Source organism: Ochotona princeps, chromosome 27 (assembly GCF_030435755.1).
Source record: "Ochotona princeps isolate mOchPri1 chromosome 27, mOchPri1.hap1, whole genome shotgun sequence".
NCBI classification, from domain to species: Eukaryota; Metazoa; Chordata; class Mammalia; order Lagomorpha; family Ochotonidae; genus Ochotona; species Ochotona princeps.
Window position 1 is genome coordinate 27,341,235 of NC_080858.1, and position 69,089 is coordinate 27,410,323.

Here is a 69,089-nt window from a genome sequence, read left to right on the forward strand (position 1 = left end):
AGGGCCTTGAGACGGGAGCAGAGCCGGGTGTCTGCATGCTCATCTCTGGCCAGGACACCCGAGTGCAGCACCAGTGTCCAGGAGAAGGCAGGCCCCGCATGACGAGAGCAGCTCATACAGCGCATGCCTCGCTCCCCCACGTCGCTCCCATTCCTTCCCCAGCTCCGGGCTCCCAGACCTGCTCCTCTCAGGTTCTTGCTGGCTTCTGCGCAGTGAGCACGAGGCCACTGTCCTCCATGTGGGTTCCAAGGAGCCAGTTGTGGCAGGGAGGAAGAGGGGCCAGCATGGCGTAGGCCCGTGGGGAGGAAGGACTTGGCGCTGCTGCTACAGTCCCTCCCGAGAGCTCTGGCTGAGGTTTCCAGAAGTCAGGCAGAGTTAAGGTACAAAAAGCTTGTATTTATCAACACCCGGGTGTTCATAGAAAATGAGTCTTTGATGGTTTTCCTGGAGTCCCCAGTTTAAAGCAGGGGTCGCTGGCCCTCCACCTTCCCTGAGCCCACTGATCTGTGCCAACAGCTGGTGAGCAGCAGACCTGCCTGACCTCGTGGCTTGGGGAAAGGCCCTCCACAGGACATGTAGGCTGTGGCCGCCTGCTCACAGGTCATTCCCAAAAGCTCAGGTGCAAATCGCCTGCACCTGCTGGCGTCCTCTCTGTGGCCTGGTCTGCCCGGCATGCTCCACTGCCCCTCGCCTCACTGAAGAGCTGCCGCGGTGTCGCCCGTGCACAGAGCCAGCAGTGGCCAGCGCCCCCGACGCTTCCGGGATAATCCCTGCGTACTACACTAATCAAAATAGGTGAATTATTTGTGAAACCATTTTTTTTTTCTGTAAAGCAAAATATACAATTCAAGATTCTTCTCTACGGAGGGATGTGAACCGCTATGGAAGTAGGCCTGTTCTGCAACTCGAGTGACTCCGTCTCCAGCACCTCGTCCGTTTCTCTCTGCTTCCATAAGCTCACGGAAGAAGTGGCGGGGGGCAGATGGGTGGGGACTCGATGAGCAGCAGACGGGAGCACTTCCTGGTGGAGGCAGCCTCAGTGGCCTTCGTCACCGCCCGACGAGCAGGCCCAGTCATAGATGACCAAGGGAATGCTGACCAGGGAGAAGAGTACACCCAGCCCCAGGAAGAGGGCGGCCTGCGGTGACAGAAAGGCAGGGTCAGCCCAGGGTGGAGGCCACAGGTGCCCCAGCTTCCTTTGTATCCCTGGTGCAGCATGGAGAGCCGCTCCCTGTGGATGTGCCTAGGAAAGTGCCAGAGGATGGCCCCAGGCCTTGGATCCCTGCACCCACACAGCAGACCCGAAGAAGCTACCAGCTTTAGCCTGCCCAGCCCTGGCCACTGCGGCCATCTGGGGAGTGAACCATAGGTGGAAGAGCTCTCTGCCTTTCCACCTAACTGCCTTTCAAATGAATAAATACATCTTTTAAAAAAGCATCAAAAGCTAAGCGGAAGGGGCAGTGAGGGCCACATGTGGGTAGGCACTAAACCAGGACTGGAGCTGTGAGGCCCAGGGAGCAGATGGAATGGCATGAGCCAGGGGACAAAGCTGGACACTGGGCAAAGGGAAAAGGAAGTAGCAGCTGAGGGCTGCATGGGACACCCGTGGGCATCGTGGACCCACGACCGGCTCTAGCCCGGGGCAGGCCCAGGGCACCCACGGGCACCGTGGACCCACGACCGGCTCCAGCCCGGGGCAGGCCCAGGGCACCCACGGCAGATTGAGCGTGTGCCCACGTGTGTCCCACCACACTCCTGAAGGCCCTTCTGGAGAGACAAAGACAGATCTGGGATTTACGATTTCCAGAATATTCCTGCTGGACAGGAACAGCCTGAGTTCTACTTTGCTGCCTCCTCTGCCTGAGCTACGCCTGCCAACTCTCTGGGCCCAAGGCCTCTGCCTTGAGGTGCCCATGGTCCTGGCCCACCGGAGATGGGATTCCCAGCCCCGAGTCAGGGTTGCTGGCTGCAAACTCTTTCTCCAGGGCCCTTTGCCAACACATGCCTGTGCCCAGGGTGTAGGGAAGGCAGTGCCCGACTAGCAGTCACGCAGCCACAGCAGCCACACAGCTTCTGAGTCCCTCTGCCCTTCCCTCCAGGGACTCAGGAAGCTGCAGCACCCCCCGCCCCCCAGGAGTTAACTGAGGCACCAGGCAGAGAAACCAGAGAAGGTTGGTGGATGGCACAATCCTTCAGGGGCATCTTCAGGGTCCCCAGGGGCAGCTACAGCACCACTTCCTCCCCTACAGCCACAGGAAGGCCCCTTGGGGGGCAGAGATGAATCCCAGCGGAAACCAACCGACAGTGAGATACATACCCAGATCCTCTGGGTGCCCTTATCTTCATCCTGGTTTGTGATTTTCAGATAGAGAGAAGAAGGAAGAATGAAGATGAGCATGTTCGCAGACGTCACACCTGTAAAACAAGAGAGAGCTGCACACGGCCGCCAGCGCCGGGACGGCAAGCACCTGCTGCGGCTGGCGGAATCACGGCCGTACCCACGACTCCGAAGATGTCCTTCATGGAGGGAATGAAGATCACCAGCAGGTTGATGACCACCAGGAGCACAAGGGTGACCAGCACATGACGACACAAGTTGAACTTTGTTTTCTTAGCCAGTTCGAACAAAGATGAACGGACCTGCAGGAGCGGAGCAGACTCAGAGAGGCCCACGGCAGGCAGCTCCGATGTCACATGGCCATGGGCGGATTTCTGGGCCCACAGGGAGGGCTGTGCAGAAGTTGTGTGAGGCCTAGCGTGTTCACATGGTGGCCTGGCGCTGGAGCCCAGGAGTGCCTTCTCAAGGCAGGGCGGAAGGTGCTCTGTCTCAGTGAGCCACGCACCCACTCCCTGCCCCGCCGACTGCCCGTGGACACCGGGCACTCACTGTCACCCACTCGCTGCCCCGCCGACTGCCCGTGGACACCGGGCACTGTCACCCACTCCCTGCCCCGCCGACTGCCCGTGGACACCGGGCACTCACTGTGAAGAACAGCACTGGCACAGTGAGGATGACGGCGACGATGACAGCCAGGCGCACCGTCAGCACCAGCACGTCGTCTTTGCTCTGGTATTTGTGCAGCAGGTCCGACTGCACGTTCTCTGTGGGGCGGGAGGCACGGCACTGAGTGAGGCTGCAGAAGCGCTCCCCCCGCTGCAGCAGGAAGGGGTCTGGGTGGGTGACAGCCCCGAGCTGACCCTGGGGTGTGCTGGGTCTGAAACAGCATGCATGGCCGGTGCCAAAGGCCCATCTGATCTGAACTTGCCAGGGTGGAAGCAGTCGTATTGGCTGGACCCCAGCTTCCTTCAGCTACCCATTCAGTACTTGTGTTTGCAACTCCCGGGGTGCACACAGCCCTGTGGTCACAGCTCCCGGGGTGCACACAAACGCAGTCTGGTAATGGAGGGGGTCTCTGGGGAATGAACCCAAGCGTGTAAGATACGCCACCGACAGGAGCCCTATGCACAGGTGTACCCTCTCTGTCTGGGTCACCTCCAAGTTGTGCAGTAGAAAAGCCACCACTGGATGCGAGTCCACAGGCCCCTCCGGATTTGGGGCTCCAGGAGGTTGGGCTGCCAGGAGTCTTACCGCAGGTAACAGGAACGTGGCTCCTGCCTTCCCATAACCAGGCCCTGGGGCCAGGAGCCCAGCAGCACCTGACGGAGGCGAGCACTCTCTGGGTGCGTGTTGCTTGTGAAGCAGTATATAGTTTAGTTTGATCCTGCCTCTTTTTCTCAGTTCAGACTCCAGGGTCATGTCTGGGATGAGCAGGGTGTCACTTGAGCTCAGGCCCTGAGTGCTTCCTCGGGTTCCCCCTGGGAGCGCCAGCTCAGGGATCAGGCCCTGAGTGCTTCCTCTGGGCTCGCCCTGTGTGCGCCAGCTCAGGGCCAGCCTGCACTGCTGAGCTTGGTCACAGTTTCTGAAACACAACTAAAAGCTTCCACAATCTCCTTAGGCCTCAGTTCCTTGCGATCCCTTAAAAACAGCTGAGCCTTCTCAAAACACTGTTTATCTGGATTACTGAAGGTATTTGTAAGTCAGAGTGACAGAGAAGGCCCCCACCTGCCGGCTTACCCCTCCTGAAGGGGCCAAGGGAAGGGGCTCCACGTGTTCTCCCGCAGGGGTAGGGGCCATGAGCCCTCAAGGCATCACCCACTGTTTCACAGGGTGCACTGGCAGGGAGCTGGATGGGAAGCGGAGGCTGCATGCGGGGCCAGCCACCCCAACAAGGTGAAGTGTCCCAAGCTGAGGAGTAGGCCACTGCACCCCTATGCCTGCCCAGCCTTCGTCCTCACCCTCGCAGTATGAGAGGATTTAGTGTTCTGTTGGATGTGAACAAGATGGATTGACTAAGCAAAAGTCACAGCCTGGGCCCGGCACGGTAGCCTAGTGGCTAAAGTCCTCGTCTTGTATCTGCAGGGATCCCATATGGGTGCTGGTTCATGTCCCAGCTTCCCCGCTTCCCATCCAGCTCCCTGCTTGTGGCCTAGGAAAGCAGTTGAGGACAGCCCAAAGCCTTGGGACCCTGCACCCGTGTGGGAGACCCAGAAGACACTGCTGGCTCCTGGCTTCGGATCGGCATAGCTCCAGCTTTTGCAGCCGGTTGAGGAGTAATCCAGTGGATGGAAGATCTTCCTCTCTGTCTCTCCTCCTCTCTGTATACCTGCCTTTCCACTAAAAATAAATCTTTTTTAAAAAATGGAAACATTTGTGCTTATGAAAAAAAGCAGTGTAATAGATAAGACTGTGAAATATACATGCATTAAACTAAGTTCCACATTATGACAATGGGAGATTATAAATAAAGCCTGATCGGGCTGCTGGGGTGAAAACGGCCAACTCCACACAGGCACAGGGTCAGACGAGGCCACAGGGGAGCGCTCTGCCCTGGCTCTCAGGCCCCTGGGGCACCTTGCAGCGGCTCCCCACCGAGGTCCTCTCCACGCCTGCTCCCTGACTGGAACCTCACCCAAGTGCACCCCAGTGTCTCCACATTCCTAAGGACAGCGAGGTGTTTAAGGACACTGCTCGGAGGGCAAAGGGCCTCAGTGGAGCCCAGCAAGGCCCAAGGGCCGTGCCCTGGCTTCCCTGACTCAGGGAGGCCACGCAGAGGGAAACGCCCATGACCCTAGTTTGATACCACACATTGCAAACAGCCATCAATTGGTTCCCCACCTCCATCAACATGTGCATGTATCAAGCATCGGTGGAAGCCCTAGGAGCCACTCACTTCCCACTGGCGCATGCACACACCTGCCTTTGCCAACCGGCAGGAGTCACTCACCGTAGAACGTCAGGTAACCGAAGATGGCGGTCAGGAAGTACATGATGAACATGGCAAAGAACGAGATGTTCGACACCATCTGCATCTTCTTCTGGGAGCGACTGGAAACAGACACAGGGGAATCTGAAACGCTGAGCATGCCAGTGAGGGGTGCTGGGGTCCCTTCTCGGCAGAGGCAGACCTCCCGGGGGGCGGGGGTGGCCGCCAGGGACCGTGCTCCCAAGGGTGCTCCCCCACCGAGTTCTCGGAGTGCGGGTCGTCTCCCAAAGTGCTTGCATTTAATGTTGTCTCGCCTGGGCTCCACCCAGGACCAAAGTGGGGGAATCCAGACCTGGGGGCTGCAAGTGCAGGACAGATGCTCAGCCTCTGACTCCTGCTGGGGTCCCACTCTCCCTCCAGCAGCCCCAGGAGGCCCCACGGGGCCGAGGCTGTCCAGGCAGTGAGCGCTTGACGGCACAGCCAGGTCCTGCTCTGAGCGGACCTTGGGGACAACTACCTAAGGGCAATCAGTGAGCAAGGCCTAGACACAGGAACAGCCCGCAGTCGGCCATGATAGTAAGGAAGATGGGTATCCCAGGGCCCAGAAAATAAGACAGTCTGGGATGTGGACATGTGAGGACCTCACCAGCAAAGAGCTGAGTGCCACGTCTGAAAGTCATGAGACCCCGGGCTCCCACCTGCAGGACCACAAGGTCCCACGTGCTCGTGGGTCAGACACCGCTCAAGGCGACAGGGAGTGAAGTCGGGGCTCACCCCCTCCAACCCCCTTCACTATGTGAGCCCTGCGATGAGGGCTCGCCCAGAACAGCAGCCGCAGGGCATAGTGGGTGGGCGACAGCAGCGGGCTCTGTGCTCTGGGGCTTCTCTGTGCTCCCCACCAGCACGCAGCAGGAAGTCCTGTTTTTCCCACTGTCTGACTTACCGACCTGCTCCACACAACCGGCAGGTGACTCAGATGGGAAAAAGTCGTACACAAATACCAAACCTGGAGATGGTCCCTGGCTGCAAACGAGGCCCGAGCGATGGGGGCGAGAGAGTGCGAGATTTCCTAAGCATCCAGGGCACGGCCACGTCCCCCCGAAGGCTCGAAGGCCACGTCCCCCCGAAGGCTCGAAGGCCCTGCACGGCTCTAGCTTTGCACTTGAGAGCAGAACACGCTCCAGGAATGGCAGCTGCTGCACTGGCTTGGGAGCCAGGCCTGCCGTGTGCGGAGCTTGCCTACTGAGCAGGGGACATAAAGGGATTCGGCTGTGAGAAGCAACTGGCTCTCTTACTCCTTTAGCTCACTGTAAATCGGCAGAATGGACGGGTGACACACGAAGGCAAATGCGATCGTGGGCAGAGCATATACGGTCTGTTGGAAAGAAGAAATAGGAGAAATGGTTTCAGGGCCAGCATTGTGGCCTACCAGGCTGAGCTGCTGCCTGCGACACTAACACCCCACGCGGCCTCAGTTTGAGTCCAGGCTGCTCCACTTCTACTCCAGCTCCCTGCAAATGGCCAGGGAAAGCAGCAGAGGACGGCCAAAGGCTTGAGCCCCTGCACCCATCTGTGAGACCCACAAGAAGCTCCTGGCTCCTGGCTTCAGCCAGGCCCAGCCCTGACCACTGTGGCCATCTGGGGAGGGAACCATTAGATGAAAAATCTCTGTGTGTTTGTCTCTCCTCTCTTAACTCTAACTTTCAAATCAATCAATCAATCTTTAAACTGAAATAAGCAAACAAGAGAAGTCATTTCTTCCGTAGGCTCTGCCTGGTGCCTGTGTTTCTCAGCTGCTTTACTTGTTCAGAACACGCACCTGCTGTGGGAACTTTCCAGTGCCAGCCACTGGGGCCTGCCCTGGCCCTAGCTCCCCAGCCCAGCCCAGCCGGGACCTGCCCGGGCCTCCAGCCTCAGTTGGACTGCTCCCTGATGACAGCTGGGCAGAGCCTGAAGAGACCACACTGCACAGGTCACGTCTCTGGCTACATCCCATGAAGAAAGGTCCCTTTTCGCTTCTCAACTCTTCAACTCAATGCAACTTCTCATGCACAAGGAGTGCCCTTGGAGGGAAGTCGGGTGCGGGTGCTTTGGCTCTAACTGGGGAGCTGCTGGCGCGGTGGACAGGAAACTGTGGAGAAGCTTGGGGCTTCCTCCCTAACCCGCACCATGGGAACCTGTGGAGAAGCTTTGGGCTTCCTCCCTGACCTGCACCACGGGAGCTCCTTGCCCAGCCGTGTCCCTGCATCTGTAGGGGACAACGAGGCAACCACATGACCACCAGGGGGCAAAGCCACCACATGACCACCAGGGGGCAGACCATGCGCCTTGCTCCTGAGGACCCACCTTGGAGTTGAAGGTGACGTATTTGGGAGTGCAGGCCTCGGTGGCAGTTAAGTTGGTGCTGGTGGTTGAGTTCAGCTCAGGGCCCATGCAGGAGATCTGAAATTTCTTATAGATGACCTGGGGAGCAAGGCAGAGCGTGTTCAAGCAGGGCAAGGAGCCATGGTCATGGCAAGGTCCCACAGCAGCACCTGGACTCACCACGATCAGGAAGAAGACCATGCAGCTCAAGGAGAACCCGCTGGTGTAGCCCAGGTACCCTTCAATGACAAGGAGAACACCCGTGGGTGCCAAGGGGAACACCCGTGGGCGCCAAGGAGAACCCACTGGTGTAGCCCAGGTATCCTTCAATGACAAGGAGAACACCCATGGGTGCCAAGGGGAACACCCGTGGGTGCCAAGGAGAACCCGCTGGTGTAGCCCAGGTATCCTTCAATGACAAGGAGAACACCCGTGGGTGCCAAGAGGAACACCCGTGGGCGCCAAGGAGAACCCGCTGGTATAGCCCAGGTACCTTTCAATGACAAGGAGAACACCCGTGGGTGCCAAGGAGAACACCCCTGGGTACTGCTGCCCTATGAGTCATCCTTCCACGTGTGACTTCAAGCGTACTCCAGGAGTGCAATCCATGCCACGGGAATATGGACACTATTACGTGGCAAAGTGGGACTTTGGAGAGTGGGGCCAGCGCTGGTACAGCAGTCTGAACCTTCGCCTGCAAATCAGGCATCCTGTATAGACGCTGATTATAGTCCCCACATGTTCCACTTCTGATCCAGCTCCCTGTGCCTGGGAAAGCAGTGGGAGAAGTCCCAAGTGCCTGGGCCCAGCACCCACGTGGGGGACCCACAGAAGATCTGGGATGCTGACCTCGGGCCAGGCCATCGCTGGCTGTTGAGGTCACTGAAGGAGTGAACCAGTGGATGAACGCTCTCTCCTCCTCCGGACCCTCCTCTCTGTAACTCATTGTTGATGGGACTTGGCTGCTCTGCTCCATGGCTCACAGACGACAGGCTCCCAGGATCCGGGGGAGGATCCAGCCTGTGCATCCGGGCTCCAGCCACGGCCTTTACTCCTGCCTTCCCAGCATCTCTCAATGCCACCTGCACTGCCAATGCTGAGCAACACGGCCAGGGGTGGGCGGAGGTGATTCCTGAGAGCACCTGGGGGAGGCTTTCTTCTGCCTCTGGAGGCACAGAGGGAAGAGCCTGAAGGTGCAAGCCGTGCAGGGGTGAAAGGCTGCACACAGACCCACACACCAGGCACAAGGCAGTCAGGGACTTCCAGCTTCTGGCAGTGTGGCACAACACGTTAAATCTCTACTTGTGATGCCAGCTTCTCTTGTGGGCACCAGCTGGAGTACCGGCTGCTCCACTTCCAATCCAGCTCCCAGCTAACAGGCCTGGGGAAACAACGGAGGACGGCCCAAGCGCCTGGGCTCCTGCACCCACGTGGGAGACCCAGAAGGGGCTGCTGGCTTTGGCTTGGTCCAATCCATCCCCCAAGTGCTGTGATAATATGGGCAATGAACCACTAGATGTACAAAAATCCTTAAGAAAAATCCTCTCAAAACAGCTGTACAGGTATGATTTTTAAAATGTAAACAAAATTAAAAACCGGTTCGTAATTATTTGGGGAGGGGGGGATTTCATCAAGGTTTTTGCTCCCCATTAGGCCAAAAGAAAGGAAGTGCACCCACAGTGTGCAGCCCCCACATGCCAACACCCAGCAGGTGTGACCGCAGGATGTGCGTCTCTGGGCTTCAGGCCTCACGGTCCCTCCCAGGACGCTGAGGCCGTGCACTCGGCTGGGACCCATGGTGTCTGGGTTTACACAGAAGCCACTGTGTGTCCATGTGGGAAGCCAGCTGCCCAGCCCTAGCCCTTGGGGCCTCCCACGAGCCATTTCCGCTTCCTGGACATTGCTGCTGCTGCTGTGGCTCCGCCACCAGAGTCCCGGGGCGGGGCTCTGGAAGTGCCTTCCTGACCGCTGCCTCCAGGCCCGGGAAGGCCACGCCTGACTACCACCTAGCCCGCCTCGGCTCGTGGGAAGCAGCCGGGACCGGCCTCACCTTACCTAAGTTCTTGAGGAGGCACAGCGGCAGGATGATGCCGAACGTCACCACCACCACCAGCACACGGCCGTCCACGTACCAGGCTCTGAAAGGCACAGGGCTGGTCAGTGCACGGACCTGGCCCTCAGGCCGCTGTTCCCCTTCATCTTCTGCTGACTCCTGTCAGTCATTTCACAGAAAGACCCTGTTCTGCTGACATCAGCTACAGTCGTGTCCCCGGGGCCGGACCTGGGACCAGACACCAGGGGCTGAGCAGCCTCCGTGCTCCCTGGACGACAGGACCAGCACACGTAGCTGCGGTGTCTCTGAGCTGGAGGTGGGTCCTTGCACACGTGCCACTTGTGTGTCACTTGGGACGCTCCACCTCAGCCATCTCACAGGAGGCACATGGACTCAGGTGCCTGTCGGCCAAATCCCCGCACGCTGACCGGCGGCTTATCCTTCACCACCTCCCAGGCACACCACAAAAACACCCAGCCAAAAACTGCTTCCGCCGTTTCCATGACATGAAAATGTGGGTTGGCCCGTACTTGAATGAAAGCCTGTTAGATGCATCTCACACGTGTACACACGCACACACTCACACGTGTACACACGCACACGCTCACACATATACACATGCACACACTCGTAATTCAAACATGTACATATGCACTCACACGCACACACTCATACACTCACATACATGTACACTCTCACACATACACTCACTCATATACTCACATGTACACATGCACACACTTGCATTTACGACAATGCATTCATTTATGCACATGTGACACAAACTTTCACACATGCACACACACATGCTTTCACATACACACTTGATAACACTGTCATGCACACACTCTCTCACACACACACACACACTCACACCCCCAAGGCTGTGACTTACGAGAACTCCTCTTCCTTTCCCATCAGGAACTTGAGGGCAGAGGGGAGCTCGTTCTTCACAATGAAGAGGTAGCTCAGCATGGCTGGGAACAGAACCATTCTTAGCAGGCCGTGCCAGACACCTGCCACTGCTCGCATTAACACAGCGCCCCTGTTCCCACCTACTTTGCTGGGAGTGACATTGCCCGTGAACGCAGACAGGCACTGACCCCAAGTTGTGAATCAACAGCATGAAGTTCGGGGGCTTAATCTAGGGATGATGCCAGAAGGGGGGCTTATGTGGGAGACCCAGAGGCTCTTGAGATGTAGCTCTGCAAAAGCTCTGCTGGAAACTCCCTCGCGGGCCTGGCTGCTTCCTCCATGTCCCGGCTGGCTGCGTGACCCTGCCTCCCTGTGCATCTCACGATGGCCGCTCAGCCTTCCAGCAAAGCCCACCCAACCTCAGACATGACCCTCCCCAAATGTGGATTCACTACGCCTCTCCCTGCTGCATGACAGCTTGCCTGGAGTCTGTGGGCACAACAAAAGCTAACACACTGCCCAGCAGCACAAGTAGGGAGGCCGGCCGGCCAGGCATGTGTGTACCTCCAGTGTTCTGCAGAGATGTGGCTCCAAAGATGACCAGCTTCCCTGTGGTGCCGAAGACCTGCTCTCCCAGCTTTTCATAAACCATGCAGCCTATTGAAGAAACCAGACTTGAGAATACAAAACGTGACAGAGCTCTAAAGTTCGAACCACCACCGTCCCATGGCTCCCCTGGCCGGGCTCCTGCCCCTGCGCGCCCCTCTCCAGCTCCTGGCTGCTGAGGGCGAAGGGACTCGCAGCACAGAGGGGCCTGTTGACATTTTCAAATGCCACCACTGCTTCTCCTTTCTCAAGTTACTATAAAAGCATTAGGATTAAATGATGAGGTCATCAGGTGGACCTCCGACTCTCCAGTCTGACCTTTTCCTTAGAACTGGTTTGTGTCATTAAAATACAGACTGGAGTTCTAGAAAGATCCTGCTGGCCTGACACAGTGTCCTTTTAAGTTAGTGAGGAGCCCTCGCTAATATTCCTGGAGTAGTAAGCTTTACACCACATCCTGTCCTGATGGAAGAATTCTGCTTACAGGCCAACACCACGGCACAGTAGATTAACCTGGGCTTGTGACACCCCATATGGGCGCCAGTTCGAGTCCCAGCTGCTCCACTGCCGATTCAGCTCCCTGTCACTGGCCTAACAAAGCAGCCGAGGATGGCATAAGTCCTTGGGTGCCTGCACCCATGCGGGAGACCCTCAAGAAGCTCCTGGCTCCTGATCAGCTCAGTTCTGCCCATGGCTGCCATTAGAAGAGTGAATCAGTGGATGGGAGATCTCTCTCTCTCTCTCTGTAACTCCACTTTTCAAATAAAAAACAAATAAGTCCTTTAAAACAGCAATTATACTTTTTATGGCATTCCAGCGCATGTGTTCAGAAGGGTCAGAGATAGCAGAGCTGGCCAGGCTATAATTAAACCTCTGTTTAGTCTCTCCTAAGACCAGTATTTAAACCAGACCACGATGAGCTCCTTAATTTATCACAAGATGTGCCTGTGAGACAGGCTTGTCCACACCCCACAACAGCTGGCCAGCATGCCGAAGTCCGACGCGCAGAGCAGCCCTGAGCAGCAGGCATGGAGAACAAACACTCTAGCCGTTACACTGTGCAGGGCGCCCGTCGGCCCTCCCCGGCCAGCGACTGCCCTGGCTTCAGCAGAAGTGCCGGAGCAGAGGCACTGGAGACCCTCAGAGGCCACGGCAGGGATGGCCCTTTGCTCTGTGCCGCTGAAGACCAGAAGGCAAATGAGGCCTTCACAGCCTGGACGCGCAGGTCACTTGCCAGGGGACTGCCGCCTCCGTCTCTGTAGGAGCTGCCCCCCAGCGGTTCTCCAGGCAGGGAGTTCACTGACAGCACCACCGCAGAACACCCACCCTCTATCCTGTGCAGGGAAACACAGGAGGACCCTCGGCTTACCTGTCTCCTTCGAGCAGATCAGCAGCAGGTTTATGGAATAGATGGACAGCAACGTCACTGAAGTCAGAAGGACCCTGCGGCAGAGCAGAGGGACCCCGCCGTGAGAACAAGGGGGGCCCCCAGACTCCCACATGGGAGTCATCGCAAGGGAAGCCCTCAGCAGAAACATGTGATGGGGCCCCAAGAGCTCCTCCCGTGCTAGCAGCTCCCAGGAGACAATTTTTGAGAGGAGGCCTTTGTAGCCTGTGCTGTCCTCACACCCAGTGAGAGGAGAGAGCCTGGCCGTGACCTCAGGGGCGACCACATGACACACAGGAACAGCGACACCAGTGGTCCACTGCCCCATGCTTGTCCTTGAACCTGTGTACTGGCTCAAGCTGGAGAGGTGCTAACACCCTTCAACCAGCGACAGCAGGAGGCAAAAACTCGTGCATGCTTGAGAGCACAAAGCTCACCAGCAAACTTTTTCAAAAAAAGCACTGTTAGACTCCAATGAGTTTGGAATCGATCATTAAGACGGAAGCATATTTGGTAAAAAGGAAAAAGAAAATACAGGCTCCACAAAAGCCCCCTCCCTCCCTGACTCAGGATCATAAACAGAGCCCTAATGTGATACGCCACCACGGTGGGCCTCAGGGGTTCTCCATGGGGTGCAGCCCCAGCCAGGAACGAAAGGTGTGTGGCTGAACAGGTGGGCAGCCTGAGCTTTGCAACACAGAAAGGATTGTGGAGCAGAGTTCTGTAGAAATAAAGCCAGCGTTGACGGTGAATGCAGGGATGGGCGATGGGATGTCACGGGAACTGGGGAGGGGCAGGGCCTGAGTCCTCTGTGGGGTGGGGCACATTGTGACAGACAGGCCAAGCCCAGCAGCATCTGGGATACCTCTGCCCAGCCAATGAGGTTCATCGAGAGCTCGTACATGGTTCTAAGACACGGACCATACAGTGGCCACTTCTCCAGGCTCCAGGAACCACACTGCACAAGCTGGACAGAGTTGCAGGGCTCCCAGGCAAGGCAGAGTGGGTGACATCTTAGCACCAGGCATGTACTGTCCTGAGCCGACAGGGAGCCTGGGTGGGCCCATAGGGCTGGCACAGACCACAGGACGTGAGAGCAGAGTGCCACAGGCAGAACTGGGAGCTTCCCAGCAGCAGCACCTCAGCAGCCTGGCTGGCGGGTCCCAGGTCTGCTGCGTGTGTGAGGCTCCGCTTCCGGACAGTCCCCAGCAAGGGCTTTCCCTATCAGCTCCTGCCCACGTCCCTCATGACAGGAGGCAGGATGAAGTGCCCCCCATGCAGGCAACACTGCACTCCAGGGGGAGCCCGGGACACTAAGAACCCCCAGATCTGGCCTCTGTGTCTTGTGCACATCACAAGGGTGCCAGGGGAGGCGTGGGAGCCCGGGGGAACGTGGGACACACGCACTGCCTGAGGAAGGAGGCTGCACAGTCGGCTAGAGTGGCCAGGCTGCTGCTGCTTGAGGCTCCCTGCCACCCTTGGTGACAAGAGGCTCTGGATCAGTAATGATGCATGGCTGCCAGGAAGGTGTAGCAGGTGTAGAAGCCAGGGCTGGAACCCACGTGGGGAGTGGCCTGCTGGACATAGGGGCACTGCGAGTCCTGGACTCCTGTGCGGGCAGACACCTCCAGCACACACCCGATCCAGGTTGGGACGCCTCAACATGCCTTTCAACAGAGCACGTGCTGCTCTTTTAAAACATGTCTGAAGGTGGTCCCAGACATGCCTACTCTATTGGCTGCGAAAAAATGTCAGTTCAGTGCTGCAACAGTGGACCTCCAGATGCCCATTTTGCAAATCTTTATTTGCCGTTGCTTTTGGACAAACAATCCCTGTTCTTCTGTAACTTACCCAAAGATCATACATTGTTTTCACAGCTTCTACATTAAAAAAACAAACAAACAAACTATACGCCAATGGAACTGGCCGGTATGCCTACATGGCTGTATGTGGGTGTACTTGGTCCACATCCACCTCTCCAACTGAGTGATAGTGTTGCGTATAGAGCATACCTCAAGACAAATCCACAGCGAACCAGCAAACCCCAGAACTCTTGGCCCCGAAACAGAGGTAAGGCCACCTTTTAAAGCCCAGCAGCTCAACCAGAAATCAGGACAACCCCCACTTGGCCTCAGAGGTCCAGACCCAGAAATCCAATCCCAGGAGTTGGGCTGCCATGCACCAAGGGCCCCTCCTCCCTGTGCAGTGGAGACCTGCCCCTCCCCAGGACCACAGGCTTCAGGCAGCTGGGCAGCTGGGCTGCTGTCAGACTCAGACGTGCACCTGACCCACCCTTGGGACTGGGAAAAGGACAGTTCCTTGCCCCAGTGAATCTGTGTGGACCTGAGCTTCTGCCTGGCCAGTGAGCATGCAGGCACTGCTGGTGTGGCTGGCCCACAGGCCCAACGCGACAGGCAAGCCGTAGCCTGGAGCCCATCCTGCACCTCAGCCTGGAACAGGCCCCACAGAGTTCGGTGAGGCTGCAGCGAAGGGCAGGGAGGGAGGGAGGAGGGAAGGAGGGAGGAGGGAGGGAGGGAGGAAGGGAGGAAGGAAGGAAGGAAGGAGGAAAGACAGACAGGCAGAAGCGCAGAGCAGTCCAGGCAGATGAAGCTCTGCCAGGCAGGCAGCAGGTGCAGGCACACGGGCAGGGCTCTGGGCTCTGAGGGCGCTGCACTTTCTCCTCTGACTCCTCCTCATCCTTCTAGGCAGCTCCACAAGAACAACTAGTTCCCCTTCTGCAAAAGTTGAATCTCCTGAGTGGAAGAGAGATTCGCTATACCCGCTGAGGAGGACCATGCCATTGAGGGGCTACTGTAGACCTCTCAATTTTTCCCACATTGTTTCTAGGGTAACATTTGCACAGCTGTACGGGAGCAGGGGGCACCCCAACATCCCATGGATGTGTCACATTGGTGACTCAGCCTCTGGGAATCCTGGCTTCTTGATCTGCAAAATGGACCCATCAATAAAGCAAACAATGAACATTTTAAAAGCTCTTCTTTTTCTGAACCCCTCATCAATGTCAGGCCCGCTTAGCCTGAAGCCTTATGGAAAGATGCTGCCAACCCCCACATGGGCACAGACCTCTGCCCCCGCGTGCCAGCACAAGTATCCACAAGGGACCAGATTCCAAGGAGTCAAGCCAGCCACCTCTGTGTGCAATGAGGTCCAGGCTGACCTCACACACCACACCTCACCTGCCCTGGTGCTGGGTTGGTGCTGGGCTGCTCCAGGAATAGTTCTCTGTGCCTAGGGGACGGGGTGGTGCTGTGGAACCACAGTTAGCACGGCCATTTCCTGCAGGAGATACAGGCGGCCAAGCCGCAGCTCGCTGTCCTCAGACACACACAGGACTGCGTGAACTCTGCTCACACTTGCACACGTGCTCGACCCATATGTGACGCGTGCACACGCACTCCTTCCTGTTGGGCCAGGAGGAACGAATTCTGGGAGTGCTGGCCATTTTCAGCACAGCGGTGGGCTCGGCTGGCAGCCCGCACTCCAACTGCCAAGAGGCCTCCAGTGTCGGCACCACCCCGACCTCCGGCCGTGTCCCCATTTCTGGAGCCAAAGGCTTCATCAGAGGCTGCAGCTCCGGCACCGCCGGCCTCGTTGTGTGTTTCCAGGGCTGGCCGGGACACCCCACACCTCCCAGACAAGGGCCATGGCTTTGGCTGCCAAGGAACAAAGTGCTTCCTTGCTGAGATCATCTCTAAGGCACTGTGACCCCGGCTCCAGGAATTTTAAAAACAAGGAGCTGAGTGACAGGCGGGTGACAGCTGTGGACCTCCCAGGGGCCCCGGAGCATCAGGCCCCTCGTGGCCTTCCCCCTGCTTTCATGCCCCGGGATGCCCTGGGTCTTCCGGGAGATACAACCCTGGCACGACTGGCTTGAGACCCACCACACAGGCCTTCATGGTTATCACAAGGACAGAAGTACCCTCTTGGCGGCGTCTCTTGGCAAACCCCGCACCCTAAAGGAGGGACAAAGTGCCAGCAGGAAGAGCACGCAGAGACTGCTGTTGCGGTGCAATGAACTAGCTGCAGCCTGCGACACAAGCGCCCCACATGAGCTCTAGTTCAAACCCAGGTTGCTCCACTTCCCATCCAGCTCCCTGCCAATGCCCCTGGCCCACATGCTTGGGAACCTGACACCCACACAGGAGACCTGGCTGGAATCCCAGGCTCCTGGCTTTCCTTTGGTCCAGCCATCTGGGGAGTGCCCAGAGGATGGAAGAGCTCTGTCCCCGTTTCTCGTCTCTGTTATTCTGCCTTTCAAAGAAATCTGAAAAAAAAAAAAAAAAAAAAAGGGGAACGGCAGAACACTTGATGGGTGGAGGACTTACTGGATAGACTACAGAAACATCAGAGATACATTCAGGGCAGTTGCCAACATATATACACATACATAAACCTGGTAAAATGGCTTAATCTGTACAAGGCAGGACCCCAGCTCTGTCCCTGCCCACGACTCCATCTCTTGGCCTCTGCCTGTCCCATGCGCACCGCGTTCGTGGGACAGGGGCCACCAGCCTCTTCACTGCCCAGAGACCCTGACTGGCACAGTGGTACACTGCTGCATCTATAACTACTAACTGCAGATCCAAAGCGGCTGCATCTTTCTGACAGTGGGATCACTACAGATGGTCCAGAAAGGTAAATACAGGGGGAGAGAGAGACAGAACTCAGCTAGATGCAAAGCCAACAGTCCATCAGGAAGAGACGGTGGTTGTGGACACCCGTAACAGTGTCCGTGTTCTGGGTGCCGGGTAGTAGGTGCCGGGTAGCAAATGCCCTCGCACAAGGCCGACCTCTAGGGCGGTTCTGAGCTACCTCTCAACTACTCTAAATTTTCAAGCAAAAGAGGCACTCCTGTGGGAGTTGATAACGGGCCAGTCCCATGCTAACTTTGTGACTGTCACTGCACCTGCCGAGCCTGCCACACCTCTCAGCTGGCTGTGCTCCTCTGCCTCGCCTGGGTCTGGCCAGAAGCCATGCTCTGGCTCCTACAGAGCTGGGTCTCTGGTGTCTGTCCATCCACCTGTGATGTGAACTGAGCAACACACACCTGTCGCTTGCAGGAGAACCACGTGAACGAGGAGCACTGGGCAGCTAGGAGGCCTTTGCTGGGCGCTCCGTGTGGGCATCAGGACACAGCCTCGGCGGCAGAGGTAGGAGTCACTGTTACAAGATGCATGTGCAAGAAAAGAGGAGAAATCTCCTCACTCCTGAGAGGCCAGGTGCCCCACTCTCGAGGGCTCCAAGATCAAAAAGCAGACAGGGCAGGCTGGAACGGGAAGCAAAGGCTGAGAGTGGGACCGTGGCTTGGCCGAGGGCAGGCCGCCCCTCCGAGCCTCCTCTCAGCCCTCAGGGTCCCAGCTCCAAAGCCAGGCCATTTCTCATCACATCCTCTACAGGGACAGGCAACAGCAAAAGTCTTCTGTTGTCCTTTTCACCAAATGACCATGCTAAAGTCACCAAGCCCAAATGGTGGCTGTGTGGTATTCCATTCTTAGCTACGAGAAGCTCTGGGACCAGGACTAAGTCCCCACAGCCAAGCAAGCCCTGAACTGTGCAGGAAGGAGTCCCACCATGTGCTGTGGGGTCTGTATCCACCAGCAACAACGGCTGTGGCTCTTTGTGCCCAGGCAGCAGGCTAAGCTGCACGGCTACACATGACCGTGCATAGCTGTTCGCATCCTGCTCCGGAGAGGGTTCCAGGAAGCTCTCGAGCAGGGAGTAGGGACCTAGCAATCAGGGAGTTGGGAAGTGAAAAACAGCCACACTTGGAAATGCCAATGGGCGGAGTGGCCTTGCTCTCCTGGCGGGGTGGGGACTAACAGGCAGGTTCCGTTTCCGAGCCGGGCGTCACTGTGGGGCAGCAGTGTCCAGGCCAGGCTGATCTCAACGGAACTTGAGCCTGAATGGCACCTGGCCCTGCCTGTCCAGGATGACAGGAGTGTCAGTCAGGACACTGTTTCAGCTGCACGAGAGGGCCAGTGCCTGCCTGGCAGAGCTGTGCAGAGCACTGGGCTTTGCATTTCCCACTGGCACATGTTCAGCCCTCAAGCAGCGAGAGCCTGTGGCCAGCACCCGCAAGGACACAGGCGCACTACCAGTTACTGCACTCTCCACACACTACACCTCCCTCCCTCCCAGAGCAGCCCTTGGGTGGGCCCCAGCTCCGTCTGCCAACTTCCCCAGTGAGCGCATGGACTCACTGTCCATGCCACTGTCCAGCCACTGCAGAGAGCAGCAAAGGCCGAGAACAACTCCTGGAGCCGTGTTACGACCAGCCCAGATAAAACCCGAACGCCTGCTGGGTGCAGACCACACCTGAGTCCTTCTCAGTGGCCATCCACGGCTTGGTCCGGGACGGCGGCCGTGTCCAGCCCGACGCCTCAGGCTGCACTACTGAGACAAGAAGTGACATGTGACACCCGGAAGCTGTACATGTGTGAGGCCCTTAGTGCTTTGTTAACAGACATCTGGAGGACCCAGCCCTCTGAGGGGGTGACACAGGCCAGACAGGCGACTAAAATGGGACAGAAGCTGCCACCCTTCCCCACCACACTGGATTTCAGTTCTTCCTCCTGCTACGATGACACAGTCACCAGAGGTAAAGGAAGTCCCGCAGGGGCCTAGGAGACGCCTCAGCATCCTTATGGAGGGTGCAACCATGATCCGCTTTCCATCCCATGACCCTGTGCCCCAGGAGGAACGACAGGGCCCGAGATCTCACAGTCCTGAGCACTGCGTGTTCTTCAGGCAGGATGGCCATCACAGTCAGCTCAAAGCATCAGATCCCACGCGAGCCAAAGCAGTTGCACTAGCAGGCTGCCAGGACCCGGGACCAGGCTCCGTGCCACCCGGGGACATGGAGGATCCTGCCCGGCTGCCTCTGAGTGGCTCCTTCCTGCCAGCCACTCAGCCTGGAGCAGGGCCCAGACCTGACAAAAGGCCATGGTCCTCCTGCCAACCACCTCCTGGTAGGCCATGGGAGCAGGCCAGTGGGCCGGCAGTGCCCTGAAGCCAGAGCCACACATGCCCAGAAGCGTGCAAGCCCAGGTCCCGTGTGCTTGCTGTGCCCACCTCCCGCAGACGGCAGCATGGACATCCCAGGGAAATCCTCTCCTGACTCTGAAGGGCAAGTGTCTGACTCTCGGCTACACTCAGAAACCAGGAGCTGGGGGATTCCAGAGAGAGTGTGGCAAGAAACTGCCAGGCTGAGGGAGAGGATCCCAGAGGAAAGCACTGGCAGGGGGAGAGTGCCAGAGGACACAGCAGCAGGCAGTGGAGGCGCTGGGGGCGGGAATGAGCCGAGAGGCCTGGGACTTCCCTCCGGCACAGCTGCACACCCCGCTACCACGCCGTCCTCAGTCTGAGCAGTGCTCCCTACCACCCCATCCTGAGTCTGAGCAGGTGCTCCCTACCAGCCTGGCCGAGGTTGGGAAGCACTGGGAGCCTGAACACAGGCTCAAGATTCAGCCTGTGGCTCAGTCACCACAGAAAGAGAGGCACATTGAAATGGGGGAGCTTCCTCCCCTGGCCCCCAAGAGGAGAGGTTCAGGGAGCCCCCACTGTTCAGGAAGGTTCAGAGGTTCAGGGAGCTCCCCAAAACAGACGGGAGTGAGTCAGCAGTAATGGCTGTGCCAGCCGCTGCACACGAGTGGCTACGTCGGGCCCAGGGTCCCGCTCCTTCCACAGATGCACAGCTTGGGACCCCACAGGGATGGACGAGCCTGGAGCACGAGAGAGCCTGCCATGCCATGTGTCCCTCACAAGTGGTGTGAACAAGCTATAGTGAGAACAGCGGGCACCACTCACAGGCCAGAGGACGCTGCGGGTTTGCAACTGACGGCATGTGTCACACTCTATCACAGAGGCTCCGCAGTGGAGATGCCTGTGAAAACACCCCAGGGTGTGAGGGGAGAGGAAGGCAGGACTCGCCTCGGAGCCAAGGGGGTGGGAGTCGACCGAGCAGGGGCCCAGAACCTCCCAGACTACTCCTAGCTATGTCCGAGGTTTCCCACGGAACAAAAAAACTCCCGCTCCCATGTTCAGGGAAGATGCTGAAGTGACTGGAAAAACATGAGCATTCAGAGAATGCTAAAAAATCACAGAAATAAAACATCTACAGGTTGGAGCTGGTATAGTGGCATCACAGGCTAATCTTCTGTGTAGCACCAGCACTCTATATGTATAGTGGTTCAAATCCTGACTGCTCCACTTCTGATCAAACTCCTTGCTAGTGGGCCTGGGAAAGTAGCAGAGGATGACTCAAAACCCTGGGCTCCTGTACCCACGTGGGAGACGTGGAAGAAGCTCCTGTCTCCCAGGAGCACACTGGCCCAGCTCTGGCCACTACAATCCACTGGGAAGTCAATCAGAGAATAGAAGGCCTCTGTTTCTCACTTTTACAAGTAAAAAGTCTTTAAAAAAAAAAATGTTTGGAGGCTGGTGCTGTGTATAGCCAGTAAAGCTGAGCCTTGTGGGGCCAGCATCCGATATGGGAGCCAGTTTGAGTGCTGCCTTCTCCATTTCTGATCCAGACCCCGGCTAAAGCGCCTGGGAAATCAGAGGAACGTGGCCCAGGTGCTTGGGTCCTGCAGCCATGTGGGAGAACCGGGTGAAGCTCCTGGCTTTGGCTGTGGGGACCACCTGGGGAGCAAACCAGTGGATGGAAGCTCTCTCTCACTTTAAGTAAATAAATTAAAAAATAAAGATGATGGCAATATGTCCCCAAAACATAGTGCTTCCCTGAACAACAAGCTCTGGGACTGTTTCTAGTACAACGTCTGTGTCTTGAGGAGGGGGCTGAGCCCGGGCTAATGCAGTAACCTGTCCCATCTGGGCCCTGCAGCATCCACATACAACTGTACAGGAGAATGCTGCCCGGTCCTGAGTCCGCTTTGGGACTTGCATGGGTCGCCCAGGATGGTGAGAGTACAGAAAGCACGCAGAAGCCACTGCTGGGCTCTGACACCCAGCAGAGCACACACAGCCTAGTCCCTAGTGCAGCCAGCTCATCCCACCCAGGGTGTCACCTTTCTGAGGAACACGCACACAACCTGCAGTGTAAGTGGCCACTTCAGTCCCTGCTCCCAAGGAAGAGAGGGTCCCCCATGGGGCACCACGGGCGGGCTTGGAGCACAGCCAGATCAGGGAGGGAAGAGCCCTGGTCTCCCTCTCCCTTGCGGGGGCTTGTCAATGGGAGCACGGTAAGTCCTCCCACTGTCTCAGTCCCGAAACGGCCCTCTGTCCACAGAGAGTCCAGCCGACAGCTTGGGGAGAAGTTACTGGAAAAGAGGGAGACGGGTGAGGACAACACAGACATGTCCATACTCACAGAAACAGCAGGATGCCCGTGTTGGCCAGGGCAAAGGCAAGGCCCAGGATCCCGCTGCCCATGATGGCATTGCTCAGGTTGAAGACGGACATGCCCAAGGAGGTGGTCCCTGGAATCTGAACGGAGGCCAGCGTCACAGCCGGCACAGCAGCCAGTGTCACAGCCGGCACGGAAGCTCGGAGACACCCGGGAGCCGAAGCCCTTCCACCCCCAGGGGAACATGAGGTCAGGGGCTCCTGCACCCACACCCACATCATCCCAGTCAGTCCCAGGCATCTCCCCGCGACTAGCGTGGGAAGCCCACCCTGCCGTGGGGACACTTACATATTCATCGCACTTCTTCTTCTCCAAGTGGCTGTTGGTGAGGCTTCTCCTGCTCTCTCGATCAGAAATGAACTTGCTGCGGAGAAAAGCACAAGGCAGCCCAGGGCGGCTCAAAGCCCACTCCTGACTAAGCAACATGTTCCCTCCCCGAACTCCTGACAGTCTCCTGAGACCTGGGGGCTCAGCGCAGATGTCACCCATAGTTTGGGGACAGCATTGCTTGTCTTCATGCTTGCTTTATTGAAAAAATGACAAGCTGGTGACAACAAAAGGTGATCTTCTTGAGAGGAAGTGAAAGACACCGCAAGTCAAAGATAGCTTTTGAATCATTTTTTGAGATTTATTTCTCATTTATTTTAAAGACAGAGAGTTACAACGAGAGAGGAGAGACACAGAGAGAGAGAGAGAGAGAGAGATCTTCCACCCACTGGTTCAATTCCCAAATGGCTTTAGTGATCAGAGCCGAGCCTATCTGAAGCCAGGAGCTTCACCTACCTCTCACATGTGGGTGCAAGGGCCCAGCACTTGAGCCATCCTCTGTTGGTGCAGCCAGGACTCAAACCAGTGCCCATAAGGGACGCTGGCACCGCTGGCAGGGGAATGGCGTGCTAGGACAGCAACAGCCCCTGCAACCATTTTCACGATAAATTAAAGCACTTTAAAGTAAGTGAATGTATGTGCAGATATTCCCCCAAGGGGAAATTCAGCTAACACCGACACTCTGGCAGACCTAGGAAGCTGGGCATTTGGCTTGCAATCAAAATAACACACGTGTAGGACCGCAGGATGCCTTCACCTCCGGGGCTTGTGCTGTGGAAACACAACTGAAGCAGGCCAGTGTCCTTCGCGGGCACTCACGTGAGTGCTGACTGCTCCACTCCCAGTCCAGCACCCCGACAGCCTGGGAAATCAGAAGATGGCCCAAGTGCTTAAACCCTGCGCTGGCACACACATGGGAGACTGAGAAGCAGCTCCTCTCACAGCCGTGCGGGGAGTAAATTAGAGTCAGAGACTTCTCCCCGTTTCTCCCTCTCTAACTCAACCTTCCAATAATTACATACGTAAATAAATGTTAAAGAAAACATTTGGGACCTAGAACTCAAGTTCAAATCATCTCCAGTTCTGTGGGTCCAGCAAAGCCTGTGCACTAACAGCGCTGCTGAGATCGCATGTCACTGCATCTCCAGGCGAACTCAACCAGGGCACGGCCCGGTGCGTGAGCCAGAGCTGCTGTGCTTCCCGGGCAAGAAGTGCAGAGGGACTGAGCCCTGCACACAGAGTGCGCACACACACACACACACAGAGGAAGGACTGAGCCCTGCACACACACACACATGCACACAGAGGAAGGACTGAGCCCTGCACACACACACCCTGCACACGCACAAAGCAGAGAGGTGGGACTGAGCCCTGCACACACAGAGTGAGCATACACACACACACGCAGAGGAGGGACTGAGCCCTGCACACACACACACATGCACGCAGAGGAAGGACTGAGCCCTGCACACACACACAGCATGCACACAGGAATTCAGAGTGCTGCCTGAGCCACCAACATTCCAGTGCAAGAAGACTTCATGGTCTGAACCTCTCATTTCTAAAGTCTCTCCCCTGAAACAGCGAACACTTGCGCCAAAGCCAAGTCCACACCCACGGCGACTCTGGGAGGGCGGCCTTGTGGCTCTTCTAGCCCAGCAAGCCCAGGACCTGCCCTGGGGTGACGTGGCGACTGGACCGACCCATGCCCTCCGGAGGTGCCTGTGTCTCTTGGCTGTGTACCATGTCCTCCAGCTTGTGCCGAGGGCTTCTGCCTTTGCACTGCCCTCAGCAGACTGTGCTACTCAGTGCCACTCCTCCAGGGTTGCTATTTCACCAGGACAAACCTAAGGCAGGTGACACATATGCTGACCACTGCACTCTGATACCATCTTGTCAGCCGCCACCTACACCTCACTCCTGCCGGCTGATGCTAAGAATCAGAGGATGGGGAGAAGTCCCTGGCTGGTGGAGGGCAGGATGCAGCTGCTGTTCCCAGCTCTTCAAGGCTAAGACATGAGACAGGAGCCGGAGAAGGGCACGCAGGGGCTGTGCAGGCTGTCGTGTGGGAGCCAGCTCCGGCCTGCAGGGCCGCTGCCCTGCCAGGACTGGCTCTGCTGCTGCCCCGTGTTCCCGGGTCTTCACAGAAGTAGGCTGTGCAGATGTGGCCAACCACGGCCAGGGAGGGCAGCCTCTGCCTCAGGACCACAGAAGGGACAAGCTCACAGCCACCTGCGGCCACCAGACAGAGCACGGTCCCAGTCCTGTGCCTACAGGCCCCCAGCTATCTTCCTGCAGGGAAACTAATTCTCCAGGGAGAATTTCCATCATTTTTCTGTTAAAAGAAAAATCTTCTAACATTTATTTTTACAGATTAGCTTTAAACTCATAAAACAAAAGCAGTGAGGTTGTTAGAGTTTTCACATACCTCCTTCTCCCACATCTCCCGTCCTTAACATCTCCTAGTCCTGTATTTGTCCCAACTACATCTGGAGTTTCTGTTATGTTTAAATTCAAGGAAAAGCCTGAACAAGTCTCAAACACAAACACCAGCAAACCGCCTGTCTGGACAGACAGAAGGCAGTAATCCACTGCGTGAGAGGGGCCTCAGAAAAAGACCCCTCGGCGGGGAGGGACGCTGTGGCCTCTGACGACATCTGCTCAGTCCTCCCGGGCACGCCACACTGGTCCCAGGCGAAGCTCTCCAGGAGAATCCTCTGTGCCTAGTGCCTGCCAGCACTGGGCTAGGAGACTCTGGCAGGAACTCTATGTGTCTCACAAACAGTAAACCCTCTGTCCAGTAGAGGGCAGCTGGAGCAAAGTCAGAGCAAGAGGCCACTGCCTCACGGACCTATCTGAGCCTGTGCCCTCGCCTCCTGCCTGGCATTCCCTTCCCAAACACCAGCCCCGCTTCCCGCAGTCTGAATGTCAGGGCTCACGCTCCCAGATCCTGCCTGGACGGGAGCCGTCCGCGGACGGTGCCCTGCCCCAACAAACCTTGCTCCCCTGCCGCCCACTCCTGTCTCTCATCTGAGTTCTTCCTGAGATGAAAAGCAGAGCCTCCCTCTATGCTATCCATGTGGCCAGCAGTTCCAGACCCAGCCACACTCCCCAGAACTGAGAGTCAGTGGGGGCGTGGATAAGCACCCCCTGCTCTGCCTCTTTGGGCCCACTTTCCTGAAGAGTTTTTCCCAACACACCCGTAGCTCCCCCGACTCCCTTCCAAGCAGATTCCTCACACTGCAGTTCCAGTAACTGTGGAGTTTGACTGCCTTGGTGCTGGGACCCTGGTGCCCCCCCTCCCCTAACCCTGACCTTCCCCTGGGTCCCCAGCCTTGGGGTGTTGTGGGTGAGGCCTCAGGCTCCACTAAGAAGGTGCCCCAGGAGCCCGCCCTAAGCTATATTTTTCACTTGGGAAACAAACAAGCATCTTAAAAACCCTCCCTGGTGGGCCTGGCATGATAGCCTAGTGGCTAAAGTCTTCTCCTTGCTTGCATTGGGATCTCATATGGTTACTGGTTCTAAGCCTGTCGGCCTGACTTCTCCAGCTCCCTGTATATGTCTTGGGAAAGTAGTCGAGGACAGCCCAAAGCCTTGGGACCCTGCACCCGTGTGGGAGACCTGGAGGAAGCTCCTGGATCCTGGCTTCGGATCGGCGCAGCACCAGCCATTGCGGTCATTTGGGGGGTGAATCAGCGGACGGAAGATCTTCCTCTCTGTCTCTCCTCCTCTCTGTATATCTGACTTTGCAATAAACAACAACAGCAACAAAACAACAACAACAACAAAAACCCTCCCTGGCTTCAACACTTTCCTCTCTCTAATTGTTATCTTTGCTTTATGTTTCTGTAAACTTAAAGAAAAAAAAAAGTAGATGAAGAAAAAAAACCCAACCTTTTTATGATGGAAAATTCCATTCCAAACAACCAGATGCAGCAGTTTTTCACGGATTCTATTATCTCGACATTTAAAAAACAACAAAAATGCTTATAAAAAAAGTACTGCTCACTGGCAATGTGATAAACTTAAACATTGCTCTTCGCTGAGTTAAAATGCTCTGCTATGGGAAAAGGTCTCGGGATGATAAAAATATTAAGAGTTTTCACAAGCTCAATCTGTGTTTATAAAGCAGAATGTGGAACCACCCTGGAAGGGAACTACGCCAAACAGAACCCTACAATGCATGCTCCACAGACCCCAACGGACAGCCCTGGGGGGTGCAGGCTTTCCTCTGAAACACAGCAACCCAAAGTTGTTGTTTACAAGCAAAGCCAGCCAGTGGCCATATGGTGGCACAGTGCATTAACCCGCCACCGCAAGGTGGGGTCGCAAGTTCAAGGCTGTGAGCTGTGCACGGAACCCAAGTCTCCCTCTGCACCACAGCCCTTCAGGGCCAGAAAGCAAGCGGGCATTCCCACATGGCTCACACACTAGGGCCAGACCCCGTGCATTAAGCCCCGTCTCCTGCCACACAGGAGGCACCAGGTGAAGGTTGCAGCAAGGGCCCACGGAGGGGCACCGTTACCAGGAGGCCCCCCAGTGGGGCGCTCCAGAGAGGGTGGCTGATGGGGTGCACTGCAGACACAAGACACAGCCTGTGCTACAAGCCAGGCCTCCTTGCGTTGATGGTTATTAGCTTCATGCCGACTTCGGCTGTATGGAATCTAATCTTCCCAGAGGGAGAGATGAAGCAAGATTTATACACTGTATCAGCTAGGCCAGGAAATTAAAGAAGGGAGAGAGAAAGGCAGTGCAGCCAGCTGGCAGGCCTCCCCCTGCACCCCATGTCCTGTCCCAGCCAGAGGCCACGCCTGTGCAGCACCGGCAATGTAAATGCAAACCATCTCGGACCCTCAGCGTTCTGGGAGTACAGCACCTACACCGGGTAGCGGCGTCTACCAAATACTACAGCCCAGCCTCGCTGCAGGCCTCTGGGTCACACAGCTTTCAGAAGCGAAGGCTAGCGGGCCAGCACTGTGGCATAGAAACTTAAGCATCCACCTACGGTTCCAACATTCCACAGGGCACCGCTGTGAGTCTCAGCTGCTCCACTTCCAATTTAGCTCCCTATTAATGTGCCTGAGAAATCAATGAAGGGTTGCCCAAGTGCTTGGGCCCCTGTGAGAGCCCTGGAACGAGCTTCAGATCAGCTCAGCTCTGGCCACTGCAGAGTAAACCATCTGTAGAGTAAGCCAGCAGTTGGAAGATGTCTTTCCTCTGTAGTTGCAACTTTCACATAAAAAATTAATCAAAGTCAGGGCTGGTGCTCTGTGGCTGTCTCCCCATTCTCTACCAGGCCTGGCCCCCTGGCCCCAGTTTTCAGGCTTTGTGCCACCTGGAGATGCCTGCGGATGGCTGTAGAACCAGTAGTCAGGGCCAGTGCTCTGGTCCCACACCCACAACTTAGGAAACTCAGACACAAAAGGTGGAATGACTAGCAAGAAGATATCTGGCAGCCAGAAGTTTCTGGAACAGCTCCACCCCCATAGAACCTTCCTTTCCCTTCTCCTGTCCTGTTTCTCCACCACATGGCTCCACCATGAACACTGTTTTTAAAGCAACACCACCAGTGATGCACACAGTGACCACGCCATGTGCAGCGTTTTTCATCAATATTTACATATTTTTATCGATTTGGAAGAGAGAGACAGCTCCCATCGCTGGTTCACTCCACAGATGCCTGCACGGCTGGCAAGACCAAACCTAGAGCCGGAGTCCAAGCCTCCCACGGCGGCAGGGACCTAGCCACACCCTGCCTCCCCTGAGCAGGAGGTAGCATGAGGAGCGGAGGCAGGACTTGAACCCAAGGACCCTGAGCTGGGATAAGGGAGCCCCAAGCAGAGTCTTTACTATTTGTGCCAGATATTTACCCGTATTCTGATCACTTCTTGATTAAAGGAAGCACACAGATGGCTCAGCGCACATCTGAAGAGGGAGCTGGTAACATGCCAACAGTCTAATGCATAAGCATGGAGCTGTTGAAAAGTTCAGGCTGCTTGGAGTCCAATGTATTTATATATTTTTATTAGACATGATTGAAATATGCAAAAAAGAGGAATAAATTACTTTCCTGTTTGCTTCACCTGCAACTGCAGGCTAGGCCCCACAGATGCCACACAAGAAATTCAAATTGCATCTTTAAGTGGAGCATAACTTTAATAATGAATAATTCAAGAGAATAACTGGGGACTAGAATAATTTTTCAGAGCCATTTTTTTTTCCACTGGATAGGAAGTGTTAGTGGAAAAGTACTCACCTATTTATTTGGCCATTTTCTACTTCAGTGAAATCATTGGAATCATTGCTAATGTTGTCGTCCTCTGGCACCGTCATGTTCTGCAACTCGGTTAATTCGAGTCCACTTTTGAAATGCATCATGATTGGAAAGTTGCTGCGGTCGAAAAACAATCAGTGCACTGCTCTCCCTTCTTGCAGGTGATGCTTCGGGGGCAGCAGCGGCAGCACGCACACTCAGTACTCCTAGGAGTGAAAAGGAAAGCATCACGCGGCTGCCAAACGGCACTGCAGGGAGGCGACCTGCACATTTAGTTACCAGATATGTCGAAGCAACCTGTGTAGTTCCAGTTACAGAGGCAACCCTGGAAATTCCACACCCTTCATTAACTCCCCCGATTTTCAAAGGCAAAGTGAGCTACCCTTTGTGATTTTGACAATCCTGCACAAGCCGCAGGCCTTGGATGAGAGTGCCGTGAGTGACAGCGATGTCATTTTGTGACACAGCACACATGCAGCTGGCCCCAGATGGCCTGGGTGCCCACACACCTCTGCTTCAGCAACGCAGCTTAATGAAAGCCCAAATAAATCCTCAATAGACAGCAGCGCCAGGCCTCAGCCACCCAACCTGGGGACCAAGCTGCAGAGGACAAGGCTGTGCTTGCAAATCTAGACAAGAGATTAAATCAAGGTCTGAGTGAGTCACTTCCGGGAGGGACTGGGATAACCCACCTGCTACGGCATCTCCCCAGCAGAGTCCACATTCTGTCCTCCACGGACGCTGTGGCTAATATCCTGAGAGCCACCAGGACAGTGAGGACATACCAGGTGTGGGACACACGGACACGTTTTACTTGTCCGAGACTTAATTACTTCTTCTCGGAAGGCAGAGTTACAGAGGGTTTCCATTGCCGGTGCACTCCCCAAATGGCCACCAAGGCCAGAACTGGGCAATCTGAAGCCAGGAGCTTTTTCCAGGTCTCTCACATGGGCACCGGAGCCCAAGCACTCGGGCCATCTTCTGCTGCCTTCCCAAGTGCTTCAGCAGGGAGCTGGATTAGAGCAGCCAGGACTCAAACCATGCCCCTGTGGGTATCACAGGCTGCAGCTCTACTCACTATGCCATGGCGCCAGCCCCAAGCCAGACACTTCCAAAAATGGGTGAGTGCGTCTGTGGGACCCTCAGGGGTGCAATGGGCTGTGGGATACACAGGGTGTGAGATTCACTTTCACAGCCTTCACAGGTAAAGCTCCGGCCTATGCTCTGATTCTGCTGCTGACCCCGTACTTCCAAGAAGACCATGAGCGAGCCAAGAGTCAGCAGCCCCACAGTAAGCAACAGCACCACCAGGATCCCCCGAGGACACCCCGGAAAGACATAATTCCACCGTGGCCTCCCCCATTCCCTCCCATCATAGGATCCCTCAACACCTCCCTGCACCCCACCCTCCACGGGCCAGGGCTGGGCGCCAGCAGGTGGGAAGCCAGGGCTGGCAGCACCAAGCTCATGCTCCTGGCCCAAGCCTGAGCTTGGTCAGCTCAAGCTACCTTCAGGGCCCAGCATAAGTCCACTCTGACAAGGCTGAAAAGCTTTGAAAGGGCAGATCCCACTCCCACAAACCTGTTCCCCCTGATGAAAGCTGTGCTCAGGCTCCACAAGCAGACAGGACAATTTCTCGGAGTCCTACCCCTTGCCCTACAGCCTCAATGAGTACTGGAGGGAGGGTGCAAGTCTGAGGGGACATTCACTTGGCAGGTGCACTCTTGGTCTTGCTCTCTGTAGATGCAAAGAAAACAGGGCACCAGGGTCGGCCAGCACTGGACTTGAAGTCTGCCGCTGGAATCTGAAGCTGCCTAACCTACTCTGGTGAGCATGCGTGTATGCAGATCAACACGCCTGGGCTGCAAGTGGACCAGCAGATGGAAGATCTCAATCTCGCTCTCCTGTCTGCAACTCTGCCTTTCAGAAAAGCTAACACAATCTTTTAAAATAACAGTTCCCCACGCAGGACAGGTTGCTTACACCACGGGCCTGGGAAGGCTCGGGGTCGGGAAGCACAGAGGGCCCGCTGGCCACTGAATCCCGGCTGGCCATGCACCAGGACAAGCACACCCCACAGAGCCAGCTTCACCCAGACTGAACACGGCCATCACACTTGCCCTCACAAACGAAGAGGACGCCGGCAACCTGCCTGGCAGTGCCACCAACATGGCAGCAACAGGGGAACCACTGGGCTCAGCCTGTTCATGTCACCTGCTCACTGAGGGCTGAACCAGGAAGGAATTCAAAGGGCTTGGCAGCCGTCTGGACCCCAAGACTGAGGGTCGCACGCAGGGGGCCTTCTGCACTGGGCCTGCTGTCCGCCTCCCCCCAGTCCTCACTGCAGCTCCAGCCCTCCCCTCGCAGCTCTTCATTTACCGCTGGCAACTTTAGCTTGTTTTTCACCTACAATTTTTCATGACATAAGTGCTTTGAAAAACAAGATTTTACAAAGCACACAAAGTTCCATATTAACAAGCAACATGGGTTTTTCGAGAACACAGTTTTGGAAATGGATGAAACAAGGAGAGATAGGAAGTGCATCACCTATGCCTCGGAGCAGAGGCCAGCGCAGCACAGCCCTGTCCCCCCTGCAGGAGACTTGGCCCGCAACATGGAGGCCAGAGGCCACAGCGCTAGCTGGACTCAGGAAGTAAGAAAGACAAGACATGCCTTTGGACTGTGTGACTGTGACACAGCCACTGTGACATGACCATCAGATTGTGTGACTGTGACACGGCCATCAGATTGTGTGACTGCGACACGGCCACTGTGACACGGCCATCGGACTGTGTGACTGTGACACGGCCATTGGACTGTATGACTGTGACACGGCCACTGTGACACGGCCATCGGACTGTGTGACTGTGACACGGCCATCAGACCGTGTGACTGTGACACGGCCATCAGATTGTGTGACTGCGACACGGCCACTGTGACACGGCCATCGGACTGTGTGACTGTGACACGGCCATTGGACTGTGTGACTGTGACACAGCCACTGTGACACAGCCATCGGACTGTGTGACTGTGACACGGCCATCGGACTGTACTTACAGCAGACGGCACCATGCGAGCTCTCACTGTGGCCCAGTTGCTTCCCCTGGACACCTGCAGGAGGTTGGAGGCTGAGATCCAGGCTCACTGCACAGCAGCCCCAGATCCTCACCACACTCAGGAGGTTCTCGGCCAGGCATCTTGGTCCCCCCCAGTGTTAAGAAGGCGTGACACAGCACAGACCAGTCCAAGAAGATGTCAGGGACACAAATGTGCGGCACATGTACGCACACACCATACATAAACAATATGTGCATCATATATGCACATACACACATACGCAGTATATGCATGTTACACTATACATGTATGCATAACAAACATGATACATGTCTATGTGACAGCTCATAAATACACACATTTGTGCACACAAGCAAGGGAGAAGTAAACAGGCCTGGAGAAGCCAGCCAAGGCTTAACAAAGAGGACCTGAGTTGTGTCAAAATATGAGTGAGGTTGGAAGTGGGAGAGAAGGATGGCAGTAGAGCATGGTAAGGGAAGACGTGCAGCTGGTGTCTCTGGAGGCCATCTGGAAGTGGGAGAGAAGGGCACTACATGCACTAGCAGGTATTCCAACGCGAGGAAACTGAGAAAGGTCACGGAAATCGGAGGGATCCATGTGTGGCTTTTGTTTCTGGTGTTTCACCCACGCCCTGGGGGCTACCTCTCCATTCCATCCTCCACAACCTTCAGAAATCTCGAATCCTGACTTCCCCACCATGGTGGACTGCCTGCTCACTGTGGATCCGCACCCCTTTCTCCCTTTCTAGGCCAGTTCTGTGAACCGTAGAACATTGGAAACCCTGTTCCCCATACCCACAGCAGCTGGAGTTCCAGATCCCACCGGTCAGGGCCTGTGGATGGTGCAGCCCCAGCTCTGGCTCCACCATGAGTGCCCAACACCAGCAACAGCACCTGGAGCACAGAACCAAGCCAGCCGCATCCTGATACAGCAGGGGCAGCCTTAGGCTTTCCCAGGTCCCATGAATGGCGGTGCCATGCTCATCACCTTGGCTGGCCGTGGCAGCCAAGCCATGGGCACTGCCCTCCTCACCACGTGCCCCCTGCTTCCAGAAAGTACTACCACTGCACTCCTGCACCACATACCCTCTGCTTCTGGGAAGTACTGTCAGATGCAGATCACCTTTGGGAGACACATTCCATCAGTTAAAGTGCTTTGAACCACGAGAAATTTTAAACACGTAAGTGGAGAACTCCTGAGTTCCAACTCTAACAGTGATGGTCCAGGCCAGCCTCACCACATCTTCTCCAGTCCCCGAGAATTGCTCAGTAGCAAACTCCAGAAGCCACATGACCTGAAACACAGGCTCTGAGAGGTCAGCACACCCTGAAAACTACAATCATTCTTTATTATTAATATCACTGCATATTCAGCCTCATACTCTTTATTAACAACACAGGGGTGTCAGAACATCCCTACAGCAACCCTGCATGGGTGTCAAAATATCCCTGTAACAACTGGGAGCACATACGTGTCTCCACGGCCCTGCACAAGCGCCCGCCATGTGCATACAGTCTAGGGTCAGGCTCAGACCTGCAGGTGTCTCTCAGGTCCCCGTGGAGTCCTCCGCACTGCTGACTGGCTCTGCCTCACTAACAGCCCTCCCTAGACACGGAGCCTACACCTGTGAAGCCAGCCAAGCCGGCAATGACCTCTGGGTCCCCTTCTGGTCAGGAAACGCCCATCAGTTTGCTCCCATCCCCAGTTCACACAGCCCTGTCCACATGGGCATCTAGACTTGCTGTCCTAAAGCAAATGTGATCCTGAGTTCTTCTGTCAGCTTCCAATTCTGAGAGAGGGCATGGATGCCAAGCGGCACCTTGGCCTTACATTTTTTCAGTTATTATTTATTAAGCAGAATTACTGGGGAGGGGAGAGAATGAGAGAAAGAGACAGAAACACCAAGTCAGAGGGTTCACTCCACCAACAGCTGCAAACAGCCAGGGCTGCGGTGTCTACTACACGCAGCCGGGAGCTCAAGCGCCTGAGCCATCCTCACCTGACCCTCACGCATCAGCAGAGAGCTGGCTCTGAAGTAGAGCAACCAAGACTTGATTTGCCATTCCGACACAGGATGCCAGAGTCACAGGCAGCGGCTTAACATCGCATCACAACACCTCGACTTTTCTTGTTCCTTTTTTTGGAAAAACATAAATGCCCGTGGCAGCCAAGAGAGGACCACACCAAGGCAAGAAACCTGGAACTCGACCCGAGTCTCCCCTGTGGGTGGCATGGATCCAAGTCCCTGGATACTCAGCTGCTGCTTCCCAGGGAGCACTTGAGCAGGTGTAACAGCCACTGCACCAAGTGCACGGGGCTGCTGTTTGAGTCTAATCGCATGGATGTCGCTTCAATACTGCAGACTGAGACATTACAGATCTGCAGGAATAGGGAGGCTTAAGAAGGTCATGGACACTCAGTACGCATGGTAACACTGTGACGTGCCCCCCTCCTGGTTTTCCCTGAGTCTGCCACTCAGTTTCTCTTAGGTTTGATCTGGGTGGGTGGGATGAGGTGCCTCAGAAGTTGTGAAGCAAGGGACCCAGAGCAATGGCTCAAGGGCTATATTCTCACCTTGCAAGCACCAGGATCCCATGTGGGCACTGGTTTGTATCCCAGCTGCTCCATTTCCCAACCAGCCCCTTGCTCGTGGCCTGGAAAAGCAGTTCCCAAAGCCTTGAGACCCTGCACCCGCGTGGGAGACCTGGAAGAGGCTCCAGGCTCCAGGCTCCTGGCTTCAGATTCACTCAGCTCTGGCCATTGGGGCTGCCTGGGGAGTGAACCAGCAGATGGAAGATCTTTCTCTTTGTCTCTCCTTCTCTCTGTATATCTGATTTGCCTTTCCAATAAAAATAAATAAATCTTTTTTTAAAGAAAGCTATAAAGCACCATATTCATGGAAAGTATTTTTTATGCATGTCCTGGCCACAGTGCCTGGGATACTGAACAACTTTAGTGTGACTTTTAAAGTGCAGGTCAAGATCAAGGCAGTCACACTCGTCAGCAGATTTTTACCCAAGTATCTGGCCCCTCAGGATACTTGGCAGTGTCCAGGCAATGTACAGTGTGGGAGAGGAGGTGATGGTGGGAAGGGTGCAGTTAAGCTCTGATACATCCAGGACAGGGCTCGGCCCAGCAGCAGTGCCCAGGCGGAGACCCTGAAAAAGCTGCCAGAGGATAAGGGGGCTGGCCTCTATCCCCCAATGGACCGTCACCATGTCCCACATCATCCCCAGCACCCAACACCTGCTCCCATGTCACCCTGAGCTTCTATGCTTTGTTCCCGAGTCACCTGTTACATGTCTGTGACCAACACACCCAGTCTATGAGACTGGAATTCACTGGTTCATAGCCAGATGTCTAAAACTACTCTCATTTCTTAAAAACAGAAAGCACTAATAAACTCCAAAAGCTAATTACGTCAACCTCTAACCAGATATAGGAAGACAGATTGCCCATTGCATTAAAAACAACAAACATTTGACATTTAACTTAATTAGCACAGTTAAGTTCCTAGAAACTGAAATCCATGCATCTTCCCCCCTCCCCCGAACATGTTTTTTCAATAATCATTTTTAAAACTGTTGTATCTGAGTATTTTTTCATCGACTGCAAACCCCACGAAGCTGAAAAGAGCCCAGGGAGGTTGAGTCACTAGGAAAACCCCCTGTCCTTGCTAATTTTTTTTCTGACTTAATCTCCCCTCACAGGTTAGATTTCAACTAGCAACAGTGGAACTGCGAGCCGCAAATGTGCAAGGCTGGATGCTGAGGTCTGAACACCTGCTCTCGCGGCACACCTGTCCAAACCCAAGGAGAGGGACTTGAGGACCATGTAGACCCGCGGTCCTCAGTTCCAGTTGATGCTAGAATCTCCTGGGCAGCTTCAAAGCCAATCCTTGGGGCTGGTGGCATGCTGCGGCAGTCAGGCCACCGCCTGAGACGGCCCGGCCTGCACCGCCTGAGACAGCCCGGCCTGCACCGCCTGAGACGGCCGGCCTGTGTCAGAGTGCTGCTCTGCTTCCAATCCAGCCTGCAAAGCAGCAGAAGTTCAAGATCTGCACCCATGTGGGAGACCAGACTCAGTCCCAGGCGCGTGGCCTCCTCCAGCCTCAGCCATGTCTGCTGCAGTGGCTCCAAGTATCAGCAGATAGAAAATCTCTATTCTTCTGGCTTTTAAATAAATGCAGAAAACAAAAACAAAACCATGAAAACCCAGCTGCAGTGGTGAGGGGCTCTCGCACAAGGGTTGCTGACCCCTCAGTGTGGACAGGCTGCAGCCTGGTGCTTTTCGTGTCCCCGGAGAGTGGGCTCCTAACAGGCGGCGGCGGTGAGGATGGGCAGGGTTAGACTCGGGATGTAATAAGACGCAGCTGGTGCCCAGGGAGGTCAGCGAGCCCATCTTCTCCCTGTCCACCAGCATGGCAGAGAGCTGGACTGTTCACTTTTGTTTCCCAAGAAATGTCAGAGGTTAATTATCAGCAACTAACTCCAAGGCAAGTTTAAAAAGCAGATGTTGGCCAGGCTTACAGGGGTCTGCAGCCCCCACCTCAACAACACACAGCCTCCAGCCCTGCCCACCCTGTCCCCTTCTCGTTGCACTGTCTCCTTCTTTTCCAGTTGTCTGGGACACTCCTGAGACACGGAAACTGAGATCCACACATTAAATGTGCATGTGGCCGCTGTGTCTCCACTGGGTGGCCGTAACCTGACGCTGTGCCCCATGAGGTAAGGGGCTGGATTGCTAACCCGCCGCACCCAGCATGGGGGCCTCACGGGACTGCATTCTTGCAGGGTGATGGGGAAAGGTTCTCCATGTTACCTCAAATTAGCCACTGGTTTCTTGCTTTAAAAAAAAAAAAGATTTATTTATCTTTATTGGAAAGTCAGATACACAGAGAGCAGGAGAAACAGAGAGCAAGAAATTCCGTCCACTGATTCACTATCCAAGTGGCCAGCGAGGCTGGAGCTGAGCCAATCTGAAACCAGGAGCCAGGAGCTTCTTCCAGGTCTCTTGTGCGGGTACAGGATCCCAAAGCTTTGGGACATACTCCACTGCTTTCCCAGGCTACAAGCAGGGAGCTGCATGAGAAGCGGGCCACTGGGACACGAACTGGCACCCATATGGGATCCCAGTGCCTGAAAGGTGAGGGCTTCAGCTGCTAGGCTACTGTACTGGGCCTGGTATCTTGTTTTCAATCCCTGAATCTGGGTTTAGTTCAGTATCAACTCAATCTGAACGCCTGGAGATGGGAGTCCAGAGACCCCCAGGGACCCCCACACCTGCACTGGTCTATGCCCCTCCCCTTACCTGCAAGGAGCCAAGCTCAGCTTCACAACTCCACGAGGCAGAGCAAAGCTGGGCATCATGCTGGCCACCTCCCTTGAAACGCAAGGCCTGTTCCCCAGACCACATGGCCTCCCCACCTGCTGTGGGACCTACCAGCCCCCACACAAGCCTAAGAAACCTGTGACTATATAAACATGGTTCAGAAATGAGCAGGCTTTCACAGACCCCCTCCCTGCCTGTGTGGGGTTGTGGCTGCTGTGGCAACAAGAGTCACTGCTAACTCCACCTGCCCTTCCAACCTACACACTGTCACAGAAACAGAGAGGATGTTGGAGGTGGCTACCGAGGGGTCATCACGGTGGCAGTGAGTAAAGCCATCTCCTATGGCACCAGCATTCCTTATGGATGCCAGTTCATGTCTCGGCTGCTCCACTTCTGATCCAGCTCCCTGCCTGGGCCCTGGGAAAGCAGCAGAGGATGGCCCAAAGCTCTGGGACCCTGCACCCACATTGAACGAGCCAGAAGAAGGCCCTGGCTCCTAGCTTTGAATTGCCCAACTCTGGCTGTTAGGGCCATCTGAGGAGTGGGCGAGTGGATGAAGAATCTCTCTCTGCTTCTGCCCCTCTCTCTATAATTCTGCCTTTCAAATAAATAAGTAAATTTTTCTTTTAAAAAAAGTTAAAACACAGAAAATATTTTTAAAATACCGCTATCTTAAAAAAAGTTTGTGGAAACACTAAGCAGCCAGAGAATCACCAAGTATTACCAGCCAAACTTCACCGCCCAGCCTTCTCCACTGTCTCTGCGAGCTGAGAATCCTCTCCAACCGAGCAACCACAGCGAGCTAACAGCACGCCACATGCTTCTTGCCCAGTATCTGCACAAATTCTTCCAGAAACTCGGAAAGGTACCCCAACTCCACCATCATCATCCTCTTTCACCACGCCGAGGAAGGGAGGTGGCCAGGCCGGGGGGGCGGGGGCTGAGACAGGGAGAGCCCAGCCAAGCGCCCATGCACGGCCAAGGCCCAGGAGACCTGGCCGGCCAGGCCCAGGGCTCACCTGGAGGAGGAGGACAGACACAGCGCGCTCACCGTAAGGGGTGGGGAGGGAGGCATAGGGGCAGGGGTGGGTGGGACGAAACCCAGCTCCCAGAGCAGGAGGAAGAGCCAGGAGCCAGCCCCCAGAGCCAGGAGGGACTTAGGGGGACCCGCTGCAGGCGTACGGAAGCGCCATTCTTAAAGAATTGAGTTTTAGAAGCACAAAAGCTGTGCTGCTGTTCGGGCCTCGGGAGCTGTCTGCCTCCCTCTCCAACAGTAAACATTCCTAAACACAGTGAGGGTTCAAGAATGGCCCCCAGTTGGCCACCCCAGATCCCCAGGCGGCCCTCGCTGATCCCGTCTCACTCTCGACCACCCGGCCCCCTCCCCACCTCTCACCCGGAGCTGGATTGCCGGGGATTCTCACCTGTTTCTGGACCCTCACTCCCCAAGCCAACACCCCAAGGCTGCGTCGGAGCTGGCCCACTAGCGGGAACTCAGCAGTGCCGGCGGGAGGACAGGTTTGAAGGGCATTTGCCAGGATCTGCGCAAGGCGCGTGACCGGAGCGGATGGCCAGGGAGAAGGCAGCAACGCCGTGGAATTTCACACTGGGATGGGCGGGGGTGGGAGCAGAGGACCCACGTCAGCACCCGCGAACACGGCCAGGGGAAAAGGGCTCTGCCAAGACAAGTACCTCCCGGGTGACTGCTCTGCGCCGGACCGAGGGGCGCCTTCCACCGCCGGCCTTACCCCTCCCCCACCCCAGAAGCCACAGGCCACGCGAGAGACACTCCCGACCCTCACCAGCTCCAGCAGGGTCGCTGGGTGTCCCCTGAGCACCCCCACACTGAACTCTCCTCACAGCAGCTTCGGGACAAAGGGGGCCCGCGCTCGGCGTCAGGAACGTCCCGGCTTTACCTGCTCTCCAGGGCACAGGGTCTGCTTCCTGCCGGTGGACCCCGCCAGCAGCCTGCCAGAGCTGCAAACCAGGTGCCCGCGCCGCGAGCTAGCACCGCGTTGGGACTGCAGCCAGGCCGGGGACAGCCCAGGCGCGGAAGCCACCGAGGGACAAACACGCGGGCGGGCAGACTGCGGGGCAACCAGCTGGCGGAGTCGCGCAGACGTCCAGGGATGGGGGACGAGACCGCCGCCCCCAGTGCCCTCTGACGTCCGGGAAGCGCTTCGGCGGCCCAGGTGACAAAGTGCGGCAGCCAGAACTGCGCGCTCTGCGGCCGCGCGTCGGCCCCGGAGCCTGGGCGCGCAGCTGCCGGAACGGCCCCGGGGAACACGGAGAGGCCCAGCCCCGCACCAAGCACTCACCGCGGCGCCCAGGGGTCGCGAGCCCCCCGGCCCCGACGCCCGCGCCTCCGCGGCCCAGGGGCGCGCACGCAGCGAGCGCGCGCATCGGTGGCGGCGCCGAGCCCGCAAGCCTCCAGTGGGATTTGTGGCTGCTCTTGGGCCCCGGCGAGCGCTGCCGGGGAGGCGCCGCACGAGCCGGGCCTTCTCTCCGCGGCTCGGGCTGGTCCCGACCACCGACAGGCACTCGCGCCTCCTCGGTTTGCAAAAAGCCTCCCCGGGCGGCGCGGCACCTGAGCCGCCGCCGGGACTCTCTAGCCGCGCCCGGCAGCCTCCCCTCTGAGGCCCTGACCGCAGGCCACGCACTCCCCTAGCGCCCCGCGGGCTCGGGAACTACGTGCACGGGCCGCGGATTTCGTACGCTCCTTCGGGCGGCTGCGTGCGAGCCCCAAATCCCGTGCAGCGTAGTCCTGGAAAGGTGTCGCCGGGGCTCCCGCGGACCCGGACTTCCCCTTCCCTGAAAGCAGAACGGCCGACCCGCGGCCACGGAGCGTCGGGGAGAGGCTGCTTGGCTCACTTCTAGCTGACGGGGCTCTACCATCCAGCCCTCTGCGCAAGGAGAAAGTGGCAGAGGTGGCCAGGAGCCCCCCGCCCTGGACCCCCGCGCCCCGGCCTGGCCGCGCGCCGGAGCCGGCTCACCTGGAAAGGTGAAGGGAGGCAGATGCACATGGGGGACTGGACAGTCCCTTGAGATCTGCAGAGGACGTCTAGTCCCATGGCAGAACAAATTGGACACTCTCCCAGCCTAGCTTTGACTGCAAGCATCTGGGTGATGGAGACCCTAAGGTGGACTATGTCAGCCGGTGGAGCTTGGAAGGATTTCATCCTTACAGCAACGAAATCACCAGCATCTCACAACTAGCAAAACCACTTGATCAGTACTCTCAGAGCACGCTGCACACTGGGGACCCCGGAGTGGCACCGGGCGGCTGTCCCCCATCCCCGGGCACTGATGCGGTTAGGCCAGGTCGCTGGGAGCGGCCCTCTCCCCTTCGCTTCCCCCTCACCCAGATACGGGAAAAAGAAAAAGAAAATTGGAAACAATGGTCTCACTCACTTTCTCCCATCCCTCAACCCTTCTCACCCCAATCAGTGGTTCACGTGGACATGCATCCTTCTCAACTATGAAAACACAGTCAATTATAAAATTATAAAAATTAAAGAAATGACGTGCGCAGGCCCCAGCGACCTTCAGGCGGGTGGCGCGGAGGGCCGGCCCGCTCTTTCTTTCCTACAGACTGTATCAGAGCACCCATCCGCCCACCCACCCCCGTCGCGCGGGGTCCCGCCACAGCCATCTTCCTACCGGGGCAGCGTGGCCCTTCCGCCTCCATGGCCCGCGAGCGTCTGGCAGGGGAGCCGGGCCATTGCCCGTGGCCGCGTGCCGGCTCTAGACCCGCGGCTGCGAGTCTCGGAGTTGGGCGGGTCACCGGGTGCGCCCGCCAGCTGCCGTGTCTTCCTCTTCCCGCCAGCGCAGCGGCCACGGCGGGTCTGCAAGGGTGGGAGGGGGCGGGGCGGCCGGGCGGACGCAGCCGGGAACCGAGGAAGCAGACAGCGCGGGGAAGGAAGGCCGCGCTGCGGGGGAGGGCTGGATGCATTTTGGGGCGCATTGGGGCAAGGGGACGCTGCGCTGTGAAACAGCGTGGCCACGCATCCAGCCGGGGGCCCCGCTGATGGCAGACGGGCCAGGCCCGGCCGACGCACGCGAGCGCCGAGGAAACAAGGCAGCACGCGGGCACCTTCGGAGGCCTTTGTTCCTGCTCCTGGGTGGAGGCGCCGCCCCTTTGCGGGATGCAACCCCCGCAGGCTCGGCGCCCGCCCGCCCCAGGCCTTTGGTCCGAGCTCGGATCTGAGGAGCGGGTCAGGACCAGGAGCCTTGCGGAGCGCCTGGGCACGCACTTGGCTGGCAGCGCCGCCCCGCCGCTCGCGTTTTCCCCGCACACCCTTTGTTCTGCGCCCGGCCCGCCGCCGACCGCCCTGCGTGCGGTTCCTGGCGGAGCTACCTCTTTAAAATGGAGACGGAAAGCCTCACCTGCGCGTCCGCCGGTCGCAGTAGCTGCCGTGAGAAGCTGCGGGGTGGCAGGGTGGTGCCGCACCCAATTCTCCTAGAGCCGGGGCGGGATGGTGACTCAGAGCGTCCCTGCCCCCTGCTGCTGTTGTGAGGTGGTCACCTCAGGAAAACCTCGCGGGGCCTTCCAGCGGCGGCCGGGGCCCTGGCTTCATCTCGGAGACGCCCACCCAGGTGGGGCAGCGCTGGGCTTCTCTCTCTGACTTCAGTGGAGCCTGGGCCCTGCACGCTCTGCATTCGTGAACAAGTCCCGGCAGAGAGTGGACGCTTCCTCCCTGCCTTCCCCACCCAGGCTCGCTTGGGAGAGGAGGGCTGGTGTGCAGGGGCACCTTACCTGGCGCAGGTGATCCTTGGATCGGGAAGTCAGTTGAGTAGGTTAGGTGGCAGACCCAGCCTGCTGAAATGTCCACCTTGCACAGGCAGGCGCAGTCATCAGCATACGCTCCATGGAGAATCTTCTGGTGCCCGGCTCCCCCAGCTGCAGCCCAGACTTTGTGGCTGGGACGTCACAGGAACTTTGCTTGGTCAGAGAACTGTGGAGTTCTGGTGCTTACCTAGAGATGATGGCATGCTGACCCCAGAAGTTAGGAAAGCAACTTTGTCATGAACCGAGCCTGTTGTGGCCATCACCCGCCCTGCACCCAGGACCTTAGAATGGCGCTGTGGTCACCAGCTGGGATGGTGCCTCTTCTCCCGCCTGACTGTAATGGCACTGGTGGCAGAAAAACTGACTCGGATCTGTAATGTCCCCCAGGAACTCTGGCAACCTCTCCGTGACCCCCAACTTTGGCCTGGCCCACGCTGGCGAGTCACTTGATCATTTCTTGTCTGCTTGGGAGCTGGGCTGGAGTTCATGAGGGACTATAGTAGACCGCGGCTGGGATCACAGCTGTCAAGTTCCCTAAAGACCCAGCCAGGTGCTCAGGCCCAGGTGGATGGCTGCTTGTGGCTTTTTGTATGGAGCCTCATCCTCTTGGGGTGCAGAGTGGGCCATTGGGGCCTGTCTAGTACTTCCCAAGCTCAGGGTCCTCAGGTGCTTAGCCACAGTGCTAGGGACACAGTAAGGACCTAAGAAGTGCCTGCTTGGTGTATTGTGTAGAAATTAGCACGAAGCCATGCATTTTCAAACCCAAGTGGAGAACCTCAAAGTGTTCTTGTTATGTCTGCTCCATGTTGAAACTCGCGTCCAGCCCACACCTCTGCTCCTAGGCCATGTCAGAGAACAGTGAAGCTGGTCAGCTGGGACTCTCGGCTGCCAGGTGAGAAGTAGGCTGTTTTGGATCTATGAGGATGTGTTAATTAAAAAGTGCAACTGTTCCAGGGCTAACTATTGCTCCTGTGCTTGCTGCGGGGCAGTGTAAATTGGCACAATTCTTTGGGAGACTACAAGATTAGTGGTGACTAACATGGGTGCTGAGACTAGATTTCCATACACAGATTAGCTCTGAGATCTCCAGTTTTAACTTCTCTGTGCCCCAGTTTGTTCACAAGTCAAGTGGAAATGAGAAAACCTACCTCCCAGATGTAAGTGAGGTGTGTGCATTAACACACGGAAGGCATTCCATAGGGCTCACAGCCCATCTTAAGCCAATGATCATTATTATTACTGGCAAACAAGTTGGCGAGAAGTGAGAGGCACTTGACAGCACCAGGAAATAATGTAGACAGATGTTCCCTAGTGGCCCAGAAAGTAAGCCACAGGCCTCAGAACGAGGCAGGCACACTGAGGAGCATGCTGGGAGCAAGGTAGCAGGTGCACCGGAGGCTCAGTGGCTCACCTTGGGAGGGCTACGAGCCCTTCATAAGTCCCTGGAGGCAGCTGGAGACGCAGGGCTAAGGCCTCCTCACATCCATGGGTGACGGCTGGAGAAGGGACTTAGGTCCAAGACCCAGGGAATGCAAGTGATGGCAGGGACGTGGTGAAAAATATCAGGAAAGCCACGAGGTAGCCAAGAGCGGAAAATGAGCAGTGTGATTCCAAGCTGCAGGGCGAGGGTGGGCACACGCTCGCTGGTGCTGCTGGGTGTTAACATCCTGGTGGGTCCAGATGGCTTGCTGCAGCTCTGCAGAAAAGGTAACACTGGGGAGAGGAGTTGTTTTTTTACCTCATTCTTTTCCCAAATTTTCCACTGGCAGGATTTCAGGGAAGAATGCATTCATAACTTGAGTAGAGTAACATGAGCTACTAAATTTAGCTTCTGTTCTCAGCAACTGTTCTTAATGTAAGAAATACCAGAGGGGCTGGCGTTGTGGTGTGGCAGGTGAAGCGACTACCTACAGCATTGCCAACCTACTACATTTGTGCTGGTTGTATCCCAGCTGCTCCTTCCTCATGCCCGGGAGAGCAACAGCTGATGGCCCAAGTGTCGGGAATCCTGCAATCCACATGGCAGACACGGATGTAGCTCCTGGCCCTGGGCTGGCTCGGCCCTGGCCTTTGGGACCATCTGACAGGAGGGTGCAGTCTAAGCGGGTGACTTGTCAACTTAGGGATAATGTGCTTTGTTTTTCAAACATTTTACTGCAGTTCCAGCTTTTGTCCAGTCAGAATAAGTTTATCTCACAAGTATTTGTGTGTGTGTATTTAAAGAGCTTCAAGCAGCCGCAGGTATTCTCCACGGTGCCTTGAGGAAGAGCGAGGAGCCCTAGCCGGCAGGAAGTGCTAAACCAAAGGAAATGCTGAGACCTTCTCTTGCTGCTCCTTTTGTTAATGATGGAAGAGGCTTGAAGATGTTAAAATCCACAGGGATGGGAATACAAGAAACAAAATATAGATAAATGGGGAGCAGGTGCCCAGGGAGACACATGCTGCAGAGTGCTCAGCTTGGATGTGTGCATGCCAGCAGTAAGATGGCGCTCGCCATCCGGTGCCTTTCAGAATCATGTCCAGTTTTGATTTGCAGGTGACATTAAACTATGATCAGTGTATTATGTTAAAACTCTTCAAAAAACATTTCTTTCAATAACCACATTCATATGCATAGTTTCACGATTCTGAATTTCATATTTCTACTTTTTTATATGCATAGTATAATTTGTCCTCCTTACTGACTTAAAAAAAAAGATTTTTATTGGAAAGGCAGAAATGCAGAGAGAAGGAGAGACAGAGAGAAAGATCTTCCATCTGCTGGCTCACTCCCCAAGTGGTGCGTTCCTGTGGGACACCTGCATGAATCTCTTGGCTCCTGGGTTTTGCCTGGGCCAGCTCTGGCCATTGTAAGGGGAGTGAACAAGCAGAGGGAAGATTTCTCTTTGTCTCTCTCTGTATCTCTGCCTTTGGAATAAATAAATGAATCTCTTTTTAAATAAAAAAGCATAAAATATTGTTAACACAAATAAAAAAACCTGAATATACTAAGAAATATATCACACTCCTAAACAGCTAGAAGCTGTTAACTTTCACCAGATTAATTATTTTTTTATTTATTGTTTTTTTTTTATTGGAAAGGCGGATATATATAGAGGAGGAGAGAGAGAGAGAGGAAGATCTTCCATCCGATGATTCACTCCCCAAGTGAGCCAACGGCCAGTGCTGCACCAATCCGAAGCCAGGAACCTGGAACCTCCTCCAGGTCTCCCACAAGGGAGCAGGAACCCAAGGCCGTCCTCCACTGCTTTCCCAGGCCTCAATCAGGAAGCTGGATGGAAAGTGGAGCTGCCAGCGCCCACATGGGATCCCTGCGCGTTCAAGGCGAGGACTTTAGCCACTAGGCCACGCTGCCAGGCCCCCAGATTAATTTATGAAAAAGCAATTTTGCACATGAAACTTTGTACCAAGAAAAAATGAAATGTACTGACCACATAGCTAACACCACCATTTGTCACTAAATTACATTCCCAGGCTAGGCAAACACATACAGGAACTTAACCACCTCCTATTTTTATTCTAGAGGTACACATAGGAGACACTGCTGTGTTGCTAAATGTGAAACATCGGGGGTTGTCACTGCCAGCTCCGGGTCTGTGGGGCAGGTGGGAGGTTGATGCTGAAACCCGGGTAAGGGGAGAAGCAGCCGAGAGGCCTCAGCCAAGCCCACAGGGAGCGGCCTGTGCTGGCTCCAGGCTGCCCTCAGCTAGGACACAGGGCTGCCTGGGATGCCAGCAGCTGTCCTGGAAGGGCTGTGTGCTAAGTCGCCCGTCCCCCTCCCGGGGCCACCACGCCTTGATCATTTCCAAGTCACCCACGTGTACTCAGCAAATACTTGCAAAATTAGGAAACCGCGGACAGGAAGCTCACAGCAGCTCACAGCCACTGGCCTGTCCGACTTCTGGGCTGGACAGGTGCCTCTGGGTTGCCTTCCTTGGGCGAACCCAGCAGAGGGCGCTGAGGAGCAGCTCGCGTCCTCCAGCTCTCCCTCAGGGTCAGGAGGCGGGCCTGCAGGCTGGGGGACCGCGCGGGGGAGACCACGAGGAGCAGACATTACTGGCGCCGGGTTGTGGGGCGCGTGTTCCTGCAAAGACTAACCCTGCAGCTGGCTTAGGGCCAGCGTGCAGCCCGCGCCTGGCCGGGTCTTCCCTCAGCCCTCTGCTGTAGGCGCTAGGCAGAGCAGGACCACGAAGTGACCGTCCCTCGGGAGCTGGCCGCTCACCACCCAAGGACCACTCCCGGAAAGCTCTCCAGGCGTCTTCCCGCTCTGCGGATTAATAAGGGAGACGCAAATTCCGTTTTACTCCTGGCGTTCCAGTCCCATTAATGACTGGGGTGTTGGCTTTGCTATTTTAATGGCATCATTGTCCAATGACTGTCCTTGGCAGCCTGCCTCTGTCACCTGTGTGCCTGCATTGTAAGCGTGGGGTGCACCAGGAAGTGGATATTAGAGAAGAAAACAAGTTATGGCAGCATGGCCAGGAGACCCACGTTTGTAACGGAGTTGAAGCCGTAGAAAGGAGTGCAGAGAGAGTACCATTCCAAATCGCAGGGCGTCCGAGGTCTGCTCCTGGGAGGAGACCCGATAGAAGAGCCTGCGAGCTCGTTTGTCAGGACATAATGCAGGAGCACAAGAACGAAGGCCAGGAGCAGCCCAGCCAGGCCAGGTGGCAGTAACTGCTGGCATACCTGTGGGTCAGGTCTGGGGCAGGGCAGGCTGGGCCAGTTCACAGCATCCACTGGCGGAGATGAGAACCAGGACAGGGTACTGGAGGTGTCGGGTTGGCCGCAATACCAGCCAGTTCACATTAGGGCCAGGACTGGGGGCTGTTTGGGCTGGGCCAGGCTGTAGCAACCACCAGCAGGAGCCAGGCTGAGCAGCAACTACTGGTGGATGCCAAGGTGAGGTGAGCCTTGCCAGTCTGGGGGCAGTGTGTGCCATACCCGTGAGCCCCTAGGGTGGATGATCAGGGGACCTGGGTCACCAGGCCTGGGTCTTTGGGCCTGCCCGTGTGGTGGGTGCAAGGTTCGTGAGCCCCGGGGATGGGAGGGGCCCAGCTGCAAGAACTGGGCCCCCTCAGTAGAAAGGACAAAGCAGTGGACGGCAAGCCCTGATGCACATGGAGGAAATGTGGCAGTCCACTGGGGTCTGCAGAGGACACCTGGTGCTTTGGCAGAGGAAGAAGGCCAAAAAAAGTTGGACAACTACACTAGCCAAACTATGACAGCAAAAATCCGGGCGAATGGAAACTGTAAGTTCAACTGTGTCAGCCAATAAACACTGGAAGGGCTTCCTCATCTTTGGACAGCATCTCCGAACTAGCGAAAGCACTTGAGCCCTCGGTGCATGGCCGCTTTGGAACCCTGGGTACCTTAGCGGGTGGGAGGCTGAGTGTGGTCTCTCTGTCTTCCCTGCTTCCCCCAGCACAGGAGGAAGGAATGGAGAATTTAAAAACAATGAGAACACCCATTTTTTCCTCAGATTATGAGACTGACACGCTGCCTACTGCGCTAAGGAGGCAACTAACTCCCACTTTTCCTTAAACCTCAATCCTCACCCTGATCAACCAAGTAAGCATCATCAAAAATAAAAACAAAAAAAAATTTTAAAGATTTAGTTTGTATTGGAAAGACAGATTTACGAAGAAAAAGATCTTCTGTTTTCTGGTTCACTTCCTAAGTGGCCACAGCAGCTGAAGCTGAGCTGATCCGAAGCCAGGAGCCAGGAGCCTCTTCTAGATCCCCCACACAGGCTCAGGGTCCCAGGGCTTTGGGCTGTCCTCGACTGCTTTCCCAGGCCACAGGCAGGGAAGCAGGCGGAGCAGCTGGGTTCAAAGATCTCTGTCTCTGCCAGTGTCTCCCTGTATCTGTAACTGTTTTTAATAAATACATCTTTAACAAAAAAGAAACAGCCTGATGTGATAGCCTAGTGGCTAAAATCCTTGCCTTGTATGCCAGGATTCCATATGGGCGCCGGTTCTAATCCCAGCAGCTCCACTTCCCATCCAGCTCCCTGATTGAGGCCTGGGAAAGCAGTGGAGGACGGCCCAAGGCCTTGGGTTCCTGCTCCCTTGTGGGAGACCTGGAAGAAGTTCCTGGCTCCTGGCTTCAGATTGGCTTAGCTCCAGCCATTGTGGTCACTTGGGGAGTGAACCATCGGACGGAAGATCTTCCTCTCTGTCTCTCCTCCTTTCTGTATATCTGACTTTCAAAAACAAAAAAAAGAAGAAGGAGAAAAAGAAACCCCCCAAAATGCTCTTCCAATTCATTGGAAGAGGGAAGTTTGTTACAAGGCACAGAAAAAGGAAGCAGTGGTGAGGGTCAGCTTCTTGCAAGGGCCTCCTCCTCAGTGTGTGGCCGTGCACTTCCTGGGCTGTGGCTCCAGGGGGAGCGGGCCATGTGGTAAGTCTGTCAGGAAAGGGGCTTGGAGTGCCAGTGCTGCTTCCACGTGACAGTGCTCAGGTTCAGGTCCCACCTGTTTCTGATCTGGTTTCCTATTCGTGCACCTTGGGAGGCGGCTGACAGTTCAAGTCCTCGGCTGGCCACTCAGGAGGTGGACAGCGTTGGAGTTTCTGGCTCCTGGCATCAGCTTGGCCCAGACCCCGCTACTGCAGTCACTGGGGGAGTGAGCCAGTAGGTGCAAGGTGCAAGCACTGTTTCCCCTGAACACACACACACACACTCTCTCTGGTTCACCTTCTAAACAAATTAAACCTTTGCAAAAAGAAAGCTGAAGTTTTACCTTTCAGGCATCAGAAAGATCTGAGGTGCCCCAGCACCTGAAACTGAAATCCAGGAAGCCTGATGACGTGGGGCCGCAGTCCCTAGCGCTTCCCGTCTTCACGCGCTCAGGGACAGATGCCTCACGCAACCTGTCTTTACTGGCTTTACTCACGCGACGTTTTTTTAATGGCTGAGCATATTTGAAAATCGTGAAAACCTTGCCATGACCGGAAAGAATATTGTAGAGCAGCAAAAGAATGATTCCTCTTTGAGAACCCAACTATTTTCTTGTTGAGGGCTTAAAGGGCAAGCTAATATAACAGGAACATTTAGAAAACGTCACACACATACACACCCCAAGAGTCAACTGCCATCACTTCCCTGCTGCCTGATGAGAGACACTATTTCCAAGTTCAAATTGTGCTGGTTGCAATGATTTTGCAATGTTATTTTTCTTTTCTGTCTCACATCATGTTAAGTAAGACCAACATGGCATAATAAAGTTCAGACATTGGAGCCAGTAAAGAATTTCTAGAAGGGATTCCCTTACTCCTAAGAGGAAAGGGCAGTTTGCTCGAGAGGGAGGAGGGTTGGGGTGTGAGAGGAAAGATGGTGGGGGGAGGAGGGCTTTTCAGCAAACCACAGATGGGGACAGTCTGCTGCAAGGCCGATGGTGAGAGACAAACCGAGCAATGTGTGTGCACGGCTCAGGCAGGGCCTGGGACACAGGAACACCCAGCGAGTGGCAGCTCTTGCAGTACGTAATAACACCAGTCATTGTGTTGTCAATGCAAGACCCAATCAGATAAAAGTCCTATGAGGTTTCCACGTGGACCTTAATTTCTTAAAGTTTAAAAATCTTAGGTAGTTTGTTCCACATTTTAGTGTGTATTCTGTATGCTTGAAGGAATTTCTCTGTCAGGGGGCGTTTTTATGCTCCTTGGTACATTTTGCTACGTTAGTTTTCTTTTTTTTCTTTTTTTTTTTTTTTTTAAAGATTTATTCATTTTATTACAGCCAGATATACACAGAGGAGAGACAGAGAGGAAGATCTTCTGTCCGATGATTCACTCCCCAAGTGAGCCGCAACGGGCCAATGCGCGCCGATCCGAAGCCGGGAACCTGGAACCTCTTCCGGGTCTCCCACGCGGGTGCAGTGTCCCAATGCATTGGGCCGTCCTCGACTGCTTTCCCAGGCCACAAGCAGGGAGCTGGATGGGAAGTGGAGCTGCCGGGATTAGAACCGGCGCCCATATGGGATCCCGGGGCTTTCAAGGCGAGAACTCTAGCCGCTAGGCCACGCCGCCGGGCCCGCTACGTTAGTTTTCAAACCTGTTCCAATTCATGGTCTGTATTTGAAAGCAATAATTTGCGCACACTATTGCTGGGATTGGATACTCAAAGTCACACGTGTGGGTGAGTGTGTGTGTGTGTTTGTGTACACTCCCTGTTCAGGCAGGAACCTAATGATGGAGTGTGTGTATTCTTGCAAGTTGGAATGAAGTTGGGTGTGTGCAAACTGGAAGCGCCACCCCCAACAGCTGAATGATCTGGGCAGACTGACATCCTAAGGGCATTAAAAAGTTCCAGAGAAGGGCTGGCACTGTGGCATACTAGGTTAAGCTCCCAAGCACTTAAATATGTATAAATAGTGATAGTGACACAAACTTCAAAGCCATAGAATACACATAGTAGGAAATGAAAACAGAATTTAAGTATGTCAGACAAAAAATAAATGCAAAAAGAGATAGCAATGCAATACACGAGAGGTAAACATACCAAAGTTCCTATAGGACACAAGAGCAAAGCAGCAAAAGTCTGTTCTCATTAGGAGAGAGTTTAAATGTAACTGGACTAAATTCTCCAACCAAAGGCAGAGGTTGGCATAATGAAATTTAACCAATGATCCAATGATTTGCCACCTACAAAAGATATATACAGAGAGGAGGAGAGACAGAGAGGAAGATCTTCCGTCCGATGATTCACTCCCCAAGTGACCACAACAGCTGGCGCTGTGCTGATCTGAAGCCAGGAGCCCAGATCTTCTTCCGGGTCTCCCACAAGGGTGCAGGGTCCCAAGGTTTTGGGCCATCCTCCACTGCCTTCCCAGGCCACAAGCAGGGAGCTGGATGGAAAGTGGGGCCGCCGGGACTAGAACCGGGATCCGGCTGGGACTAGATCCAGCACCCATATGGGATCTTGGTGCGTTCAAGGCAAGGACTCTTGGGGCGCTGGGCCCCAAAATTAAAGATCTTAAACTCAAATATTCACCACCTAATAATTAGATAAATAAAATGTGGCATGTCCACACAGTGAAATACACCAGTCATCCAATTTCATATGTGGATACTAGCACACTTATACATGAACTCTGACGCCCAGTGAATTGCATACCTTAAAAACATAGGAAATCTCTTCCTGAATCCAGCTGAAAGGAACAGAGGCGACCGCGGCAGAGACACCGCGGTTCCCAGGTTTGCTCCCAATCCCTGACAGCCTCACACCGGGCCATCTGACGTCAGTTCTGGGGTCACCCTCACGATCCGATCCAAGACCTAACCACGCTAAACCTTGGCTTCTGCACATACAGTATGATCATGACAGTATGAAGCCACCTCATGGGGCTGTGGAGACTGATCCGACACGGGCAGCTTAAGGTAGTGCTCCAAGTTTAGAGTGGTCGCCACCTGCAGCTCTGAGCTCTGCCATGGCGGGTAAGGCAGAGCTCAGACAGCTGGGCCTGTCTGTCCCTAACCTACCCTCTCCTGCAGAGGTCACAGGAGTCCTCTGCACTGAGCAGAGAAGGGTCAGGGTAGAGTCTGCTGTAAGTCAAGTAGTTTCCCTTTCATACGCCAATGCGTTGCTTGGGCACAGGACCACACATCTGTGTCTTGAATAACTATCCTCAAATTCATCTCCTTTTTAAAGATTCATTTCAAAAGGCAGCATGAGAGAGAGAGACAGAGATTGAATTTGCCGATTCACTTCCCAAACAGACACAACATCCAGGGCTGGGCCAGGTGGAAGCTAGGAGCTGGGAGCTCCACCTAGGTCTTGCACTTGTTTGCCAGGAGCTCAAGGACTTGAGCCGAGCTGTCACACATAGCCTCCTGGGTGTGTTCCCAGGAAGCCGGAGGCAGACAGTGCAGCCAGGATTCAACTTGGCATTCAGATATGAGATGTGGGCATCCAAGTAGTGTATTTAAGGATGCATACTTACAAAACTAGGACACGGGCCTGGTGCAACAGCCTAGTGGCTAAAGTCCTTGCCTTGCATGTACTGGGATCCCATATGGGTGCCAGTTCTAGACCCAGCTGCTCCACTTTCCATCCAGCTCCCTGCTTGTGGCCTGGGAAGGCAGTGGAGGATGGCCCAAAACCTTGGGACCCTGCACCTGTGTGGGAGACCCAGAAGAAGATCTGGGCTCCTGGCTCCTGATCGGCACAGCACCGACTGTTGAGGTCACTTGGGGAGTGAATCATCAGATGGAAGATCTTCCTCTTTGTCTCTCCTCCTCTCTGTATGTATCTAACTTTGCAATAAAAATAAATAAATCTTCAAAAAAATAATGAGTATTTTGTTCCGGCCCCTACGTTTGAATTGGCTAGAGCAGGGCTGCATCCGTTTCTAGGTGACTTGTTCACCTTGTGAGGTCCTGCCCACCCTGCACATCAGCACCTGCTGCAGAGGCTGATGGGCCTGGCCCAGCGCAGGAACCCGCACACGGCACACAGCACAGCCTGAGCTCCCTGAGCCAGCTGAGCAGGCCAGCAGTGGGACAGCTGGGCTGTACACAGCTTTCCTGGCCGTCCCCACCTTGAGCTTCTCTCTGTGTAACTACCAGGCCACGCTCTCCCCGCACCACCCTCGGGCAGAGCTGCGCTGGTGCTCGCGGTTGGGAGTCCTTCAAAGTCTGTGGACGCGTGCCAGTATGTGTGGCTTTTGTTGTTGTTTTAATTTAAGGATTTATTTATTTATTTCAAAGTCAGAGGGAGACCTTGAGTTGAGAGGGAGAGATCTCTGTGCTGCCTTGCTCCCCTACGGCTGCAACAGCCAGGGCCGGGACAGGCCGGAGAGGGGCTTCATCTGAAAGCAGCAGGGGAACAAGCACTTGGGCCACATTCTGCTGCTTCTCCAGGCCATTGGCCAAGAGCCGCTGGGAAGTGAAGTGGCTGGGACAAGAGCTGGAGCTCCTGTGGGACTGTGGCACCGCAGGTGGTATCTCCACCCGCTGCACCACAGTGCCAGTGAGGCGATGTCTTCTTAGAGCAAAGCACACATCTGAAGCACAGTCTCTCGCCACTGTCCTTGAGCAGAGAGAATGTTCTCAGGGCCAGAGGAAGTGCCAGACATTGTGCTCTGGAGTGATCTGGGATGGAGGAATGTTTGTGGATTTATAAGGCTCCCACCGCTTCCGAGGGGAGACTTACGCCTTCCACCTATTTCCTTCTTTGGCCCTAGTTAGGGATCCGTTTAACTCCAGCCCACGTCCCTCGCTTTCAGGAACATTGGGGTGATACCTTTCTGCATTTTCAACAGGAATATTGCAAACATGGAAAGTTTAAGTTATGTGTTTAGGACCCAGGAACTAGTCCCAAATTCCTGGACAGGTGATCCCCGGGGTTGTGGTACACAAACACTGTCAGGACGGGAGTGAACCTCCAGATGTCCCGTTCCTCCGTGGGCCTTGCCTTGTGCACTTACAAAGACAGCAGGGTGCGGAGCAGCTGGCATCTCCCATGAGTGCCAGTTCTAGTCCCAGCTGCTCCTTGCTCGTGCACCGGGCAGGTGGTAGGGGACAACCCAGCTGCCTGGGCTCCTGCCACCAGCATGGGGGACCCAGATGGAGTTGCTGGCTTCTGGCTTCAGTCTGGCCCAGCCCTGGTTTTTGGAGTGAGCCAGCAGGTGGAAGACACATCTCTGTCTCTGCTTACCACTGTGCTTTTCAAATAAATTGGTCAATCACTAAAACTTGGATACAATTCCAAGACTGGCTGCTTTCAGCCCAGCAAAGGCAATTCCCAGCGGCTGGCATCACTGCCACTGAGCTGGGGCGGGTGCTGTGCGGGCGACTTCCAGGCAGGGTCTCTCCCCTGCTCTGCCTTCAAGCAACCTGGCTTTTGGCGTACCTTATGGTGGTCCTGAGGCTACTGGTAATGCTGAGAAAAATGGCCAAGTTTGGGCAGAGACCAAGGTCCTATCCTGTCCCTCATCGGTTGCCGTCCACATCAGACTCAGCTACAGTGGTGCAACAGAAAAATCACACAAAAGAACAGAATTTACCAGAAATCCTCTAGGGGCAAAGGCTGTCACTGCCCAGAAAGGCTGCTTTTACTGAGAGAGGGACCTTGAAGAACAGAGCCAGGGGGCTTGGCAAGTCAGGATGTGACCCCAGATCCAGTTCAGTAAGACTTACTCCAAGTCTCACCTGAATGTGACATTCACTGCTGACTTGTTCTAACAGAAAACTCTGTGTGCCTGCAGCCCAGAGAGCTGCAGCCCCAGCCTACAGGACCTCCCTGAACCAGAGGCCACAGAGCAGTGCTCCTGCCCAGGCCAAGAACCACAGGGCCCCCGTGCAAGAGGGCAGTGGTGAATCCTGCTGTGTGTCCAGCCATGGTTCCCCAGACTGGGACACAGCAAGGAGGGCAAGATCTTCCAGAAAGTTCAGTGTGGCCTCCTGCAGCCACCAGAAGAGGAAGTGGCCCAGGACCATGCCCATAGGGCTCGTTCGAGGCAGGCAGTTGAACAGCTGGCCTTGTGGGGGTGCAGGAGGGAGGGAAGGGGGACAATTCCACCTGGGGAAGTGTCTCAGTGCCAGAAATCCCCGTGCATGCCTACAGGCTGCAGAGGCAGGCCCCCAAGAGCCAGGGAGGCAGGCATGCCGCAGGCGGCCCATTATAGCCTTGACCTCAGGGTCTGGCCTCTTGCAGGCCTTCGTTGAACTCCTGGTCAGAGTCTGGGGCCGTGCCTCTCCCACAGAGCAGGACAACGAAGGTGTGTTTATTCTCCAAGTGCATGGAGTCTCCGTGGTCCATCAGGCAGACACTGAGCATGCAGGGGGCTGCAACTGCCTGGTGCTCTGGGAAGTGTGCGATGCCTGGAGGGGTGCAGATAGTCGGAGAACATGTGATTTCAGCCAACAAATCAAGGCTGGCAGCTTATGTGACATCAGAAGGAGGAGATGCCGAGAACTCTGCTGGCATCTCTAGGCTCTGCCTCTTCTGCCTTGGGCTCTCTAGTCAGCCCCGGCTGCCTGGTTCTTGGGAATGTGCCAGAATGCAGGATGGCAGGCCTAAGCTGGGACAGTTGGTGGTCCCACTTCCAGTCCCGGACCTTGGGGCCTTCCTTAACCCTTGGCCCAGCCTGTGAGAGGAGTGGGCCTGGTGGCAGTCACTCAAGAGAGCCTGCACTGCAGCTGGGATGTTCCACACTCCCCTCCAAATGTTTGGAGCCCAAACTTGCCTACTCCTCTGAGACAGTTCACTTTCCTTCTAGTAACCTCTCTGTTGGGACTTCTCGCTGAATGGACGGAAGGCAGATGGTCAGAGCGTCTCCAAGCCACGATTGGTGTCCCGATTGGCCACACTCCGACTGTTCCCAAGGATTCTCCCTCAGGAAATGTGGAGCTTCTCGGGAGAGGCCCTGCCTCATGCAGACTCCCCTGGCATTCTGTAAGCTGGCTCATCCTGCTCTTTGTATTTTGGAAAAAATAAATAAGTGAAAATAATGAATTCAAAAGGCAGAGTGACACAGAACTAGTGAGTGAGCAAGCTCATTCTCCCATCTACTGGTTCCCTCCTCAAAGGTCCACATAGCTAGGGCTGGTTGGGTCAGGCCACAGCCAGCAGCCAGATCCCATCCGGGGTGCCAGCATGTGGGCCATCTTGCCTTAGCAGCTTTAGCAGCTGCAGTGACAAGAAGCTGGAGCAGAAGCCGAGACTCAAGCCAACACCCTGGGTGTTCCCAGCAGTTCTGCCTGCTGTCCCCATGCCAGGACCATCACCGTGCTAGGATTGGCGTAAGTATGCAGGGAGAACCTGCAATGCGCAATCCCTTCCCCCAAGCCTGCTGGGGGCTGGGCAACACTCGGACACCACACAGATCTCCCACCCAGGTTTGCTGCCAATCCCGTGGCACTGTCAGCTCCAGGGTTGGTGGCCACCCATCCCACCTTCACGCTTTGAGCCTAGATCATCCAGTTTGTCTCATACCTGACCATCCCACATGCCTTAGTAGACTGCTCTTCCAGTCACTCAGGTGTCCCCTGGCTGGCACCCATGCTTCTTCTGTCCAGGCCTCAGTGCTCCCAAGATGCACTGTGCATGGAACCATGCAGCAGCTCCCTGATGGAAAATCAAAGGCCACACCTTTGCCAGTCAGAACAGGCCTGACATAGCCCTCAAGTATGTGGAGCTTTTTCAAAGACCTCTGGGCGGACTCGCACGCACAGCTGGCCCCATCCAATACTGATTTTCAGAGGCTTGTTGGCACCTCCTGCCAGTGCCACAAACCTCTATCCCATTTCCCCCAAAACTCTGCCTCATTATGCTAGCTGCCACTCACACCCAACTTGGGGTGATCCCACTACCCCACGATCTCAAAATTACCACCACTGCCAGTGAGGAGTAAGCAAGTGTTTATTTTAGTTCCGTTACAACAAACATACATCATTTCATTGAAACAGTGGGCACAGCACTCCCAGCCAAGCAGCCCTGTGGGTCAGGGCCCGACACACTGTGAGGTATTTACATCTATGTACAGGCAGTCAGCATGCCCTGGTTCTTAAAGGCCTGCAAAACGCTCTATCACATTGCCAATCAACTGCATTTGGAACAGGTGTACTCAAAGCAGGGGTCTGAACTCCAACCAAATCTTCATTTTAAAAAACTGATGGCCAACAGTTTGTTGTGAATACAACTAAAATGAACATTTTAAACTTCTGGGGCTTGTACACAATGTGTGCCTTTTTTTTATCCTGTATTCTCTGTGCAGACTCTGGGGACAATTGTTACACACACACACACACATCTACATATATATAATGGGGAACCACCAAACTGCAGTGAAGAAATCTTACAGGACTATATACACTTGAACCCAAGACACCCCCACTTGACACTATATACAACCTATTTACAAATACATAGGCAGATGATGTATGTACAGGTCTCATAAATATTGCAATAGGTTAGCTCTCATGGATTAATGCTGTTCTATAAATAACATTACAGTTACAACTGAAACACCCATGGAAGACAGTAATGCAAGAGGAGGTGATGACAGTGGTTAATACTGAAGACTGCTCATTCACGGGATGCACAGGACCTCAGGGCAGCAAAGGGACGAACCCAGGCAGGTGACTGAGTGGCAACAGCCTCACTTCCTCCTCCCCACTGGGTGCCAGGGTGCTTACCCACACATACACAGTTCAGACACCAGATGAGCACAAGCATGGCTCTTGGTGGAGCCAGTGTTGAGGCCGTGGATCGGTGTGGTTGTACCCAAAGCCCAGTTACATGAGGGCAGTGCAGGAGACACCATCTGCTCACTGCCAGTTCAGTTTCTGCCTGGTCCCAGATGACGTCTTTGCAGAAGACAAAGCGGACCACGGGGTTCCCCCAGTGAGGCACCATGAGACGTCTTCCAGTTCTGTAAGGGTCTTTCATCATAGGCACCCTGCCTGTGTATCAGTCAGTCACAGAGAATAGAAGAACATGTAACAAAACCATGCCTGCCCTCTTTCTAGCCCGGGCCCAACAGGAGAAATATTCGAGAGAGAGAGAGAACCCCGCAGCCAGATGGACAGTGGAGGAGTCCATTACTTGCTTCCCATAACCACCTGATGGAATTGAGCATGTGAGGTTTTAGCCATGACACCGCCGAGTCAAGCACCACATGATGGAACCACACTGCGACGTACAGTGAGCGTTCTCTTCAAGCCAAGGCTCAGAGCAGCGTGCCCACTTCTGACGGTGGCTGCGACGGGGGTCAAACCATAACACATGCCCCTGCCCACTCCTCCCTTTGCAGCTCACTTGCTGGACGTAAACAGAATTCCATCTTGTACAAGAATGAGATGACAATCCAGTGCAAACGATGTTTTTACAAAGCTGACTGCATGAGAAACCCAGTGGCCTACACAGAGAGAACTTGAATTACACCAGCACTGGTGTGACCTGCGGAGAGAGCCCTATTGTAGATTAAACACAAACACAGCCACACTGCACGCGGTCAAGTTGATTCCCACTTCCAGGACATGAGCATTTCGAAAAGCTGTGCTCCAGCATCATGCCAGCCAATATCTGTTCTTCACTGCTAGAAACAATGTCCGAAAGGGGAGGGCCCAGAGCTGCCCACACAGCTCTGCAGCCAGATCGAACTGAACAAACCCTGTTTGACCCAGTTGCACAATTTGGAACCCCAAATTACTACATTTTCAATAGAAATAGCTGTATTAGCTTCCACCCACAGGGGTTGGAGACCTGAACATTTCAGTCTGAATGAGCCCAACTATTTGGGGACAGAGAATGAGCAAACATGGAAGTTCATCAGCTGGTGAACTGAACTCACCACCCTTCAGTCAGGCAAAGTTCAGTGGAAGACCACGCACCGGATCTGTGATACCACTTCACGAGGTCATTGTCTCCCAAAGTTATTTTGGGTTAAAAAAAAAAAGGTTTTGGCTTATTATACCTACAAAAAGGCAAATCATTTCATAGTATTACTGTTTTTAAATATCACTTTGTACAGAGTTTACTGACAACCGTTTCCAGATAAAATTTTTGTTTTTCCTTTTTTTAAAAAAAGCAATTTCTTCAAAGTAAAATAGTGCTTCTGAGGTCTTTAAGTATTTTTGGTACAAAAAATAATAGTGTTTCTCTCAATGGTTATTTCAACTCCTTGCTGTAAATTAAGAATTGTTTCTCACGTCGAATGACTCCATTAGGCACATTCAAGTAAAAGCATAAAATATCCAAGTTAAACAATGACACAGCCAAACATGTGGCTTGATAAAAGTTAAGAATTTGTCCATTCTCTGGAATGGAATAAAATTGTCACTTCCCTTAACCCGAGACTCGTGGTTTTGCTGTTAATATCCATTTCTAACATACAGATAAGTTCCTTAAAAAAAAAAAAAATTTTTTTTTCACTTATTCTGCACTCAGAAGAACGCGCAAAGAATCTGCACTTCGAAAGGAAGTGAAACTGAACATATCAGGCGAGATATCATAGTTGAGAAGACTCAACACTGGCATCGTGGCTCTGGGGATGGTGTTGACTAGTGGCCGCCCGTGGTGGGGTTGTGCACCCAGTCCAGGATGATGAGTGCCATGCTGCCCGCCATCACCACCACACCGCTCAGCAGGAACAGCAGCGCCTGTGTGGGCACAGAAGAGCTGTGATCACCTCCATGCCATGCTCAAGATGGCCAAGGGGCTGTCCCATTGTCCCACTCACCCTCTAGACGGGAACACACTATGTCACGTATGTGCAGAGCCACAACGCAAAAAATGCCGGCTACGTGGAGGAGCAACCGCGTTACACTTCTTCCTAACCCACCCCTACCTCTGAGAGTGGGTGCACAGACAACCCCAGATCTCTCAACAGACCAGCACAGTGGTGCAACACAGTCCCAGCCAGGGTTCTGGAAGCAGACATACATACTCTGGGCTCTGCCAGTCCCCCTCCCTCCTCTGGCTGCTGCTCCAACTGAGGGTAGGCAGGGTGAGGCCCCTCCTTCGGGGGGGGTCTCATTTGGCCACATACCCACCCCCTCTCCCCAGAGATGTGCTGAGTGCACACAACAGGCAGAGCCAAGTACAGGCCTGGGCCTCCAGGGCCTCCTGCTGAACGGCAGTCCTGCCTTGCCTCCACCTGAAGGCTCCATGGTCACAACACAGTGAAGGCGTGACCGCCGCCACTCGCTCGCTCACCCCGATCTTTTGCACAGATACGAGCGGCTCTTTCTTCACCAACTTGATGTAGAAGGCAGATGGGAGGGTGAAGATGAGCATGGCTGCTGCCGACGCACCTGCGAGGGACATCCACAACTGAGAACTCGGGCAGACACTCACTCCCTGGTGAAACCTGAAAATTCCCCGTATTTAAATCCGCAGGCATGCTTCCCACAACTTACCAATGAAACCAAAGATGTCCCTAATCGTAGGGACAAAGATGACCAGCAAATTGGTAAACACCAAGATAGACACGGTGATGAGACTGTGCCGCCACCAACTGAAGTCTTTGGCTGCACACAACAAGTGAGTTATGGAGCTCCGGATCTGCGAAAGGCGGCAGCAGAACATTAGCACATCAAGAGAGAGCCATCATCAGGGCAAAGCATTCCCAGGAAGAGGGCGAGCACTTGCCACAGCACCCGCAGCTGAAGCCCCACTGTGCCCTGGTTACGCTCTGACTACCTAACCATCTAAAAGGATCCGTTGTGTAAATCCAATTACAGAGCAAAACAGTCCCACAGCTATGTATTTTTTTTTAAATCCCCTCAAAATTGCTTGCCTTTTCTTTTCCTTGAAACCCCTTGTCTCAGCAAATCCCCATGGGTTAAATAACTCATTCCTTGAGGACAGTGCCATGGTGTATTTGAGTAAAACTGCCTTCTGTGGCACCAACATCCCAGATGGGTGCAGGTTGGTCCCAGCTGCTTCACTTCTCTTCCAGCTTCCTGCTAACGTGTCTGGGAAAGCAGCAGAGAATGTCCCAGGTGCCTGGGCTTCTGCACCCGCAAAGGAGAACCCAAAGAAACTCCTGGCTTTGGAGCAGCACACTCCAGCCGTCGTGGCCATTTGGAGAGTGAACCAGCAGATGCGAAGATCTGTCTTTTCTCTAATCCTACCTTTCAAATAAATAAAGCTTAAAATAAAGTCATTAAAGAAAGCAAAGGAAAAAGCAGCTCCCCAGGCTTTCTGAGTACAAGCAGTGCAGGAGTGGCTTACCGGGAAGATGACCACGGGAACGGTGAGGGTGACGGCCATGAGCACAGCCAGCCGGACGATGAGCAGCAGCACGTCGGTCTGCATGACCGTGGAATAGGTGTGAAGCAGCTCCGACTCCACGTGTTCTGAGGGGAAGATCAGCCTTAGAACCCAGCCACGGCCCCAGCGCAGCAGGCTGCGAGCTACTCACAGAACCACCAACTAAGAGGCTAATGCGATTAATTTGGAATTATGGCTAATGCAATTAAAACAACATCGAAGCAAAGGTTTTTAAGTGCCAAGAACAGATTTAACCACATGACCCCCATTAAAAACAACAGGAGCTAAAACACTAAATCTCAGGTTTGGCTCAGTGTGTGACAGTGTGAAGGAGAGGAAGGGGGAAGTGAGGCCTCAGCCTGAGTGTGACAGTGAGGGAGAGTGAGGCCTCAGCCTGAGTGTGACTGTGAGGGAGAGTGAGGCCTCAGCCTGAGTGTGACAGTGTGAGGGAGAGTGAGGGTGCCTGTGTGTGACAGTGAGGGAGAGTGAGGCCTCAGCCTGAGTGTGACTGTGAGGGAGAGTGAGGCCTCAGCCTGAGTGTGACAGTGTGAGGGAGAGTGAGGGTGCCTGTGTGTGACAGTGAGGGAGAGTGAGGCTGCCTGTGTGTGACTGTGAGGGAGAGTGAGGCTGCCTGTGTGTGACAGTGAGGGAGAGTGAGGCTCAGCTGTGAGTGACAGTGTGAGGGAGAGTGAGGCTGCCTGTGTGTGACAGTGAGGGAGAGCGAGGGTGCCTGTGTGTGACAGTGAGGGAGAGTGAGGGTGCCTGTGTGTGACAGTGAGGGAGAGTGAGGCTGCCTGTGTGTGACAGTGAGGGAGAGTGAGGCTCAGCTGTGAGTGACAGTGTGAGGGAGAGTGAGGCTGCCTGTGTGTGACAGTGAGGGAGAGTGAGGGTGCCTGTGTGTGACAGTGAGGGAGAGCGAGGCTGCCTGTGTGTGACAGTGAGGGAGAGTGAGGGTGCCTGTGTGTGACAGTGAGGGAGAGCGAGGGTGCCTGTGTGTGACAGTGAGGGAGAGTGAGGGTGCCTGTGTGTGACTGTGAGGGAGAGCGAGGGTGCCTGTGTGTGACTGTGAGGGAGAGCGAGGGTGCCTGTGTGTGACAGTGTGAGGGAGAGTGAGGCTGCCTGTGTGTGACAGTGAGGGAGAGTGAGGCTGCCTGTGTGTGACAGTGAGGGAGAGTGAGGCTCATCCTTGCCATTTCAGTCTGCGGGAGACAGTGGAAAAGCAAAGCAACGGGAACTCAGGCCAAGTGTGGACTAAAGCAGTGATTTTACCTCTGGATCTAATGCTTATTGATTAGATACACAACAGGAAACTTTGAACCGTCAGTCTAGTGTCTTCTATATGTGAACACAGAAACCTCAGGCTTTTTAGAGTGTAAGCACACATGGACATGCATCAGCTTCACTAAGTGTGTGTGTGCGTGCACGCTTTAACAAATGAGGTTGTTTACCGTAAAACGTCAGGTACCCGAAGAGTGCAGCCAGCAGGTACATGAGAAACATGGCAAAGAAGGAGATCTTGGACACATTCATCATCCGCCTACGGCTGCGGCTGCAGATTCACAAGAAAGAGTGAGCGTGTGTCCCAGCAGGGGTCAGAACAAAGTCTAGTACTTCCCCGTCACATGAAGAACACTCACCCTTTCAGTTCCTCGTAGATCGGAAGAACAGCGGGGTGACAGACAAATGAAAAGGTCAGGATGGGCACGGCGTAGACAGTCTGGAAAACACAGAGAAGCCACTCAACGCTCGACCTGCCACCTGGCCCCACGGCGGCCCCACGGCTCGCCTGTCACACATTCTCGGACCAAAGCCCAGAGTCCGCCAGCTGCAGCCTTCCCACCAGGGATGGTCAACAGCAGCGGAGCCTCCAAATGCGTCCACTCCTCTCCCTGCGAGGATTTCCCATTCTCAATCTATTGTAGCACTCCAACTGCTGCCCAGCCTTCAGTAACTAACTCAGCACATGCATGTGTTCTAAAAAGGACCTATTATCCCTCCGCACTTGACCTTGGGAATTTTTTTTTACTTTTCCCGAGGAAAACTTCTCTCTTTACAGACTGCACCCGTTTACCTGGGAGTTGAAGATGAAATAACGTGGCGTACAGGTGTCAGGAAGTGTCTCATTAGCTGTCACTCCAGTCAGAAGGGCCGTTGGCTGGATCAAGGTGCCGTTGACGGTCTCATTGAGCAGCCATGCGACCTCCGCTGGACAAGGAATCTGGAACTTCTTGTAGATCACCTGAAAATATTAGTTTGCAGTTGTTAAACTCGCCAGTCTTGACAGGGTTTGTAAGAAACCTTTCCCGAAGGAAAAGAATACATACCACAACGAGGAAAAACATCATACAAAGCAAAGAAAGGCCGCTGGTATAGCCCAGATACCCTGTAAGGGAAGAGACAGGCTTGCTGAGGCGGCTCAGGCCAGCAGGGAGAGCTTCTCCACTGGGCAGCGGCCTCCTGCACTCCCTGGGAGGCATGCTCACCTAAGTTCCTCAGCAGTGACAGAGGCAGAATGAGCAGCAGTGACACCAGCAGGACCAGGTAGTCGCCGTTCAGGTACCACAACCTGGGTTGGAGAAAGGCAAAGCCACAGACACAAAAACCTTAATTCTGGTGAAACGTCAGGAACACCAACACCTACACATACACAGAGAAGGTAGGTTTGGGGAAAAAACCCCTTAGTCAGGAGAACAGTCACTTTCTCACTCGGGGGCTGGAGAACCCACCCAGGTTGGAACCCGGGTGGGAAACAGTGTAACTTCTGTCCCACTGGTGACTGGGAAGGCTGCCATTTGACTCACAACAGGAAATTCTCCCAGAAGGCAACAAGGCCGCTTTGTTCAGCCAGGAATCTTATCTTGAAGCACTTTTAGAAAAATCTACACACCAACTCAGTGGTGACCTTCACCTTGTGATTTCTAATGCTAGAAACAGACATTTTAAAACAAGGTTTTTCCATTCCCAGACCATTTGTTGGCAAACATACTTACTAAACATTTCCACCTGTTTCTTTTTTCATGCTCAGTACAGGTTTGAAACCAAACAATAAAAAACAATCCCCAAACCAGGACTTACTGTAGGTTGTCAGATTATGTTGTGACACCTGGACCCACCGTGCTTCCAAAGCAAGCCCAAGGACCCCTTCCTCAACGGAGAAAAAGCACTCAGTCGGGTACTGTAAGTAGCCCCCAACTCGGAGGCCCCTACCTTCCGATTCTACCTGGCTTGTGACCTCCACTCATGTCGGTGGAGACCCATTTGCTAAATAAAGTCAACAGTCTCCTCTCTCTCAGTGGGAGGGTACCAGCTCATCTAAGGCAACAGCCCCTCCTGTGTCTACCTAGTGGTCTGCTGGCAGCCTGAGCTACCCTGCTGTGAGAGTGGGCCCTGCAGTGCTGCACTGCAGGGCAGACCTGGCGTTTTACAGGAAGCAGATTAAATTGTAGAAGTTTTACACTTATCAGAAAGCTAGACAGGCACTGCACCACCTTCTGAGGTCAATTTGCAGCTTCAGACGTAAGCAGAGTCGAGTTTCTGATTCAATAGCTGTTAACATGCTCGAGGCCACAAAGGCACAGTGAGATCCAAAACTCCTTTCCACACACAGGTTAGAAGACAGGTAGGCAGAGCATCACAGGTGAACCACTCCCTCTGGCTTCTTGGTTGATGGGTTTCCACGGTATATGCATGGATAATTTACCTTTATAGCCAACTATGGTAAGATGTATCTAACCATCTGAGGCTATAATTGTTTCTTACGAGTAACCTTACTTAGCACCTACCCAGTTGTATCTTCAATGTTCATTAATGCCTGGATCACCAAAGGTAACTCATATTTCACTATGAAGAGGTAGCTTGACATAGCTGGAGGAAAACAAAATTACACCATTACAAGTGCAAAATGTGCCATGGGACATTCTCTCCTGGCGCACTGCGCTACACCACAAGCAAAGCCTTCTCCACGGGTCTTACCTCCAATGTTCTGCATGGTGATGGAACCTGAGGCGGCGAGCTTCCCCACCATCCCAAATGCCTTGTGTCCCAACTGCTCATACAACAAAGACCCTGCAAGTGAAAGGGCAGATATACCAGGCACATGTTTACCAAGAGGCCAGAGATCACGACGCGCATAAACTAAGGATGCGTGGGAATCTTACCCTACCTCCTTCGTTGGCAGTCTTCAGAAGGAGATGAACAGAATACAGCGAGAATATCGACACAAAAGTCAAGAGAATTCTGATGGGGAAAGGAAAGGCAAGGGGTCAGAAACAAGCATAGCTCCTGGTGGGTTAAATCACATTAAGTTGGAATTTCTGACTTGTGACAAAATGCCCCCAGGAGTGAGTGGGGGTCCCCTCTCCCTGCTGCCTGAAGCATTACCATTTTCTCCTGCCTGACAGTGACAGACCCAGCACTCACTGGCTAAGAGCTGGGCTCGGTCCCAGCAGAGGGCCTGGCACTGACTAGCTATGCACCAGTCACTGTTCTGTGTTTTCAGCCACGCCCCCCCACATCTACAGCCTGTTAGCCAATCAGCCCATCAGCTCTGGGGACAACCGAGATAGGTTCAGGAAAGGTCCCAAGACCACATGGACTGCCTTGATAAGGTGAGAGCACCCGCCTGCTGGAAGCCTCAAGCACTACACACTGGGCACAAGGCCAAGAGGCCCCCGGGACAATGCATGGCTGCACTCTGCCTTGTCACAAAGTTCAATAGTGCCTGTGGTTGACCAGACGGCTGCCAGTCCTTCCTGCAACTTCCACCTGCACTGCTTTGGTGGGAGGGACTCCAGGTCACCTGTGTAGGCCCAGCTTTCCTGCAGGACGGAAGTGCCATCTCCAGCCTACTTTCCTTCCAGCCAGGCAAAATGGAGAGCCATCAGCTGTGTGAACACTGCAGCAAACAGGTTCTCCTTGCACATGACCAGGGCCCCTCTAAGTGGAAGATGCCAGTGTGGTGAAACAAATTCATCAAGTCCTTCTGTGTCTGCCACTGGAATGACCACGAGCAGCAGAGGAGTCTGTAAGCTTTGGGGTCACGTCCAACCTGGAGAGAGCTGCCCTGGAACAGGGCTGGCTGGAGGCTGCTGAAGCTGGTGTGGCAGCCTGCTCCCCGATGCCCCACTCCACACATAGCAGAATGACAGATTAAAATCATCTATCCACTCCATAGATGGGTGAGCCAACATTGGAGCACTTAACAAAGTACAGGTGACTTCCCAAGTGCTAAGAGCCAGACTTTGACTGTGCAAACAATTCCCACCTTATCGCCTTTAAGTGAACCGTGACCACACTGACAGCATTTTACAACTGCCTCTGGTTTTCACACCAAGAGCCAACAAGGGCTTCAACTGTGCAGCCAGAACACCCTTTAAGCGCCTCCCTACAACCCCACAATGCTCTGTTCCTTGCAAACTCAATTCCTGGGTCTCCACATTAGAGCGTCCTAAACAAGGGAGTCTAGCTGGCTCCTCATAAGACCCAAGTGTAGGCTCGGCTTGGCGTGAATGTCACAGAGGAGTGGACTTGAGCAGGCACCAGCAGCAACCCTCCGCTATGTGCGGGGCATCGGTTAAGTCAGAGCTTCATCCTCCCAGCTGGGCCACAACCACCCACCAGAAGGACGTGTCGAATCTGTATTTTGTGCTCTGTTCCTGGAAACACATCTATTCTTTGTCAGTCTCCAAGGGCTAGTGAGCCCTAGTCTTCCTGTATCATCCTATCTGGGTACTTACAGGCTAGAGAGCACAGGAAAAATTCAGGCTAACTGGGCAATGGGGTTGGGGGGACATTTAAAAGCAAGCATTAATTGGTACTAATTCAGAGATTCCACTTCTGCCACAAGATGTGGCAATCACACAGATTCGAAAATGAAAAACACTGAAAGAAAATAGATCAGTCTCCAACACTCAGAGTAATTAGGAGCATCACTAGTTTTAAAACCAATGTTCCAGGCTAGGTGAATGGCTAGCACACATTATGTACTCAGATTTTTTTCCCCTTACCCACGTGCCAGAGATCTGGGGGAGATCTTGGCCGTGTGCCCCCGGAGGCACCACAAGTACTAGTGTTTCTCAGCTGCCCAAGACTTATCAGGAGTGACTGTCCAACGCGGTGCAGTTTCTGCAAAGACCAGCTCCACTGACCAGTGCCTGGGCTGTTGTTGGAGCTGCCCTCTCCCCATGCCCCTACCTAGCTAACCGGCTTTCCAGACCCTGTGCGGTAGGCGGTAGCACACAGGGCTCTGACATGTTCAACTACTTCAGCCGTAAACTCGGTTTCTGCAGCCAACATATTTTCTTATAGTCACATTAATTGCCCTGCACCACAGACTCGCTACTTACACATACTTACATAAACAGAGCAATTCCAGTATTAGCCATGGCATAAGAAAGCCCAAGGATTCCACTGCCCACAATCGCATTGCTCAGATTAAATACTGACATTCCAAAGGAAGTAGTACCTGGATGCTACACAGAGGGAAAACGATAACCAAACATATAACAAGAATTAAACGGAGAAAACCAGCTTCGGGCAAGTCAGATTTGAAATCTAAAGCAAAAATAAAAATATACTGAAAACAAAACAAAAAAACCGATGGCTGCATAAAACCATAGCAACACCGAGAAGAGTATCTTTAACTTACGAAGTCTGTCTCATATTTCTTCTTCCCCAGATTTGACTCGAGTAAGAAGTTCTGGTTTTCGGGATCCACGTCCGCATAGTGGCTGCAAAACAAACCCATCCCGCACACGGGACCCTCAGTCGAGGGTCGCGCCCCACCCCCACCCCCCCACCCCCGCCCGCTGTCCGGAGCGCCCACCCACCTCTTCATGGCAGCCTGCTTGGTGGGGTACGAATAGTTGAAATCGCTGTTGGAGCTGTAGCTGCTGCTGTCCTCGTCTGGAGAAATGTTGAACCTGCCCATCTCAGCCTTCCTCATGCCGCCCCGCGTGAGCTCCTTTTGTCCTTGCCGCTGCAACGGACCCCGCGGCCTGCTGCTGAAGGTGGCGGAGGCGGCGTCAGCCCCGCAGCGCGCTCACGTGACGCCCCGCTCCGCCCGGCCCGAGTGGAAAAGTACCAGGCGCGGCGGGCGGGGCGCAGCGGGCGGAAAAGTACAGAGCAGGGATGCGCCCGGCCGCCGCACCGCCGGTTTCCGGGCCTCCCCCTGGCGCGGGGCACGCCAGGGCGCACCCGGACCCCCGGAGGCGCGCCTCTGCGGCAGTCGCGTCCCCGGAGAGCGCAGCGCGCGCCCCGGGAGGACCACCCCGGTCCCTGTCACTTGCCAACCCCCACCCCAACGCCCCTCCTCGACGGGGCGACCAGGCACTCTGCCCCAACCCCCACGAACACAAGGTCGACTGCCCTCCCCCCCCCCCCGCACCTTCCCGGACGGGGCCGCCCCTTGGGGCCCCAGGGCGGACCGCGCACCCCCAACCTCCCTTCCTCTTCCTCCAGCCCAGGCAGGAACTGATGCAACCGCGCCCGCCGATTGTCAAAACCCGCCCGGCAGTCTCCGCGACAGAGAACCGCCCAACTCCACTAGCCTAGTTCTGCCACCTAGAACCCCCGATGTGGGACCTGGCCGTTCCCTAGGACGCCCGGCAGTCGGGCCGGGTCCCTTCCCTAGCCAGGGGCGGGGAGGGGGGTAATGCGGCCCCCAACTCGCGCCCCGCGCTCGCTACCTCGCTCGTGTTCTCCGCGCTCCCGGGAGGGCTCACGCGTGCGTCTTAGGGTCGTGGCCAACAGATAGTGGTGATCACAAAAGCAGAGAACCCTCACAGCACAGATCCAACAAAAGGCAGGCAAGGCAGGACGGCTGGGACACGGGCTAGGGCCGGCGACGCGAGAGCGCTCGGCGTGGTCAGCGGGCGCGGGGCGGCGGCGCTGGCGGGGCGCGCAGTTATAGCGGCGCCGGGACGCGTCAGGGGGCGGGGCGCGCTTTGTGTACCCTCTGCACCTGGCCGCGGCCCGCCCCGCGCGCCCGCCCCGGCCCGCCCCCCGGGCCCGGCGCCCGCCGGCCCTGCCGGGGACGCAGCCCACCCCCGCGCCGGCGGCAGGGACGCAGCCCACCCCCGCGCCGGCGGCAGGGACGCAGCCCACCCCCGCGCCGGCGGCAGGGACGCAGCCCACCCCGCGCTCTGCCCTCGGCTCGGAGCTGGGCGCCACGGTGCTGGGGCCCTATCCCCGACGCTTCCCTGCCTGCCTGGCGAAGGCCGGCGACGACCCCTTTTCGGGAGGGCTTCCTTCTTGGCGACGCGGAAAAGCCTGCCGTCCCACCGCGCCTGCCCTCGCCCCTCGGTGGGGGCGTCCCGCCAGGCTGCAGACAAAGGCCGCTTAGGCGCAGAGTTTGTGCACGTTCCGAGCGCGGCCCTGGCCCAGGCAGAGCGGAAAGGCCCTGGCCGCCACCTCCCGCTCAACATATTGTTGAATTCTTTCTCTACCTATAGTCGTCTTTCCCTGCTCCTGCGCCCAGTGTTTTCCTGAGGAAATCAATAAACTAACTGCCGTTTCCGCGGAACGTGAGGCTGTGGGTGCAGGTCGCTCCGGGTCCACCCAAGCCCTCTGCCCGGGTCACGCCAGGCACACAACCCAG

General features: G+C 55.1%; 3 protein-coding genes across 8 annotated transcripts; all 3 read right to left on the minus strand.

The window, feature by feature from the left end:
- Positions 1-375: 375 nt before the first annotated feature.
- On the minus strand, positions 376-28,748 carry SLC38A1 (solute carrier family 38 member 1). Its single transcript, XM_004597862.3, has 15 exons — positions 28,558-28,748; positions 22,263-22,338; positions 21,939-22,054; positions 12,572-12,645; positions 11,161-11,253; positions 10,577-10,658; positions 9,684-9,766; positions 7,809-7,867; positions 7,611-7,727; positions 6,560-6,639; positions 5,286-5,386; positions 2,984-3,102; positions 2,499-2,640; positions 2,318-2,415; positions 376-1,138 (listed from the first exon to the last, which is right to left on the minus strand). The coding sequence occupies exons 1-15, from the start codon at positions 28,677-28,679 to the stop codon at positions 1,037-1,039; spliced, it is 1,464 nt and encodes a 487-aa protein (XP_004597919.1). The 5' UTR covers positions 28,680-28,748; the 3' UTR covers positions 376-1,036.
- Positions 28,749-30,233: 1,485 nt separating this feature from the next.
- LOC131478105 (serine/arginine repetitive matrix protein 3-like) lies at positions 30,234-41,561 on the minus strand. Its single transcript, XM_058655704.1, has 3 exons — positions 41,521-41,561; positions 40,645-41,343; positions 30,234-30,312 (listed from the first exon to the last, which is right to left on the minus strand). Exons 1-3 carry the CDS (start codon positions 41,559-41,561, stop codon positions 30,240-30,242), a joined length of 813 nt encoding a protein of 270 aa, XP_058511687.1. The 3' UTR covers positions 30,234-30,239.
- A 14,558-nt stretch (positions 41,562-56,119) lies between these two features.
- Positions 56,120-68,331, minus strand: SLC38A2 (solute carrier family 38 member 2). 6 transcript variants are annotated; one of them, XM_004597861.4, is made up of 16 exons: positions 68,179-68,331; positions 67,321-67,469; positions 67,140-67,221; positions 66,848-66,963; positions 64,656-64,729; positions 64,466-64,558; positions 64,276-64,357; positions 62,977-63,059; positions 62,818-62,876; positions 62,565-62,732; positions 62,131-62,210; positions 61,942-62,042; positions 60,455-60,579; positions 59,638-59,782; positions 59,435-59,532; positions 56,120-58,878 (listed from the first exon to the last, which is right to left on the minus strand). In XM_004597861.4, exons 2-16 carry the CDS (start codon positions 67,434-67,436, stop codon positions 58,780-58,782), a joined length of 1,521 nt encoding a protein of 506 aa, XP_004597918.2. In that variant the 5' UTR covers positions 67,437-67,469; positions 68,179-68,331; the 3' UTR covers positions 56,120-58,779. The 6 variants fall into 6 exon arrangements, with proteins under 6 accessions (XP_004597918.2, XP_058511706.1, XP_058511705.1 ...); XM_058655723.1 differs by having other exon boundaries at positions 67,321-67,491; XM_058655722.1 differs by having other exon boundaries at positions 67,321-67,494.
- Between the last annotated feature and the right edge of the window lie 758 nt (positions 68,332-69,089).

What these genes read in the sequence shown, in the direction of transcription:
- SLC38A2 (XM_004597861.4), bottom strand. Translation starts at nt 67,436, where the DNA reads ATGAGGAAGGCTGAGATGGGCAGGTTCAACATTTCTCCAGACGAGGAC. An exon ending in GAAGACTGCCAACGAAGGAG is followed by an intron (nt 64,559 to 64,655) that starts GTAGGGTAAGAT and finishes TTTCACTTGCAG; the next exon opens with GGTCTTTGTTGTATGAGCAG. An exon ending in TTCCCGTGGTCATCTTCCCG is followed by an intron (nt 59,783 to 60,454) that starts GTAAGCCACTCC and finishes CGCCTTTCGCAG; the next exon opens with ATCCGGAGCTCCATAACTCA.
- LOC131478105 (XM_058655704.1), bottom strand. Translation starts at nt 41,561, where the DNA reads ATGAAGCCAGGGCCCCGGCCGCCGCTGGAAGGCCCCGCGAG. An exon ending in CCGCTGGAAGGCCCCGCGAG is followed by an intron (nt 41,344 to 41,520) that starts GTTTTCCTGAGG and finishes TCCATTTTAAAG; the next exon opens with AGGTAGCTCCGCCAGGAACC. An exon ending in GGAAGGGCCACGCTGCCCCG is followed by an intron (nt 30,313 to 40,644) that starts GTAGGAAGATGG and finishes TTGCATCTACAG; the next exon opens with AGAGCAAGACCAAGAGTGCA.
- SLC38A1 (XM_004597862.3), bottom strand. Translation starts at nt 28,679, where the DNA reads ATGATGCATTTCAAAAGTGGACTCGAATTAACCGAGTTGCAGAACATG. An exon ending in TGGTCTTCTTCCTGATCGTG is followed by an intron (nt 7,728 to 7,808) that starts GTGAGTCCAGGT and finishes CTTGCTCCCCAG; the next exon opens with GTCATCTATAAGAAATTTCA. An exon ending in TGCCAGTGCTGTTCTTCACA is followed by an intron (nt 2,641 to 2,983) that starts GTGAGTGCCCGG and finishes CCGCTCCTGCAG; the next exon opens with GTCCGTTCATCTTTGTTCGA.